The sequence below is a fragment of the Lontra canadensis genome, unplaced genomic scaffold (assembly GCF_010015895.1).
Source record: "Lontra canadensis isolate GAN:19392208 unplaced genomic scaffold, GSC_riverotter_1.0 scaffold46, whole genome shotgun sequence".
NCBI lineage: Eukaryota > Metazoa > Chordata > Mammalia > Carnivora > Mustelidae > Lontra > Lontra canadensis.
The window spans coordinates 14974297-15046385 of record NW_022631040.1 but is presented as its reverse complement, the minus strand read 5'-3'; positions in this window follow the sequence as shown (position 1 = coordinate 15046385).

Here is a 72089-nt window from a genome sequence, read left to right as displayed (position 1 = left end):
GAAAATAATTAAACCAGATCTTTAAGACACATCCTTCTGCTAAGCCAACTAAAATAGCAGTGTGCCCCGACCCCACCTCCACCTGCTGAAACCCTATCCATTTTTCAGAGGCCCAGCTCAAAAGCCACCTGTTCCACAAAGCCTTGCCTGATTCCCCAGACCGAATTGACCTTTCCCTTCCCTGGGCTCCCACGGCTCCCGGCTGCCCCCCTGTAATGGTCCTCACAGCTTTCTCCCCCATGTTATGTGCATACACATCTCTTCCCTACTGGCTGGTGGCCTGCAGGCTGCCTGGCCGCCAGCACCAGGCACAGAGGCTGGAAGTCTAACGTGTAGAATTAGTAATAATAGAAGGAGATGATCATTGGTCCTTACCTAAGTCTACTTTGGGGCTTTCCTTCCTCCCTGCTCCTCCCTGTCTAAGGAGTATGAAGGCAGAGAAAGGTCTGCTGGAGGTCAAGTGCGATGGCAAACTGTACTATTGGTCAGTTCAGCAGACATGCCCCCTCCCTCCCCTGCACCCACAGGCAGGCCTTCCCCTGCCTCACTTGGGGATAGCCATATGACTTGTCTTGGCTCATGGGATGAGTATGAATACGGAATGTGTGATCCAAGGAGAGCCTTTCAGTGGGTTTGCCTGGTATGACCTGGCCTCCTGCCTTCTGCCATCCTCACGGAAACAGCGTGCTCTCTTGGCCTGGAGCCCCAGAGAGACAGGTGGAGCGGGCCTGGACCTGAGCCCCGCTGGGCCACAGCCAAGCCGCAGTCTAGGAGCAGGAACACAATGTCCACTGGAAGCCACCAAGGTTTTGTTTGTTATGACAGCAAAAGCTGACTAATACAGATAGAGAAAAACAATGTTCGGTTTTTCAAAAATGTGTTTCTTCCACGAGGTTCAGTTGAAAAGTTGTCTTATTTGGATAGCATCAGTAACAAGACTGAGCACGCAGCCATCCATAAATGGCGGGTACTTAATAAACTGGTACAGCTGTCTGTGGCAGAGACTGCTGACTGTCCCCAGTATCCCTTCTCTCCTTCCTCCCATTAACCACCGGTAAAGCTTTAGCAAGACATGTGGCCACCCAGGCCGACTCCCTGCCTAGCCCCCATAGAGGAGGTACGGTCATGGGATTAAACTCTGGCCACCATGTCTGAGTGCAAGTTTTACGAAGAATCTTGGGGCAGGCCTGCTCTCTACTCCCTCTTTCTCCACCACAGTGACTGGAAAAGATGGCGGCATGAATGAACCCTGTGGCAGGTAACCGAGCTCCCTGCTGACCTTGGGCTGCTTAGCCCTGGACTGCGACATAAGATGAAAATAAACTCATACCTCATTAAACCACCGAAGTTCACATCAGCCTCATTTGTCCCAGTTCCAAACTGGAAACAATCCAAACACACACCAACCAGGGAGGGACAAACTGTGACACACCTGTACCGGGGGATACCCTTCAGCCACAAAGATGAATGAAGTAAGACATCAATGAATCCCAAAGTCACCACTCCAAGTGGAACAAACTAGACCAAAACTAAATAAATATATGCCTACGAACCGCTCCGTTTTTGCGCTCCTTGTTAGAACATCTGGGTCCATCCCCATAACTGTACCTGCTGTTCTTCCTATCGCTCTCCGTGAACTGAGCCGGTGGCCACTCGAAGTCGGTATGCATGCACAGAAGGGATCGGTGATCTGGAGCCTTCAGCAGGGCTCAAGGCTACCTGCACAGACTCTATCTGAACAGCCTCCCCCAACGCCTTGACCCCCGACATGTCCATGGACAATCCAGAGGAGGGCAAGATACACAAACAAGTGGGGCCCAGTCCCCCTTCCTCCCTTCTTCCCCCTGTACCTTCCTGCAAGGCTTGGAGGACACTTCGAATGAGGCCTTGAATGCTCTCCTCTGTTGGGTCGTCAAGATGGTTCTGGGACGTTTGGGGCGTTTATGGTCTTTGCCGTCTTCGGTGGTTCCTTTCCCTGCCCCGTGGGCTGACTTGCAAAGACTTTCTTCATCATCGCTTTTGCCTAAAAGATGTAGAAAACACTGTGTTAAGTTCTCCAAAGCCACTTTCTGGAGCTGTATGTTATTGTATAACAAGGCACTCAGGTCCGTGTTCCCGGGATGGCTTTCCAGGTGAGTGTAGGAACCTCCGAAGGACTGACGTGAAAGCCTCCACTAAGAGGCCAAGGAAAGTCCTTCTAAAATCTGGAGAAAGCAACCAGAGAGTCTACCATTACGGCTCCGAACATTTTCCCAGGGTGGTGTCTTAGCTCCAAAGTTACTAACTACATCACCTTGAGCAAGGCACTTTACTCTCTGACTTGGTTTCTTCACGTGTAAAACTGGGACAGGAGAGAACCCACGTCCCTCGGGCTGTTGTGAGGATTAAGTGAGTTTCTCAATAAGGTGCTCAGAACTCTGCGTGGCATGTAATAGATGCCCAAGAAGCACTGGTTATTAATATTATTTCTTAAAAGTCATTTTTTCAAGTCTAGGCCTGGAGAAGTTTTGTATAATTTCCTAGATACTGTCTGAAATTCTAGACACTGCCAGGGGGTGGAAAATATTACTGTTTAAAAGGCCATGGAGAAAATAAATAAATAAATAAATGGCCATGGAGGACCAGCATTAGATTACCTGCAGGGACGGATAACAGAATGGACGTAACACAGGTAGTCGGGCAAAACTGCTTGTGTATACAGTAACGATTAAAGTAACTCTATTTGCGTTTACGGGAATTACTTCACAAGCAGTGAGCAATTGGAGCAAGGAAGCAAAGCCTTCAGTAGCCGTCACAGCCTCTCCCAGACTCCCTCTTGCATCCCATGGACATCACCTCGCGCTTCTGAGAAGAGGCTTCTAGGGTCTGGGAGATATGACGGGAGGGAGACGTTTTCCTAATCTCGCATTAAAAGCCATCGGCAGTTATACGGCCAAACAACCTCACAAGAACATTTCTCACTGGGTCTTCACAGAGCTGAGCTGTCCCCTTTCCTCTTCCCACCCTTGGGATGGAAAGCCCCATCCTGAGAGTGTCCTCAGTTGTGGTGTCCTGACACTGGCTCCCCTTCTGGCCATCTCAAGAAATCCAGGAGGAGGGGACCCTCCGTGTGTGAGCCACACAACCCTTGTTCTTCATCCCATCCTCCTCTGTAAAGAGGAGGGTGCATACACCATTTTAGTTCAGACTTCTGTTGACTGTTCCATCCAAAAGGACGATGGCTTCTTTTCTCTGTGAACGTTCAGACATACAGTTGGAACATGACAGGACACTAACCCGTGAGTTCCTGGAGGGCATGACCCGTTCAATGTATTGAACAGGTCTGATGTGGGCACACCTGGGTCTCCATCCACCCTGGCCCCCCATTATAAGCATGGTGCCATGAGAGTGTGGACATGCCCTGGGCCTCAGTTTCCCCACCTATACCACCACAGCAAATGGTACCCCACTTCAGGGAACCATGGTACAATAACCCAAATGACACAGGAGGCTTGAAATAGATGTGGAGAGAACATCTTTTCCTTTCTGCCTCACTTGCCTAAGAGTACAGGGGGAAAACCCAGAAAGATTGAAGAAGAGATAACAGAGGAGTATCCTCGTGACAAGGAGTGGCTACTCTGACATCTTCACCTCTGAGGCAGCTCTTCCCTAGGGCAAATCCAGTTAGCTGACCTCAGCCATCCCTCCGTAGGATCTTTCTCGAAGGATATTTTCAGAATGGCAAGGAAAAAATGAACACATAACAACTAAAAGCCATGGGGAAATAAGAAGACCCCACAAGAAGACAGACAGTGGGAAAAAAGGCACTGACTCCCCACACTCACCCCTGCAAGGCCCTATACCCCACCGCTCAGAGACCCCCTCTCCCCAAAGCCCAGTCCTTCACCGAGGCCAAGAATTCTGTCTGCTGCTGGAGGGTCAAAAGTATGTTCCTCTGTTACCGATGAGGCCTTCAGTGAGTTTTCTTTGGAAATGGGCTGACACCCCGACTCCAGGCTCATACAGACCTCCTGCAAGGCCAGCAATGAGTGGGAGCAGAGTCTGGAATGAATGGCTATGAGATCCCACATGCAGACTAAGTCTGAAAACGCACTCGTACAATTCACTGTCTCTCGCACCTGAAACTCCTATAATGCTGCATGTTAACTCTACTGGAATTTCAATTAAAAGCTTAATTTTTTTTTTCCTGCTGTTTCCATTCTTTTTTTTTTAATTTATTATAAACATATATTTTTATCCCCAGGGGTACAGGTCTGTGAATCACCAGGTTTACACACTTCACAGCACTCATCATCGCACATACCCTCCCCAATGTCCATAACCCCACCCCCCTTCTCCCCACCCCCCTCCCCCCAGCAACACTCAGTTTGTTTTGTGTGATTAAGAGTCACTTATGGTTTGTCTCCCTCCCAATCCCATCTTGTTTCATTTATTCTTCTCCTACCCCCTTAACCCCCCATGTTGCATCTCCACTTCCTCATATCAGGGAGATCATATGATAGTTGTCTTTCTCTGATTGACTTATTTCGCTAAGCATGATACCCTCTAGTTCCATCCACGTCATCGCAAATGGCAAGATTTCATTTCTTTTGATGGCTGCATAGTATTCCATTGTGTATATATACCACATCTTCTTTATCCATTCATCTGTTGATGGACATCTAGGTTCTTTCCATAGTTTGGCTATTGTGGACATTGCTGCTATAAACATTCGGGTGCACGTGCCCCTTTGGACCACTACGTTTGTATCTTTAGGGTAAATACCCAGTAGTGCAATTGCTGGGTCGTAGGGTAGTTCTATTTTCAACATTTTGAGGAACCTCCATGCTGTTTTCCAGAGTGGTTGCACCAGCTTGCATTCCCACCAACAGTGTAGGAGGGTTCCCCTTTCTCCGCATCCTCGCCAGCATCTGTCAGCATTTGACAAAGTACAACATCCCTTCCTGACCAAAACTCTTCAAAGTGTAGGAATAGAGGGCACATACCTCAATATTATCAAAGCCATCTGTGAAAAACCCACCGCAAATATCATTCTCAATGGAGAAAAACTGAAAGCTTTTCCGCTAAGGTCAGGAACACGGCAGGGATGTCCATTATCACCACTGCTATTCAACATAGAACTAGAAGTCCTAGCCTCAGCAATCAGACAACAAAAGGAAATTAAAGGCATCCAAATCGGCAAAGAAGAAGTCAAACTATCACTCTTTGCAGATGATATGATACTATATGTGGAAAACCCAAAAGACTCCACTCCAAAACTGCTAGAACTTGTACAGGAATTCAGTAAAGTGTCAGGATATAAAATCAATGCACAGAAATCAGTTGCATTTCTCTACACCAACAACAAGACAGAAGAAAGAGAAATTAAGGAGTCAATCCCATTTACAATTGCACCCAAAACTATAAGATACCTAGGAATAAACCTAACCAAAGAGGCTAAGAATCTATACTCAGAAAATTATAAAGTACTCATGAAAGAAATTGAGGAAGACAAAAGGAAATGGAAAAATGTTCCATGCTCCTGGATTGGAAGAATAAATATTGTGAAAATGTCTATGCTACCTAAAGCAATCTACACATTTAATGCAATTCCTATCAAAATACCATCCATTTTTTTCAAAGAAATGGAACAAATAATCCTAAAATTTATATGGAACCAGAAAAGACCTCCAATAGCCAAAGGAATACTGAAAAAGAAAGCCAAAGTTGGTGGCATCACAATTCCGGACTTCAAGCTCTATTACAAAGCTGTCATCATCAACACAGCATGGTATTGGCACAAAAACAGACACATAGATCAATGGAACAGAATAGAGAGCCCAGAAATGGACCCTCAACTCTATGGTCAACTAATCTTCAACAAAGCAGGAAAGAATGTCCAATGGGAAAAAGACAGCCTCTTCAATAAATGGTGTTGGGAAAATTGGACAGCCACATGCAGAAAAATGAAATTGGATCATTTCCTTACACCACACACAAAAATAGACTCAAAATGGATGAAGGACCTCAATGTGAGAAAGGAATCCATCAAAATCCTTGAGGAGAACACAGGCAGCAACCTCTTCGACCTCAGCCGCAGCAACATCTTCCTAGGATCATCACCAAAGGCAAGGGAAGCAAGGGCAAAATGAACTATTGGGATTTTATCCAGTTCAAAAGCTTTTGCACAGCAAAGGAAACAGTTAACAAAATCAAAAGACAACTGACAGAATGGGAGAAGATATTTGCAAACGACATATCAGATAAAGGGCTAGTGTCCAAAATCTATAAAGAACTTAGCAAACTCAACACCCAAAAGCTTAATTTTTTAAAAAGGCATTGGATCATAGAAAATATGTCATCAGGGGGCGCCTGGGTGGCTCAGTGGGTTAAAGCCTCTGCCTTCTGCTTGGGTCATGATCCCAGAGTCCTGGGATCGAGCCCCGCATCGGGCTCTCTGCTCAGCAGGGAGCCTGCTTCCCTTCCTCTCTCTCTCTCTGCCTGCCTCTCTGCCTACCTGTGATCTCTGTCTGTCAAATAAATAAATAAAATCTTTTTAAAAAAAAAGAAAGAAAAGAAAATTTCTCATCAGATAGACACAACAAAATAAAATGCAACTGTCTAATTTAGGAACCTCATGTCTTATAACTAGTTTTGTCTACAAAATGATATTTGCAAGTGTTTTCTGGGGTCGGTCCGGCTCTCCAACAGTCATGCCTCATGTGGTCTGATGCAAATGCTTATTGATAACTAGGAAAACAAAACTCCTGAAAATGTAAGTTCTAAAATCATGCCAGATTCCTTGATGATGTCTCAGACACACTGCCATCCTTTGGGAGAGCAGTGCGGGCTCCGGAGTCTTCCAAACTCAGGTTTAAATTCTGGCTCGGCCAGTCATGTGCGATGTCGAGCAAATTCTCAAGACTCCGTTGTCTCATCAGGGAGAGTGATGGGGTTGTTGGCATTAAATGAGATACATGGAAAGGGTTTAGCACTGTCTAGAATGTAGCAGGTGCCTACTAAATCATCACCGTCATCGTCACCATTATTACTTCAACATAAAAGAAGTATTCTTGATCCGAGACACATGTTTTCTGTTAATAGTTGCCTGTCGACGGGAGTCTGAGTTAAGGTTTTACAAACCCAGCATTCGTTTCTCTTTGCAGACATGACCCCAGCCAACACTGAGAGTTGTTGGTTGTAAGTACGGGAGCCTGTGAGTGCTCGTGAGAAGGAAGGTGGAGGGCAAGAGAGGGGGTTGGGCCAGTTCAGACCCAACGATGTAACTGCTGAAATCTGTTGGGAGCCCCGGAGGCAGGCTAGCTGAGGCCCCTCGGGTCGCTGTGTTTCCCCCATTCCTTGTCTGGGATCCCGGCACCTTCCCCAAGAACTGCTGCTCCATCACGGAACAAAGGGAGGAGGAAAGAGAACTAGCTCCTAGGCTAGTCCCCGGGGCCCACTTTTGGAGGATGTGGGAACACTGTGCGCGGTTCATTCATCCTCTCCCCATCCCTGGAGGAGGAGAGATGAAAACATTTGTTTTCAGAGGAGGAAGATGAAGGGGGCAGGAGGGGGGAGGACAGAAAGAACGAGACTAAGATTGGTCTCAAGAGTTTCTATTGCTTTTGTGGTACATTTTCTCCTTTTGATCCCTGTTTTCAGCTCCTAATCTCTCTCTCTCTTCTGTCTCCTCAGGTCCCACATTTTGCCTTCCAAGAAGTGCTTCGTGCCCTAGACCAGGGGCCTACAACCTTTTTTTTGGTAAAAGGCCAGCGAGGGTCTATTTTACTCTTTGCAGGCCTTACAGTCTAGTGCAACGACCGGCCTTTGCCACTGGAACGCAGAAGCTACAGACCATGAGTAGGTGTGGCTGCGTGCCAGTAAGACTGTTCCAGAAACGGGCCCCAGGCCAGATCAGGGCTGCATACCATAGCGAGCTGATCCCTTCTCTAGACCTCTCCTGACCTCCTGTTTTCCATCAAAACTTACAGATCCTCCATCCCAGTCTTACAGGTTCTGACTCTTGGGATGGAAAGCTCTGCTGACGGACACCAAGGCGTCCGCGAGGCGCACAGTCCACCACGTTCTCTCCCACGGTCAAAACCATGTCTGCATCAAACAGAAAACGCCCCCAAGCGAACAGACACCTCTGTGGGATGTCAGGTGCCCTGGCAGAGCTGAGCAAGAGAGATTCCGAAGACACAGTGGACAGGGGCCTCCTGGCATCTCTCAAGGTGCCAACAGACGCACGACCCAGCTGCGGAGGAGAAGTGAGACAGTCGCTAATGTCGCCCCGCTCCTGACCTGCGGGGCTGTAACTGTGACGGGCAGAACGGGGCCCTCTGACTCTGCTGGGGAACTGGCAGGCTGCTCCCAGGGGGTGTCCACTGAGGCTTCCCGCCCTCTTGTGCCGCAGGGACAGGCCTGTCTGACCCAGACCCCAACTTCTCTGCCAAAAAAACACGCAATGCCTAAGAAGCGCATCTATTGACGGGTCCAAGGGAAAGAAATGTTGGAAAGAGCTAGGAATGTTCTCCCAGCACCAGCAGGAATGCTGGAGAGCAGAAGACGAAGAGACACTTTGAAACAGCAGAGACGTGGGAGTGGAAGGAGGAGACGGGCCCGCTCTGTTGCCAGCGCTCCCACACCCAGATGCGGGCCGGAGCGATCCCTCATAATTTAAGCTGACACCCCTCCGTGGAGATGAAAGGAACACCACTCGCCGTCTCCGACAACAAATGTCAGCCTCCCTCGAGGCCATTTAGACACAAACACAGCATAAATCTGACTCCTAGTGGGGACGTCCAGAGACTTATCTCCACGCACAGCCTACCATAGTGAAGTGAATTTGCTTGACATAAAGTCTGAACATGTTTCTCAGGGTTTTTCTTTCCCCTTTCTCATTAAAAAAAAAAAAAAAATCTGGAATGGTTCAGGGCTGTTCTTCCCCCTTGCCTGGCCCTCCCACTCGTTTATGACATGAGCAAGCACAGATGAAAGACCCCGCCATGGTTTATGGCCCTGAGACGGGCTGCACTACCTGTGGGGCCTCGTACATTCATTTCGGGTTGTTGGAAAAAATCCCAACGGCCCATAAACAGGGGAAGAGATATCTGAGCTTGGCCCAGGAGGTGGGGGTGGGGGCAGAGCCCCGCGTGCTAGGGAAGGGAGAGGCAGGAACAGGCCTCAGATGCTTCCCCTGTGATGAGCCTCATAAATGTCCTTCAGGCTGGGGGAGGGTGGGGTGGGAAGGAGAGGAAGGGTCTGGGGCTTGCTGTGGGGGGAGGGGCAGGGAAAGGAGGAAGGGCGGCATGTATGAAGACAGGAAGCTATTTTGGCTGCTGGCTGCATGTCAGGCTCCGAATTCCTTTCTCCTGGAGCCAAGCAGCCGTCAACTCTAGGTGCAGTACAGCACCTAAAATCCAAGAGGCAAGACGATCTGGAGAAGTCAAGTCCGTGTAGCTACTGTTTGAAACTACCTTGCCCACGGTTCTGCATGGAGGTCTCGACTACGGCCGAACCCGGGTTCCCATGAAAGACTGGACTTGGAACCGGTTCGTTGCAGCACTGACTCAATGAGCATCCATCCTGGGTCCAGGCATGGACCAGGACAGCCCTGGGATATGCAGAGGATGGAGACGCACCCTCTGCTCTCACAGAGATCTCAGATCTGGAAAGGGGAAAGACCCAAAGCCCAAATACGGATAACTCTGCTCCAAGGAGCTAGGGAGGGGACCAGAGAAGGTGACACCATGCAGGTGTCACTGGAATTAAAAAAAATGAGTTACACGAACAACACACAGCAGTTCCAGATATAGGCGACAGGGCGCTGCCTGTCCCAAGAGCAGAACTTTCAATGGCACAGAAGCAAGACATCGACGCAGGAGGGGGGTTCATCAAAGAGCAGGTGTGTGGGCACACTGTTCCAGCCCAGGGCTGCTCAGTGCACTGGGAGGGGTAACAAAGCCCTCAGACATAACCCCTTGCTCCTAAGGAACAGAAAACAGAGTGAGCATGTGTGAAACGATGCAAAATATTACATAGAATTTGGCTAAGTTCTTTGGACATGGTGAGAAACATTAGCACAAATGTAGGCATTTAGAAAAGACGGTGCCATGAGCCAGAGAAGCTAGTGGCAGCAGCTTCAACATGGGGACAAGGGAGATGAGGCTTTCCAGGGGTGGAGGGCAGGAAGCTGCAGTCCTGGAGAGCTCAGCCTGCCTCCAACCTCAGGATGGGAAGAAAATGAATGCACGGCCAGGGACCAGGACGGGGACCTCAGGGTCTCGCTGGAGGGTACACAACTTGGAGGAAGAAGAAATTCAGGTGGAGAGGGGCCCTGATATCCCAGAGCCAATGCTATCAGCAATGATGAGATGAATGACAAGGGGAATTCTGAGGCTGGAGCTACACAGGGCAAGAGTGGACCAGGGAAGGCCTGGACGCCAGGCACGGAATTGCTGGGCCCAGGCAGGGTGAGGACAGCCACCTTGAAGACAGGACTGAGGAAATCACTCAGTCCCCAGGGCTAGACAGGGACCCTGAAAAGAAGAAAATCCCCACACCCCAGGAACCAATTCTGTGTCAGGCCCTTTGTGTCCAGGGTACACAGGTCCTCTCGTCTCTATGGCAACATGCATGGCAGGTAATATCATCCACTCTGCTCCCACCTAAGGAATAAACACAGACTCAGAGAGGTTCAGGAATCTTCCCTCTAACACACAGGGCCCCGGTGGCAGGACCAGGTTTCATCCAAGGCCTGTCTACTTCCAGCCAGGCCCAATGTCCTCCTGCAGGGAGGAGAAACAGACTTTTTTTTTTTTTTAAGAGATGGGAAGGGAGGGCAACCCTTTCAGGTCCCCTTCCTCTTTGGGGGTTTTGTACTCTTAATAAACTCTCCTTTCCTGCCCACCAAAAAAGAGAGAGAGAGAGAGAGAATGGAAAGGGAGAAGGGGGTAGGGGCAGAGGGAGGGGGTAGGGAGAAAGTTAAGCAGACTCCACGCCTAGTGCAGAGTCCGACAGGGGCCTCGATCTCACGACCCTGAGATCCTGCCCTGAGCTGAAACCAAGAGTTGGATGCTTAACCAACTGAGCCACTCAGGAGCCCTGAGAAATAGACCTCTTAACCAGCAAACTGGACGTAAGTAAAGGACAGTTACCTGCACCTATCCCGGCCTAAGAGTGACAACAGTTAGCTGCCCTGTGTCCCATAGTCCATTGAAAGATCACTCTTTACGTCAGGGGCTATGTGGAGTGGTAGAAAGTAGCTCTGGTCACGAAATAAGAGAGCTGGATTCTAAGCCCTAATTCTGCTACTCGCTGTGGACCCTTGGATGAAATTCCCACATCTTGGAGACTCCATTTCTTCATCTACGAGAAAATATAAAAATCCCTTGTGCGGATCTAATCCTTGGCATGGGTCATTTTACAACTGCATTGCTTCATTGTTTCTATCACAACCCTAGAAGCAGAAAATGTGCACTCGTCTTTTTTTTTCCTTTTATAGATGCATAAACTGAGGCCCAAGGAGGGGGTTGTATTGCCCAAGGGCACAGGGTTGGGATGCTCTGTCTTGTGCCCCACACCCCCTCTCCCTGCCTCAATACATGGGATTGTTATGAAGTTCCAAGGGTACGTGGTATTTGCAAATATCAGGGACTGGCCGAATGCAGGTGGCGTCGCCATTATTAAAGAGTGAGGAAAGAAAGGCTCACGGCGAAGGCTTTCTCCGGGGGTAAATCATTCCCCACAAGCTCCTGTTGGAAAGCCGTTCTTTTCTGTCCAGAAGGGACGGGAACTCTCCTCCCTCCCCCACACACATCTTACCACTGCAGTCCCAGCCACGATCTCCGATCACAGGGCGCTAAGTCTTTCCAGAGCACAGCAGACAGAAGCCAAGTGCACGCCTGAGTCAGGCTGGAGGTCAAGTGTCCCAGAAAGGCACCTTTGTGAGGCCAGGCGCACAACGGATGGGGGCTTCTGTGCCAAGCAGGGGGAGGGGCCAGTGAGCCAGCCAGGAACCCAAAGGGAGCTACATCTCCACTCTGGGGATGTTGGCAGGTGCCACAGCCTGGACACCCTGCTTGCTTGCCTCAGCGGGCCGGTGCCCCCCGAGAGGGAAGCCTTGCCAGAGGAGGCTCAGAGGGAAACATGACAGTATTGGTGCAGGTTGCTGGGATTCTTGTGGATTTGCCTCCGTTTGGGGCTTTTTCATGTTTGAACAGGCTTTGTGCTAATACCTACCCTGCCTCTCTCCCTCTCAACTCTGCACACTCGTGCACACGCACACACACACACACACATGCACACACTGCATCTTTCCTCCTGAGTTCTTCCACCGCTTTCCCCATTTTAATAAAAACACGTTTACACGCGATCCAAACTGATAAGCGCAGGTGCAAATGCGGACAGCCCCTGCCCAGACTCGTCGTACGTGGAAACACTAGTAACTGTGGCACCAAGGGATTCCTCTACACCAACGTCACTGCGTGCAAATCAAGAACAGACCAAAACTCTACACGAAAGCCAGGACGTGTGCTGTTTTGGTCTGGCTAGTGTCAGAGACGGAGACTGGAAGACTGTAACAAGCCACGTCCCGTATCTGGGGCTCAGGGCTCAGCCTCTGGAAACGTTCATTAACCAGGTGACACCGGTGGTTCACTAGGTGTGGGGTATGATATGCATAACATTATTCCAGGTTAAAGGGACGCCTGGTGGCTCAGTCGTTTGGGCGTCTGCCTTTGGCTCAGATCATGGTCCTGGAGTCCCAGGATCAAGCCCCGAGTTGGGCTCCCTGCTCAGCAGGGAGCCTGCTTCTCCCTCTCTCCCTGCCTGCTGCTCTGCCTACTTGTGATCTCTCTCTCTCTCCCTCTCTCTGGCAAATAAATAAATAAATAAGATCTTTAAAAGATTTTTTTTAAAAAAATCATACAGAGGAATTGCTCAGATGACACAGCTGATCCGACCACCGGTGCCTTTGGCAGAGAAATCCTGGTTGGGATTAGGCCCTGTGCTGGTTTGAAGGGGCAAGCTGAGGCCAGGACCCCCGCCAGGTCGGTGCCCACAGATTCTATGTAGTTCATCCCATAAAACTGAGAGAATCAAAACAGCAGGGAAAAGTGAGGGCAGACACACAGTCTCTGTGCTTACCTCCACCACTCACCTGCTATGTGATCTAAGGCCAGTGACCTATCCTCTGAGCCCCACCCTCCTAAGTTATAAAATCAGGGGAATAAAGACCTGGCAAGCCACCCTGTTAGGGTTTGAGAGCTCAGAAGTAGGAGTAGATAAAAGCACTTTAAAAAAAAAAATAGTAAAACACTATAAAAATGTAAGATATTTTCAATATTCTTATTTTTACTAGGTCTCTTGATGGCTTAGGAAACTACTGCCTGTTTCCATTGACTAAGAAACTCCCATGCCTCACCCAGAATGTTCCATCATTCCACAGCTACACTGGCCATGCACCTACCACATATAGACATGGGGTGAGATGGTGTGGACAAGAGGAATAAAGTCTCTGCCTTCCTATCTCTGGTGGGAGAAGACAGTGAATAAATAAAGAAAAACATAATTCAGTCTATGACAATGTTAAATGCCCGGCATAAAATAAAACAGGGCTACCAAAGGACCAGGGAGAGCAGAGAACACCTTTCTCGGGTCCATACTTCTGTACCAAAAAGATCCAGATCTTCTCCAGGGTCCACACGCCACTCCCTTCTCTGTCAGTTCCTTCCCTTTCCAAAAACCCAGAGCCCAAGTTTGTCTACCTCAAACCTTTATTACCCAAGAATATTTGAGTTAGAAGACAACTTTTTATGTTGCCTTACGTTCTCTAACCACTAGAGCTGAAAATATCATAAACTCTAAGTGTGTGTGTGTGTTTTTTTCAAAAAGTCAATTAACAAAGAATGTATTATTAGTTTCATAGGTGGAGGTTAGTGATTCATCGGTTGTGCCTAACACCCAGGGCTCATTATATCCTGTGCCTCCTTAATGCCCATCTCCCAGTTATCCCATCCCCCACCTCCCTCCCCTCCAGACACTCTCGGTTGTTTCCTATGATTAAAAGTCTCTTTCCGTTTGTCTCCCTCCCTGATAAAGTCTTATTTTATTTTTCCCTTCCCTTCCCCATGATCCTCTGTTTTGTTTCTTAAATTCCACATATGGGTGAAATCATACGATAATTGTCTTTCTCTAATTGATTTATTTCGCTTAGCAGAATACCCTCTAGTTTTATCCAAGTCATTGTAAATGGCAAGATTTCATTTTCTGGTGGCTGAGTAATATTCCGTTATATATACAGACCACATCTCCTTTATCCATTCATTTGTCAATGGACACCTGGGCTCTTTCCATAGTTTGGCTATTGTGGACATTGCTGCTATAAATATTGGCATGGATTTTTCGAAAAAAGTACTGCGCTGGACCCACCTAAGAATCCTGTTAGGACGTACTTCTGGAAACAGTATAGCAGAGTGGGTAAAAGCAGTGCTTGGACCCAAATAGTTTGCTCCATCATTTTATCATTTAGCTGCTGCTCTTGGTCACACTGCCTAGCATCAAGTCTTGGTCTTCCCATCTGTAAAGTGGGTTAAAAGCACCTACCCAATTGGCTAATTGTAATAGTGAAACTAAACAACTTAATGTATGGTATTTATGGTACTGAGCTTATGGTAAGAACTTAATAAATGCTCTCTAAATAAATATTATCACTATAATTCTATTTTCCATATAAGTAGAATAAGCTGCTAGAAAACAGAGAAACTTCTAAATAATCATTGTACCCTCCACCACAGAGCACCATGCTGAGCACTTGGGAGATTAATAATTGGTTGTTAAATATTTCATGTCCAATTAGTACAGAATGGACAGAATGAAGCCAAGAGTCACACTGGCGGTGCATGGCACAAACAGGCCCACTGCAGAGTTCTTTCTTCCCATTTTTCATAAATCCATTCCCCAATGCAAACCAACTTCCTGTGGTTACAGAAATTGTTGGAGAACCATACTCAGGGGTACAGGTGGGATGAGATGTATGCCCCTTAAACTATGATCTGAATTTCTGAATTTCTTTCACATTGCTACTGATCCTATAGAGGCCCTGTGTTTCATAACCACCCAGTTATGTTTTCATGAGGAGGAGAAGACAGAAGGCCTTAAAAAAAGAGAAACCCCAAATTATGACAATTAGGGATAAAGGGAAGAAGAAGGGAAACCAAAGAAAAGTAAACTGGACATGTGGACAGAGAGAGGCCAGCACCATGAAGCAGGGACCATGGTGCAATCTGTCCTCTAGCCAGTCAACTGGTGATGGGGACACATGGTCCCCAGGGACAGCTACGGGGAGGAAGGGGAACTTGGCCAGGAGGCCCTCAGCCCTCTTGGGCTACCCTTCCCAAGTGAGAAATCTTCAACCAATATTCACGTGGCCGTGGTCCTTCACAGTGAAAACATGTGATTGGGCTTGGAAAACAAGTATTTTTCTGCAGAAAGAGCTTTCCCAAAATTAACTATAAACTGAGTATAATTGTGTGCCCTAAAACCCACTACAACCATTTCAGAGTATTCAAGGCCATCACCCTTAAGTGAAAGTGTGTGTCCTGAGATGATCCTGATGTTGAGGAAATCATTTCTGAGAGCACCCATCATGAAGACTTCATGTAATTAGCTAACTTTGAATTTCTAACATTGAAAACTCTTCTCAATACTGTCATTACTTGTAAACTTTAGAGTGTATTGTTGAAATAACAGAAAGAGGAAGGGTGGTATTGCTCTGAACCAAAGACCAATGTAATTATAATCTAGACTCTAGATCAGTGGTTCTCAGATTTGAGCATGGCTCAGAGCACCTGGAGAACTGGTTAAACATGGATTGGTGGGCCTCTCTCCCCCGACCCAGAGTCTCTGGGATGCTGGGCCTTGCCCCTAGTAGGTCTGGGAGAGGTCTGTGACTTTCCATTTCTAACAATTTCCCAGGCTGCTGGCCCATAAACCACACTTTGAGAATCACTGACCTAACACATTCCTCCCTCTCTTTGCATACCCCTACCCTTGCATGTATGCACAGGGAGATCCAGTAATCAAAATAGAGTCTTTTTTTCCAGTTTTATCAAGAAAAAATTGACATCCATCACTATATGTTTAAGGCAGACACCATGGTGATTTCATTGATATATATTGTGAAGTTATTAACATGATATGTTCTGCTAACATCCACCTTCTCATATAGATATACAACAAAAAGAAAAGAAAGGAAAAAATTTTCTCCTCGTGATGAAAACTCCTAGGCTTTATTTTCTTAACAACTTTGCATGCACCGTACAGCAGGGTGAGCTGACCATGTCAGCCACCATCTCGTACATTCTATCCCTAGTCCTTATTTATCTTGTAACTGGAAGTTTGTACCTTTTGATCACCTTCCTCCAATTCTCCAATTTTCCCTCCAGGGTGCCCCTCTGGTAACCCTAAGTTTGATCTCCTTTTCTATGAGTTTTTTGTTTGTTTGTTTTTTGTTTGCTGTTTTTTAGATTCACATAGGAGATCATATAGTATTTGCCTTTGTCTGACTTATTCCCTTTAATACAATGCCTTTAAACTTCAACAATATTGTTGCAAATGATACAACTGCCTCGTTTTGCTGGATAATATTCTATTAGATATATATGACTCAACTTCTTCATCCATTCATCTATTTTGTTAAGATTTTATTTATTTATTTATTTGACAGACAGAGATCACAAGTAGGCGGAGAGGCAGGCAGAGAGAGAGAGGAGGAAGCAGGCTCCCCGCTGAGCAGAGAGCCCAATGTGGGGCTCGATCCCAGGACCCTGGGACCATGACCCGAGTTGAAGGCAGAGGCCCCAACCCACTGAGCCACCCAGGTGCCCCCATCCATTCAACTATATGGACATTTAGGTTTCCATGTCTTTGCTACTGTGAATAATGTTGCTGTGAACATGGAAGTCCAGATATCTTTCCAAGATCCTGATTTCAATTCTTTTGGATATGTGCCCAGCAGTGGAAATGCTGGATCATATGGTAGTTCTATTTTTAATTTTTTTGAGGAAACTCTATACTGTTTTCCATAGAGGCTACGCCAATTGACATTCCCATCAACAGTGCACAAGGGTTCCTTTTTCTCCATATCTTTGCCAGCACTTGTTATCTTTTGTCCTTTTGATGACAGCCATTGTAACAGAGATGAGGTGATATCTCACTGTAGTTTTCATTAACATTTCCTTAATGATTAGTGATGCTGAGCAACATTTCATGCGCCTATTCTAGGTTCTTCCATATTATCTTTCTTGGAGAAATGTCTATTTAGATCATTTGTCCATTTTTTAATTGGGTTATTTGGGGATTTTTGCTATGGAGTTGTAGGAGTTCTTTATATATTTTGAATATGAACCCCTTATCAGGTATATGGTTTTTAAGTTTTTTCTCCCATTCCACAGCTTGCCTTTTCACTTCGATGGTTTCTTTTGTGGAGCAGAAGCTTTCTTAGTTTGATGTAGTTCCAGTTGTCTATTTTTTGTTTTATTGCTTGGGCTTTGGTGTCCTATCCAAAAAATCATTACCAAGACCAATGTCAAGAAGCCCTGTTCCTATTTTTTTTCCTAGGAATTTCCTGGATTCAGGTCTTGCGTTTAAGTCTTCAACCCATTTTGAGTTAATTTTTAAGTGGTGTAGAATATGAATCCAGTTTCATTCTTTTACATGTCAACATCCAATATCCCAGCACTAATTATTGACACGACTATCTTTTCTCCATTGAGTATTCTTGACTTCCTTGTCAGATATTAGTTGACCTTTTATGCTTGGGTTTATTTCTATGTTCTTGATTCTGTTCCACTGGTCTATTGGCCCATTTTTATGCCAGTACCATACTGTTTTAATGACTACAGCTTTACTGTTTAGCTTGAAATCAGGAAGTGTGATGGCTCCTCCTTTGTTCTTCTTTCTCAGGATTTCTTTGGCTATGTGGGACCCTAGGTGTTCTACATAAATTTTAGGACTTTTTTTTTCTGCTTCTATAAAAAATGCCTTTGGAATCTTAATAGGGACTGTACTGAACCTATAGACAACTTTCAGTAATACTAACATTATTTCAACAGTATTAATTCTTCCAATCCATAAACATGAGATGTCTTTCCACTTATTTGTGTCTTCAATTTTTAAGAATATTTTATTTATTTATTTGAGGGAGGGAGAGAGAGAGAGTGAGAGAGAGCATATGTGCACAAGGAGGGTGGGGGGGGGCAGAGAGAGAAAGAGAAGCAGACTTCTTGAACGGGGAGCCCTACCTGAGGCTCGATCCCAGGACCATGACCTGAGCCAAAGGCAGCCACTTAACCAACTGAGCCACTCAGGTGCCCAGAGATATGTTTTTATGCTTGATTTGTTAAGAGTTTTTATCATGAATGGATGTTGAATTTTGTTGAATGCTTTTTGAGCATCTACTGAGAAGATATCATTTTTTTCATTATATTAATGTGGTGTATCACACTTATTGATTTGTGTATGTTCAACCATCCTTTCATCCCAGGGATAAATTTCATATGATCATGGTGAATGATCCTTTTAATGTACTACTGAATTTGGTTCGCTAGAATTTTACTAAGAATTTTTGCATCTATCTTTATCGGTGATTTGACCTGTGGTTTTCTTTATGTAGTTCCTTTTGTGGTTTTTGGTTTAAGGAAAATGTTGGCCTTGTAAAATGAGTTTGGGAGTGTTTCTTTCTCTTCAATTTTTGGCGAAAACTTGAGAAGGATTGATGTTAATTCTTTTATTTTTTTTAAGATTTTATTTATTTATTTGACAGAACTGGTCCCTGTGCTGTTTAGGGCACTTCAAGATGATGCATGCCAGTGGCTTCCCTTTGGTTTTCCCTTTCTTCTGAATTCCGTGGAAATGCCTGTAAATAAAATGAATGATGGAAGGACTCCTCTGTATATTGAAGAATATTTATTTATCCTTGAAGATAAAGCAGCTGTAAGTCCAAGAACTCCTTCAGTGGGAGAATAAAATTCAGCTTTACAGAAGTTTTATTCATGCACAATTTCTCAGGCGCACATCCATTATTTAGAATGTAAAGAAAAGCTGTATTGACTTCAAACCTGAAAGCAAGTTCAAGCTGCAGCTACTGAGCTAGCACGTCAGTACCTACATTTCCCCCAAAGCTCAGCTGGACCTGTAATGGCAAGGCATTCCCCACTGTCCAGCTGCTTGATAGCCTCTTGCTCCCATTCTCACTGGTGTCAGTGGAGATGAGACAGCTGACTGCAAGGGAGGGCTCATTTAAGGCTTGGTCTAAGACATGAAGCTAAACGGACATACTTGATAAAATTCGTGTTTTGTGAGAGATACTAGTCTCAGTGATCTGGGGTTTATAGGCAGAAGGGCTCTCAACACCCTGCCTCAATCCTGGTAGAGATGATAATGAGCAGAAGCATAGAGAGCAACCTGATGTGAGGGTAAAGGAGAGGGGACTCGTGCTGCAGAGTCCTTTCAGGGGTTCATCATTATCTTACCAGCTCAGGCATCCGTGGCTCTGGTGTTTAGTAGCCACCACACTTGACAGAGAGGAAGGAGAACTGCCAGTGGCTTTCTCTGTGTTAAGTTCTGCTTTAAATTTTGACCATTGTTTCTACCCTCTTGGTTGGCCCCTGGCTGATACAGTTCCCAGAATGACAAAGGACTTCACGATTTTGGCAGTTGTCTTCATTTGCCAGGTAAGCCTCTCCAGACACTTCAGATCACTAGCCATACTGAAACCAAAGTTAGCTCAAATCACCTTCCCACTTCGTTATTTTTCTTGGACTAGTTTTGAAAGCTTCTGCCAGAATAGCAGTTAGGTAATGAGATGTGGCAATTATTACTCCAGGATTTAGACTTTGGGTACAAGATCTGTTGGAAATCAGTACTAGAGTGCTCTGAGCAGTCAGCACCATGGCCAGATCCAGAAGGCCACAGACAAAACTGGAAGCCAGGAAAAACTTTAATGGAAATTTATTCCAGGGATGGGAGAGAGAGAAACTGGACAGCTTATCATTTTTGCTTGTAGTGCATCTCTTCAATTTGTTTCCAATATCTGTACTTCTCTGTCATATACAGACCAAACAACTAAGAAGACAGGTGTTGGCACATGCTGCAGGCCTCTGGGAATTGTTAAAATTGAAATGATCTCTACAAGCCGTCCTGGAAATTAGTTACCACCATCCATCAAATACAAGATGCTTTTAATTAGAAGACATGTCCTTATTTTATGGACCATCAAGAAAGAAAAAAAAGATGACCAATTAAACTTTGATACCTTACTTTCTCACTACATCTCAATTTTATGAGTCACATCCCAATTTTGGATATGTTAAAATGCAAACAATAAAAGTGGCTTAGAATATTATATGTAGCATTGGCTCTGTTTTGGGCACCGAAATCTTCCTAAACCAGGGTCATCTGCAAATGTATGAAGGCTCTTTGTCTCATTGGCACAATGCCTGATGACCTCACTGGCATTTAGTAGATAGATGCCATAGATGCAAACCAGCAAACTGTCTCACCCAAAATGCCAGTAGGGCTCATGCTCAAGTAACTAACTGAGACCTTCTCAGAAGGCATTTATGATAGTATACACACACCTTTGAGCTTATGCTGTTTCCATAATGATTATTTTTCTAATTTTATTATAATGTTTTAATGCCGATAGCATAGAGGGGAGATAGCCAGACTGCCCCTTAGGCAATGCCTAAAGAACTCCCCCAAAGCCTCGGCATTTGCTATCTAGATGAATATCTGGACCTTAACATTCTCCCATGAACTTCTCGAATTTTACCTTTTCTGGTGCAGGGTGGGACCAGTCCCACACATAAGGCAATAATTCCCTGCATGAGCTGAGATAAGAGGAACCCACAGGCTTCCCATGGTCCTGTTACATTACTCACAAATCCGCACATGGAGTTATGACTTACCTTCCAGCTGCTTCTCGCTGGAACATGCTGAGAGAAAGGACAGCATCAGAGAAATAAACCTCGTGAGAATTTAGATCAATGACTTCATGTTACAGAGGAGGAAACGGAGTTCCGGATAAGTGAAGGAGCTCATCCGAGATCATACACCTACTATTAGCTGCTCCCAATCCAGGCTGCCAGCCTGCTGGCTCAGAGTCCAGTGCCACCCGGAGTGTCTGTCATAGGTGGTGAAAAGACAAAGTCCTCAGTGGTGCTGATCGACAGCTAAACGACACCTCAGTGTAAAATGTTACTGACTCACTGCCCAGAGAGTGAACTATTCTTTTCCCCCTTCTGAATACTTCAGTAAGTATCTCCCAGGAATAAGAATATGCGTTCATAACCACAGTAAAACTGTCAACATTAAAAAGTGACATTAATACATTCTAAATCTGAATCTTTAGTTTGCTAATTGTCCCTATGATATCCTCCTTCTCAAGATCCAACCCAGGAACCCACACTGCAATTAGTTGTTGGGGCTCCTTAATCTTCTCCAGTCTGGGACAGTCCTTCAACCTTTGACATTCATGGGCCTTCATGTTTGAAAAATACAGGACAGTTATCTTGTACAACATCTACCAATTTGGGCTGACCTGAGGTTTCCTCGTTATTAGTTTTAAGTTACGTGTTTTTGTGAAGCCACAGGAGTGATGTTGTGGAAAGAAGTAATTCTTGCTAATCTCATACACTCAATTTATAGGGTTAAACACTACCCCTCAACATTCATTAATAAAACATTTTTCTAAAGGGAATTATTCCATCTTTGGGGCTTACTGGGTATGTAGATGCAGCATTTATTTGTTTTTTGGTATGGGTCTTCATTTTTCATAAGTCCTAAAGGGTACTTTCTTAAACATAAGCAGTTGTATAAATTATAAAGTATGGGAGATCAGGTAGAGCAGAGAGTAACTCTAGAAAACACTTTCTCAAGGATGTTGTAGAAAATAAATCTTTAAATCCGCTTCTTTGCTGATTACTGTCTTCTTTATACTAAAGAAGGACTTCAAAGTCATACTCTGCTTCACTTAGAATTCTGTTTAGTTGGGTTCTCTGACCCTACATTTGATGTAAAATTAGAGTCGTTATTAAATCTGAATAATCCCATTTCCCCTACTTAAAATAATATAAAAGGCATTTTTTACCTGTTCTGAACATTACAAATTCTAAAGCTTATAATTTGAGAATTGTAGCCTTCAGGATACTCTGAAACAAGTTACTCCAACTACTGGAAATTTGCCTACACAGACCACCCACTGCCATTGAGGGCATCATGGTGACTGAAACCAGGACGTCATCTGCATCTGACCAACACTCTCAAGAGAGATCTCTCAGACAAGGAGGAAGAGAAAGCTCCTTCTGCTGTCCTTCCTGATCCTTGGGCACATCCAAGGTCAAAGCAGATGAACTGGGTGGGGGAAGTTCTGTAAAAAGCCAGCCTCCCTGAATCATGGTGGAGAAAGAGCTGGGGATATATATGCTCCTGAGCTAGAGCAGCAAAGGGTCTCAGTTGAGGGTGTGGAGAGTCCCATGGGAGGCTTGACATTCTGGCAAGATATGCTGCCTTGGTCGAAGACACCCACATTGGGAGTCACTGTGTCCGAGCTCAAAGACTCAGAGTTCATCCAAGAGAGGGAGGCACTTCCATTTCTCTTTTTCAACCTGGGAAGAGCACCAGAGAATGCCAATGTGTGGTTCTACCAGCCCTCTGAAGGAAAAACCAGGTCTCCATGGGTCTCGCTTATGTAGAACATGGAGTAGACTTACAGCATCCCACAGAACCATGAGACAACAGCAAAGGAAGGAGTGGTGGAGGGTGAACACTCCTTTGTACCATTTTCGGGGGTGGGGGGTGGGCATCTGGTGTCACTGCCTCATCTCCTCCTGAGGAAACACTACTTCTGCTGAGGTGAGGAGTTTCCTAGGAGCAGCCTGTTGTCTATGAAGAAAATAAACACAAGTCAAATAACCTGACTGCCCCAACACATAATTCTAAATGAATTCTTGGGGAAAATGCTAGAACCAATGGAATGTAACATTGGTTACATTCCCTTTGGCATGTTCCACTTTGCGGAGATTGTGTTTGGTGTCCTTTGTCCCTCCTTCAAGAACCTGAATTCCCTTTTGTCACACCCCAGCTGTTAGATGACGTAATGCCAGCTGTGGTTCCTCGCGTCCCTGTCAAGCAGCCTTACACACAGCTTCTCATCCATATGAAAAGGGCACTGTGGTGAGTCACGGAGGCGTCCTTGGAGTGTCACAACGTCTTGGGTTTCATCACTCTCCTTTGCCAGTGTATGAACAGGCTGTCACAAGGACCAGCAGAAGTCCCTAGTGCTTGTGTAGTGATGACAAGCTCTCTTTACTGAGCATTTACTTTGTGACAAACACTTTATATTAGCCTATTGCAAGCATCATAACTGGCCATTTTGCAAATGAGGGAAAGGAAGTAAAAGTGTTTACCCAAGGTCACCAGCTATCAGGAAGAAGAACCAGAAATTAAATCCAGTGTCCATCACCCCCAAAGTCTTGGTTTTAAAACACTGTTTTAGCTCAATCACTGACTAATCCATTCCTCATCGATTTCTCTCTTCTCTAAAATCATGTCGGGGCACCTGGCTGGCTCAGTAGGTGAAACGCCTGCCTTTGGCTCAGGTCATGATCCCAGAGTCCCAGGTTCGAGCCCCACATCGGGCTCCCTGCTCAGTGGGGAGTCTGCTTCTCCCTCTGCCCTTCACCCCACTCATGTTCTCTCTTGCTCTCTCTCTCTTCAAATAAATAAAAAAAATCTTTAAAAAATCATTTGAACACTTAAAATGTACATCAAATCACTGTCCATTTATTCAGATAATAATTAATTGCCTGATGCAAAATTCAAAAGGGTGTTAGAGTCCATCCAACTATAGAGGTGGTATCATTTGTATCATTACGTTCTCTGGCGAGCAGTCTGAGACTGGTCCCAGAGGATGGGCTCCGGTACTGTCTGAATGAATGACTTCGGAGGTGATGGTAAGAAAGAGGGACTTGCAGAATGTGTGTGTGTGTGTGTGTGTGTGTGTGTGTGTGCATATGTGTGCGTGTCATTTATTCCACAGAAACAGGGTTAAAAGGAATTTCAGTAACTGTTTCATCCAAGGCATGTATCTCATGCCCACGTCCTTTCATATCTATCCATTCATAGTATGGGTAGGGGTGAAGCAAGAAATATGGACAGACAGGAGATACTAGTCACAATCTGAGGTGGATGGGACAAAGAAAAAGCCCCACTCAGTCATAGGATTATTCTAGAAGGAAAAAAAGGAAGTTGGGAATCACCACTTAACACTTCAGGGCTCAATTAGGGTCTGGGTTCACACGTTTCCTGGTGGAATCAAAGTAATACACAGCTGTCCCAGGATGAGGTTTAGATTCATTTCTGTAGCCAATGGTCACTAACAAGGACAGAAGCCCACTGCTCCAGCTAAGGCGACTCATATCTGATAGGCTCTATGGGCTACTCTAGTTCAGTACTTCTCAAACTTTATAGGCAACAGACTCAGGTTTCTGTCTCCTACCCCCCTATTAAATACGTCAGAGTAGGGACTAAGAACCCGCATTTCTAGGGGCACCTGGATGGCTCAGTTGGTCAAGCATCGGACTCTTGGATTCAGCTCAGGTCATGATCTCAGGGTCCTGAGATCGGGCTCCATGCTCCCAAGGAGTCTGCTTGTTCCCCGTGTTCTCTTTCTCTCCCTCTCTCTCTCACACAGAAATAAATAAAATCTTTTAAAAACGATTCACATTTCTAACACATTTCCAGGAGACACTGAGGCTGCCACCTGTGGAACATTCTTTGAGAACCACTGCCCTACTTGATGTTTGTTGCTGCTCATTTCATTTATTTGCTTCCCCAAAGCCATGTAAACTCTGACAACAACATCAGTGAAGACACTGGTGAAAAACTACCTAAGATTAAACCTTCCTTGTTTCCGTGATTCTCAGATCCATGCCTGGCCTCCCTCTTGAACCTGAGACAGATGTGTGCGACTGCCCCCCAGATGTCCACATCCCCATTGTCCACAAAAAATTTCCAATTCAACATGCCTCACCCAAATCCATTATCAAGCTTCTTCTCTGAATGTCTATCTCTGCTTCTGTTATCACCATTTGTACAGGTTAGAAACCCCAAAGACATCCTCGATTTCTACTCTTCTTCCTATCTGTAACATCAGTTAGTTCTAGAATTTAAGCTCCCCAGTGGCAGATGCTTGGACCATTTTGTTCACCACACTGTCCCCAGCACTCAGAACAATGTCTGGGATGACATGTAGGGATTCACTAGATGTTGAATGAATAAATGAAGGGATGAATTCTCCAAAAGCCCCTCCCCAATATGGGGTTGAGTTCAAGCCTTCATGTCTCATGGGAACACTGCAGTAGCCTCCAGCCCAGCTCCCCACTTCTGCAATGTCACCCCAACTCCGCCCCACCCTCCATACTTCCCTGTTGGAAGCACAAAGTGAGAAGCCTCACAGCTGTATTTACAAACTTCTGATCAGACTTGTTTAACCATCAAAATATATCCAAGTAAGATACACAAAACCCTTCAAGTTTTGGCATCAATCTTGGCCTTCACACCAGCACCGGGATTTCCGTCCCCCAGAGGAACCCTCCATTCCAGCCCCTCCTTCTATGGCGGGATACAACCCTACTTCTGTGACTCGGTACCCACGAAGCTACACTATTCTTTCCGGCAACTTATTCATCTACCTTTCATCATCTGAAAATGACCTATTCTACCAACCCCCAAGTGCACTTCCCAAAGAGTGCCCTGATCCCTGTGCCCCAAAACACAGACTCGCACCCCAAGGGGGAATTACTGATCCCATTTCTGTGATCTGAGCACTTCCTGTCTCTATTGAAACATACATGCAGATTACATTTTACTGTAATGACTTTGTGCAGGAGTTCCTTCTCCACTGAAGAACCGGAGTGTGTGTAAACCCAGACGTGGTTCCCCTTCCTCGCTAATATCTAACCCAGCGTCTGACAGGCCCTCGAATGTCTGTTAAACTTGCCTCGATTTAATTTAGTTAACATCAATCAGACAGTAAGGAAGAAACAGCCACGGACTTAGTGAGACTAATTCTCTGAGGTCTTCACCAGCAAGGCCAAACCCAAAACTAAAGTAATTACTTGGGCAGATAATTCATGAAAGAAGGAAAAGCATTTGCATTTGAATGATGTAGCGAGGATTTTCTGCTTGTTGATGTTTCTGGAATTTTTCAAATAATAGCTTCAATTCTTTGATTCTTTCATGGTGTGGAGAGTAGGCCAGAAAGTTAATCTATCAATCACTCTCCCATCTGAAACCAGCAACTTACAGCCGGTTCTGCTGGAAGAGAAAAATTCAGTGGAAACCAAGTTTTAGAATGCTGTCAGGCACGAGCTCAAAGTGGCTGCAAGGTTCAGAGTAGGCACTCGGAAAAGCTTCCGAGGGCCCCAGGGAGCCCTGCAGTGCTCTCCTGCAATTTAAACAACCTCACATCTGGCTACTATGTATTTAGGCCCTTAGAATTCTCGCGCTTGCGGCCAGGGAGCCAGGCGGCAGGCAGGGCGGGAGAACAGCGATCCTCCCTGACCCCCGTTGCCTGAGCAGGCACGAGTCCCCCAAGCAAACCCCAAACCCAAGTGAGAAGGAAAGTCTGATTTAGCGGGCACGTAGGTCTGTGTGTCTGTCTCTCGGTGCGTGTGCAGAGATGGGGGCGTGGGGGCAAGAAGAAGGTAATCTCAGTCCCCCCAAAATCAGCAACATGACCCCCCCCCCTTTTAACATGCACACAAGCAAGTCTGCGCGCGGGCGCGCACACACACACACACACACTCACGCACGTACACGCACAAGCACACAAATCCCCAGCACCTGCTTCGGAGCCCTCTCTCCCAGGCTGGCCCGGAGGCGCGGCTCCACCAGAAGCGACGGGCGGATTTACCGTGGCATTACTTTTAATTAAGTCCGCGGCGCGGGCGGAGGGGGGGCGCGGGGTGGGCCCTAATCCCGGGCCCGCCTGACGTCACCTGGGAACGGGCGGCGCGGGCGGCGGGGACCGCGGCGACCTCGCGGCGACCCGGGCGCGCCTCCGCCCGCGCGGGGCTTTGCTCCGCGGGAATTAAGGGAAGGAGAAATGTTAGTACACTTTTAATTGGAAACCGAGTTCTTCTTTCAGGGCGGCTTGTTTACTCAGGATCGGGCATTAGAGCTCAGGGGAGGCTCTAATTGAAGTGACGGCTTTGGAGATTATGGGGAACATATGGCCCCACCGCCGGGCTCTTTATCTGCATTTTCTCATCAAACTGCGGGCCGGCCGGGGGTGCTTCTGTGCCCGCCCTCGTCCGTCTCCAAAGGGTCTTTGAAGAGCGGGAGGGCGGCGGGGCGACTGCGGCCCGCCCTGGACAGCGCCCGGCTCCCTGGCACCCAGTGCCCGACGGGGGCTCCCGCCCAGCGCCAGAGGGAACAGGTGCGCCCCAGAGAAAGGCCACTGGACGGCCGACCGCTGAGCGGGGGTGTCGTTCAGACCCCTGTGGGCTCGGCAGGAGGGAGTTGCCAGGGTAACGGGCCCTTCCCACTGGCTGCCTCCGTGGCCTTGCCAAGCCCACGCCCTGAAGAGAGATGGGAGGGACACAATTCCTTTTCTCCCTGTCTACCTCTCACCAACCGACCAACCGACTGACCAACCATCTTTCTGTACACCTTGCAGGCTCCAGCACCGGCCACCAGCTGCTGGCACCCCCACCAGACTGTCTCTGTTTCTAGAGCTGCTGGTTAACCGAATCTGAGGCATAATTAAGTTTGAATTTCCGATAAGCAATCATTTTATATTGCATGAGACATCCTTTAACACATGGTTTCTAAAAACTAGATTTTTGTTTGCTACATCTTATAACCCTGCTTATTACTGAGGAAACAGCTGACTTTTGTTTTAATTCCAGAATCTCCCTGGTTAGCCCCACAGCTCTGCCACTGGGTGAAAACACTAATTGAGGTGCTGGGACTCCATCCCCCTGACTTTCACCTCCTACTGGGGCAGTGGTTCTCAACCTTCAGCTGTACAGGAGGGAGCTTTAAAAAAAACTAACCAGAAGCCCAGGAGCACTCCAGCCCATTCATATACTCAAGACCCCCATTCCATAGAAGCCCAGGTATTTTTTTAAATATATAAGAATAAGTCTTATAGGGTGAGTACTTTGAAGAGTCACTGTCATCTGAGCCATAATTTTGCTTATCTATTTGATTATTGGCTGTCCCCCTCCACTAGGATATGAGCTGCACCTCTAGCCGGTCTTACACAGTCCATGCTCAAAATATTTACTCATTAGTCAGATCTCATATACATCTATAGGTTCCCCCATGCCCCAGACCCAGTCCTTGCCTAATGCAGGTGCTCAGCAAATTCCCACACACAGAACAGATGCTGAGTTGGTTCAAGCCACTACCTTACCACACTCACAGATTCCCAAGAAATTTCCTGACACTCACCATGAATCCAGTTTGGTCCATTCATCAGTGGAATGTGGTTCATGCATGCACACGCATCACAAATCACAAACCCCTGCTCAGAATCACCAAGAAAAAGGAAGCATGCCCCTGGGTCCCAGCGAGCAAACGTGGATTTGGACCAGTAAGAACCCAAGTGTTTCTTAAACTGCCTGGTTTTCCATATCCTTTACAGCACCAAATACCCTTAAAGTGCTCAGAGGAAGCTGTAGCCTGGTTTGTGACCAAACCTTCAGTAAAGTGGTTTCTGGGGTTTCTCCTAGGTCACTGACATCATGATACAGAGAAATACTGGAGGTGGTTCTCCCCTTTGCTCCGTATATGGTCTAAAACATCTTTGGATCCATCGTGAAACCTCTGGGTTGGAAGTCTATGAGTTGATGGGCTTGGCTGGCATGGCAGTGCAAGAAAATCAGCGTCTTCCCCGCACTTACTGCCACAACCTTTCCTGCATGATCATAAACAGGGTCTCCGGGTCATTTAGCTCAGGTAATGAAAAGTCAAAGTCATACGCTGTTTCTCCATGGCCAGAGACTTCATTCCTAATGTTCACTAGTCACACTGCAAAGTCCTGCCATTGTACTCAAAAAGGATCCAGTAGAAAGATGGATAGATAGAGGGGCACTTGGGTGGCTCAGTAGGTTAGGCATCTGACTGTTGCTTCTCGCTCAGGTCATGGTTTTAGGTTCCTGAGATCAAGCCCATGTTAGTCTCTGTGCTCAATGTGGAGTCTGTTTGCCGCTTCCCACTGCAATCCTCCCCCCGGCAATCTCTCTCTCATAAATAAAATCTTAAAAAAAAAAAAAAAAAGATGGACAGAGGTACAATGTCAACACTGCCACTTGAAAAACATATCTGAGTGCATTTCTCCTGAAAGTGGGGTCAGAACAGATGGTAGGATGTTGCAGATCAGCAAAGCCTATTCGAAGTTTTGATATTGACTGATTTACTCCTCTGTTGTACTTTTAGTCACTTAATTAATGAGGGCTGTGGGTTGCACAGCTGATACCTCTCATCTGAACAAAAATGTCAAATTGGCTTTTCTTACAACCATCAGATCACCACAGGAGCAGAAGTTTGATGAATCATTGTAAAACAAAACAAAACCAGTAAATTTCTTGTGTGCACTTTCCAAGTACTTCCATATTTCTACACCATGTTGTCTTTGGATCCTTCAAAGCCTCCTACGTCCTTACAGGAGATGCCCATGAGAAGTATAGCGATAGTGATTAATTATTAAGGAGGATCTGGAGTTAGAGCAGAAGGTGAACTTTTGACTGATTCAAAAGGGAGTGTAAACTTATTTTCATAGACCTCACATTTTTATCAATTGGACAGCACAGCATAGTGCTTAATGATACAGGTGGAGTATCTGGAGCCGGACTGCCCTAGTTTCAATTCTGGATCCTTCAATTACTAGCTATAGGATCTTAAACAAATTACTGATTTTTCCATGGTCTCCTTCCTCATCTGAAGAATGGGACTAATCATAACATTGCCTTCCACATCAGCTTGACATGAGGTTAGGTTAGCTCATTTGTTTACAGTGCCTAACGCACTACTTGGTGCAGAGTAAGGGCTCCAAATTTGTTAACATCATCGTCATGTGAACATCACAAGGATCGGTTGTCCATTTGATCAATTTTTTTCTTCAATGATCAAATTGATCCATTTGATCATTTTTTTTCTTCCAGGGATTGTGCAAGGGTGATGAACGCATACAGCACACTATGCCAGGTTAAATATACTCTGAAAGAAATGCACTAATTTTAAATGATGATTTCTACTAAAATGATTAAGGGTGAGCACAGACCCAAAATTAAATTACAGTTGACAGAAAAGAGATAATGCACCGCTTGAGTTTGTACGTTGCCTGTCACTTTTCAAGCACGAAAGATAAACTCTGCTCCACTCACAATTAGAGCAGAGGCTGAGTATCAAGTGTCCTGACTTGGTAATTGGTAGAATTAAGTTCTTATTCTGGCTTATCCCCGACTCAAGTATCCTGTGTCCTTATTTCTCCATCTATAATATGAAGACAAAACAAATACACAGAAAGACTAAGGTTCAGAACAGAAAAGAAGCACAGAGCCCCAGACCGAGGGCAACAAATAATTCTGTAGTCAATTTCATGGCGGCGATACTAGCAAGAGACAAAACCTGATTTTGAAAACAAAGTAAAGAGCTCAGGCAATTATAACTTTCTCTTCCCTGCTATCCAGAGATACCAGATTAATAAGTCAGAAAATGTCCACAAAGATCTTTGTGTTAGTCATGAAATAAATACGTGTACTTTTCATGTCCCCTTGATAATGCTAACATCAATGAAAGCAGGTAATAGTTATTGTGTGTTTACTCTGGGCAGGACATTGGGCCAAGTCTTTGGGGCCACATGATCTCTTCTGTGTCTTCAGTCTTATTCCCAGCACCTGACATAGGTGGGTATATATAGAAGATTAAAACATAGTTATTGGCTTGAAATTTGAAGAATCCATACCAATTCTAAAAGCTGGGGATAGGGTTTGTAAGTAAATTGCCCTTAAAGCCGTATTTTTCAAACTTCAGGTCACTATCCTTTGGTGGGTTATAACATTAAAAGAGATAAGACTATAAATAAAAAATAAGTAGAATAAAAAATACAGACATGTAGAGAGTAAGTCAATCTAAGCGGTGAAACTTTATTTCATATACACACACAAATGTGTATAACAGGTCATGATAAAATATATGTATATTTTTTGCCAATCTGTAGCTAAAATTTTCCAGAAAACGTTGCTGGGGAGTCTTCTGAAAACACTGCTTTATAGGAAAATAAATAAATAAATAAAGTACGACTGAAATATGTTTTTTTAAAGAACTATACTACTTATCAGAGTATTTTAATATCTAGTAAGGTTTTTGTTGTTTTAATGGCTCACCCCTTTGTTTCTTAAGGGAAAGAATGACGAAACTAGTTTCAAGGCTGTCCATTTTCCCACCTCTCAGCCTCTTTGTATCACTCTATATCAGGACCCCACTGTTCCCCTGGCATCAGGAGGTTGGCTTTGAAATGTTCCTCTGAATTGCATTGTTCAGTACTCTTGAACTCATCGGCCCTTCTTTTTCTGCAACTGAAACACAGCATTTAGCACAGAGCCTAGGACCAGGCAGGCATCTATAAGAAATATCTTTTGAGTTAAAGGTTGATAAGGTGGCTGCCCAGAAGTATATAAATAGATTATACTGGGTAACAGAGCGATCCTAACAGGCCAATTCAGGGACACAATGAATTCACTAACAGGTAACTGTCAGGTTCAATGTCTTTCCTGGACTCAAAGACTAGTGCTGCAGAAGAGAAACGTAATCCACTCCAAATGAATTCATCTGAAGGTGGGAGATACACCACCACCCTCAGACCAAGAAGCACGGAGAGATCCACCCCAGGATGACCACATCCCAGAATCTGTCAGCTTTAGGAATAAGAAGATACTTGGGGACTCAAAAGAGCTCAAATCAGAATCCCTCTAAACCTCAGCTCCCCAGTCTATAAAAGAATGGTAGCTCAGGTCAACACATGCTTTCTGTTCCTGCTTGAAATTCCCATTAAGTCCCAGAAGCGACCACAAGACTGTGTCCTCCTGGCCTTCTGCACAGACTTTCCAGGATGCAGGATGAGCTCCAGTGTTCAGAGACTGGGGAGCCCTTCTGAGACATGCAGGCCCATGGGGTGACTCAGTCCACTGTAGTTTGCACATCCTAGCCACCCAAAATCACAGGCCCTCTCTCTGTACTACCCTCAGATGGTCCCAGGTTAGCTAATCAGAAGCATCTGAAACAGAACACCAAAGACAGAAGATGAGATGTATGTAAAATGATGGCTCTTTGGTGAAGTGAGTGTGTGAACCACGAGCTCCCCAGCCCTTGCACTGGAAGACAGGACCAATGCCTGCCATTTACTGGACACGGACCAAGTTTCAGGCCCTTGACCACTTCTCACTGACTCAGAAAGAGTCCTGGGAAGGGGAAGTAACTTTCCCACGGTCACGGGGAGTGCTGGGACTATAGGGCAAGACTCAGCTGCAGACCTAACTTTAGACCCTTTGCACTAGCATTTGGAAGATGACACTTCCTCATACCTCCTGCTGACTTTTTCTTTCAAATCTTGCATTCCGAAATTCATGACCATGAACTGACAAGTCCTATAATCCTATAGGACAGTCAGACATTTTCCAAAACCTACGAGGTGACCACTGCCCCTCTGCTCTAATTTACTGGAGACCAAGAGTTCCAAGATAGGTTGAAAGAAATGCTTCTGCCACGAATTTTTTTAAAAAATCAGTTCCAAGGCTGTGGAAGGAAATTAAAACAAATGCCTAAACCTGACCCAGCAAAGAAGGGGAAAGAGATGCACTGCACGATCAGAGTGACAAGAGAGGCATCTGAATCTCCCAAAGCAGCAACAGCCCATATCCTCAGGAAAATTAAGAAGGAAGAAGGATCCCCAAACTTCAGGACGTGTAAAGAATCTGCTTTCCAGCCCCAGAAAGAAGAAGCCATACTGGAGATCGGTGCTTCTGTACTACGGCTCTCAGAGGCTAACAGGACAGAGTTACTTTATTCACACAATAAGAAAACGTGTCCTGAGCACCTGTTTGCATACCAGGCACTGTGCAAAGGCCCGGTGGCCACAAGGCAAGAAGGGGCAGAGCTTCCCCAAGCAATCCGGACAACTGGAAAAACAGAGGCCACGGAATCGCTGTATTTATCTGAAACATAAAACCTCCTTTGCAGAAAGACAGCCTCATGATGGGGCCTTCGCGGCCCAGGGCTTCCTCTGGGAAAATCCCTCCACAAGAGCAAAGCACCAGAGAGAGCTCTGCCTTACCCTTCCATTCTCAGAAGATAAAGGGAAGAATGGAGGACCAATCAAGGACCAACTTGCTTGGACTTTGGCTCTGACCAAGAAAGAGCTGGTAAACCGAGAGGAATTACGGATTTGAAACTTGGAAGAATATAATGGCCAAGGAATCGATGCTGGGCATAATCTAAAATGCATGCTGGTCCTCAAGAAAGAAAACCTTAAAATGGTAAACCAACACACCCCAGAAAGAATGAGCCAAAAACACAGTCTGAGTCCCTGGTGAGGGGTGAAAAAAGGAAATAAAATATAAAAGATGTTGTTGGAGGGAGAGGCAAAAAAAAAAAATGCAATTCTGACTAGACATTCCTCGGTGATCCCAAAAATGAATAAAAAGGAAAATCAATTTAACGTAAAAATAACAAAAAATTAAACACAACTTGGTATCCTGGACTGGATTGAATCCTAGGATATATAAAGACATTGGTGGAAAATCTCGTGAAATCAAGGCATAGCTTTAGTTTCTATTGTCTAGTGAACAGTACTGGATGATCTTAACTTCTTAGTTCACATGACACACTTATCAAAACGTATAGGTCAGTGTGAAACACTGACATTAGGGGAAGCCAGCTAAAGGCTATATGACAATTTATCTTACTTTGCAACTGTTCCATAAATCTAAAATTTTATTTCAAAATAAAATTTTTTAAAACTGTTGCACAAGACACTCTAAGATGACCTCTGATGTCAAAATAATGAAGACGGTAGATAATTAAGACATGCAACATGACCCAGACAGGAGGAGCTATGATTGCCCAGGATCAGCCCCCAAAGCCCCACCCCCACCCAGGTCAACAAAGCCAATGAAATCATGGGCCACGTCAATAGAACCAGACATGCATGACAAGGAGCAGTAATAGCACTGTGCTAGTTTAGACCACATGTCAAAGATGTCACGTCCTTCTGGATGGTACCTTCTAGAGAGACTGCCGTGCGTCCAGATAGAGCACTCTCTTCCATGGGACAGCTGGAAGAATGGGGAAGAATGCAACAGGACAAAAGAGGATCCAGGGAGTAAAAGAATCTCTGTCTGCAATGCAAAGGGTTGCCACGTGTCAGGGAGACTGGCTGAATTTGTGAGTTCTAGAAAGTACAACCAAGGCCAACATTGGGGTTGCACGTGGAGACAGACACTGGGGCTCTGTCTAACAATTCCAACAATCCACACTCAGAACACAACGCCAAGCATTTCCCATGGTTGGAGACACCCCAACAGAGGCCTCATGAGCATTTGATGGGAGTGTGAACTGGAGCATAGGGATGAACTTCCCTAGGTCAATCCTGGAGGCCCCGGGCATCCCTGTTGCCCAGTCAGCCTAGAGAATATTGTCAGACTCCAGCTACAAATTCCATCCTTCCTGAGAGATTGCTTCCAGGCCACTGGCAAAGCAGGGAGCAGGATGAAAGCTTTCTGGCCACACCAGAGAAGAGACCCAGCAGCTAAAGTTCTCCGAATTTGGTGTCCCTTAGAGCTGCAGATGTGTCCCATGCTTTTCTGTAAGTCAGAACAGTCAGCATCAGAAAACCACAGATTCCAGAATCCTCCATTTAAACGGGCCTAGGGGATGCTGGTCTTGTCTTCCACCCACTGTGATTAAAACGTGAAGAGACAAGCCTTTCCACTTCTCATAAAGGGTCTAGTCTGCCCCTTGATGGACGCCAAAACCTGTCATTTCGTCCCCATGACACAGGTCTGCACCCTTGGGGAGGACTCCCCTACTTCCCTTAGCTTTATTTTCATAGAACCAAATATACAGAGTTTCTTTAGGCATTTATGGTTCCATAAGGTAGCCGCTGTTCTCTGGACCTCTCCCTACTTCGTCAGTGATGTCTGAAAATGCATTACTTAGGGGTGCCTGGGTGGCTCAGTGGGTTAAAGCCTCTGCCTTTGGCTCAGGTCATGATCCCAGGGTCCTGGGATCGAGCCCCGCATCGGACTCTCTGCTCAGTGGGGAGCCTGCTTCCCCTCCCTCCCTCTGCATGCCTCTCTGCCTACTTGTGATCTCTCTGTCAAATAAATAAATCTTTAAAAATAAAATAAAATAAAATAAAATGCACTACTTAAAATGAGACCAAGACCTAAATGTCCACTAAGCCATACAAAGCTGGAGCAATAGTTGCATGTCAGGGACATTACAGTTGTATTAACATATGATTCCTCGTGGCTCCCACCAACCCTGTGTCCAACAAAACCCCATGCGGAATTCCGCCCCAGCAGGCCCTATACTACGTCATCACTCTTGAATTTCAGAAGCCAGTGGCTCCATTTCATCGCGCTGACTTTGTGCTATTCTGTGAGCTTGTCAAGATCTTTTTGAACCTGGAGAATCTTAGCTGCCCCACCCGCCTTCCCTGCCAGCTTTGTGTCATCAGCAAATCCAAGCAACCTGACATCCGTGTCTTCATCTAAGTCATTGATAAAAACCATAAAGATGACGGCCCATTCAATCATTCACTCAGCAAATATTTACCAAGTACCTAGGATATGGAGAGCACCCAGGACAGATAGAAGAGGTGAAATTGTGTTTGTGCTGGGATGTGTCCTAAAATTGTTTGCTTTCTGTAAGCCCCCCCAAACGGGGAGGACTCCTTTCCTTGAAGATTTAATTCTGCTCATTAAGTACTTATTGATCACTTCCTCCTGGCATCAGGCTAAGCTTTGCTGAGGGAACAAAGGAATGAAAACCTACAACCCTGCTTCTTAGAAGCTTATCCTCTCGTTAGTGAGGCAGGATTTGGCCCACGGCATTTTATGATGTCAGACAGGCAATATTTATGTAATTGACGAAATGAGTGGTATAGAACTTGTACTTGGTTCTAACTGAAACTGTAATATCATTCTGCTTAAAGCTATTAACCAAGGATAGATTTTTCAAGTCGAAAGGGACAATGGTGTCTTCTCAAACCATTCTCTTCTCCCATCATGCCAATATTAGTTTCGACAAGTGGACCACCCACCTCTTCGAGTAGATTTACTCTTCGTTAGCTCTAATAATTAAGATGACATACTAACACTTCCCATGTCGACTCCGAATTGCTGGCCTTTACCTTCCTATCTATAATGTAAATACTCAGTGATTTCGTTAAATAATTGAATGAACTCCAAGTCTGCTCTCTGAAGTTAGAAATAGGTCCGATCCAACCCTGGGAAGACGACAATTATGTCCTCGTGTCGTCTTTACTTTTCTAGCCTAAAAAGCTATACTTCCTTCATCTGACATGATTTAGGGATCTCCCCACCCCCCATATCATTTCTCGTCATTCCCATTCTGACTCCCTCCCTGGCATAAAGCAAGCACTCAAGGTATGTCAGCCGAATGAATGTGCATATAAATGAACCAGAAAGCTCTATTGCGTCTGCAGCAGCCTCAAACGAAAATGCTCGCAAATGAATGTGTTGCTCAAAACGGGGTCAGAAAAGGGAGCACCTAGCAGTTCCCATGCTCTGAACATTTTATTTCTATTAATGCTGCTCAGATCCAGCTTTTTTTTTTTTTTTTTTTGGCTTTGCACAGGGGGTGGGACGTGGGGGGCGGTACCTTCATGCCTCATCCTAACTCTGCAGTCAATTAAAATCTGGGCATCTTCAACACAGGGCCAACTGCATAACTTCATAGTCAAGCCTCACACAATTGTGCCAGCAAGGGCTAGACCACAGCACGTCTTTCCATGTGAGAAAGAATGGCATGTCCCTCTGGGTGTGCCTATCTTTTCAAAGTCACACTGGCATTTTGATCGCCATAGCACGTAAGCCCTTCGGGAATTTGAAGATTTTGCAATATTCCAGGAAGGAGGCCTCAGTGGCTGGGGACACTTAAAGAGGGAATCCAGGCCGTGCTGACCTTCTTATACGGAGTGGAGGCCGTGAAGTTTGGTTCAGAAGGAGCCCAATTACCCCAGCAGGATAATCCCGAAGTGGCAGTGGCAGGGGCAGTGTTCCTGAAAAGGAGAAACCGCTTCTGAATTAAGACAAATCCAGGAAAACTTGAAGACGGGCGGAGTTGGGATTGTCCAGGGGTCCGCTTACAAGCAGAGTCAGGCAAGAACCACCAGCGGGGAGGTCAGGGAAGCAAAAGGGCCGCCTAGGAATTTCCGCCGCTGGCAGGCGTACGTCCCCGCCGGGCTAGAGTACATGCCAGGCTTCTCTCTCTCTTATTCCCCACAATAAAACTGTCAGGGAGGCATGACCGTCGTGACTTTACAGTTATGGAAACTGAGGCTTAGGGAGGTTCTGGAAGCTGTCCACAGTCACATGGCTCTATGTAGTGCAGCCAGTGGGTGGAGGGGGTTGGCAGGGTAGGGGTGGCCCCACCCCACCTGTCCCCAAAGTCCCTGGATACAAGTGTCTTGCCACAGTGCTTTTGTTTCAAGAGTTTACTCTCTCCTGTAAGAGTTTACCAAGCACCCTGAGTGTTCCAGGCCTGTGCTAAGCCCTGGGGACACGGTGGTGAAAGAGACACATGCCGTCCCTCTTGGGGCTTAGCGCTTGGCAAGAACAACAAAGAGCCAGAAAAGCAACTGCAATAAAGTGGGGTGGGTGGCCCAGGAGGAGGAGTCAAGGGTCAACTCAGCCGCAGGGATGAAGAGTCATCCCTGGGGCAAGAGCCCCAAGACCGAGGCTGAAAGAACATGCCAGCCAGACCCCAGAGTCCAGGAGAGGGGCAGAGGGGGGATGGGAGTTTAAGGCCCAGAGCTGAGCGGGCGATGCTGATGGGCTGGGGTCCAGCCAGGCCGAGGAAGAGCGGGAGGTCTCAGAGGACCCCCCCCGAGCGGCTGAAGAGGTGGGCAGCAGGAGGTTACGGCCACGTTCTGGGGGCTGGAATGACAGTGGCAACGGCAAGAGTCAGGAAGGCCATGTGGCTCTCAGGGATCTGGAGAAGGGAGGGGCGAAGCCAGACAAACGTGGTGCGGTGGGGACAGACACGTGCTCAAGCTGGACACGTAATTCAATTCCTCTGGCCTTCTAAAACCCGCTCTGTGCAGTCGCTGGAGCTCCCCATCCCCTCTCTCCCCCGCTCTAAGGCAGGAAGGGTGGGGGTCAGCTGGGTGGTACGAGTACATTCCAGCTCCCTTCTCTCCATGACCCGCCAAGCCTCAGGTAGGTTCCAGCTTTCCCACATGACAGATGAGAAACAGACCAAAAGACTGGTTCTCATGCCTCCTTTCCCTTTAACAGTATCATGTATCTACCCCCAGCAGGGCCTTGTGGGGCTTGCGGTATACCTCCCTTCCTCAGGGCTTTGGGTTTGAGCTTTTAACTTGCGTTAGCCAGTGGACTGTTAGCCCACGTGACAGGAGCACAGGCTTGAAATGCACTCGTAAGGTTGTCCCCTCCGTCGCCGCCAAGAGAAGACCCTGCCCTGTGGCTGCTGTGTCTCAAGCCGGTATCCTGGCATGAACCACGCCGAGCAGACCCGAGCCTGCTCTGCGGCCCGGAGCTCAGCTCGGCAGATCCCAGGTGACTTGCAGACCCTCAGCCCGACTCGGAGTCCCCGCCGTTATCCTGTGAACACGCGTGGTCCCTGTCGTGCACCATGGAATTCGGAGGTCACGTGTTAAACAGCGTCCTCACAACAATTCCTGACCAGTAAGACATCCCTCCAGCCTCACAAAGACACTGCCCGGGATGCACACAGCGGCTCTGCCACGGGGCTGGGCTGCCCCTGGGGCTGGGCTGCTGGGGAGAGAGCGGTGCAGACCGTGAGCTCACCCCACTGTCCCACAGCCCCTCCCCCACCAAAAATCCCCGCTGCGCTCCACGCGGCACTCACCTGAGTCTGACGCTGCCGGGCTCACCAGGCTGAGTAGCTCCCGCTCCTTCTCATAGTCCCCTTTGCAGAGCAGCTGCCCCTCCTTCAGGACAAACTCGTCGCCCTTCTGCAGCTGCCGCTCACAGACACAGCAGCAGAAACAGCTCAGGTGGTACACGCTCTTCTGGGCCCGCATGACGAACTCATTGGGCGCGATCGCCTCGAAGCAGCCCCCACATTTGACCGCAAACAGCCTGGCGGCAGGGGAGAAAGGGAAGCAAGGTCACCGAGAAAAGTCTGATCGGGCCCAACTACCCTCCCGCCGTCCACAAAAAAGACTCCAAGAAGTGGGGTCAACACGGTCGGAACGGAATACCTTGGAAATCTGGGTGATGCATTCCCCGAAGGGGTGGAACCGAAGGGTTCAGGGAGTGCCTCACTGAGGCTTAAGAAAAGCAGGGGAGAGGCGCTGGGAGCAGTCTGAGCCCAGGCTGTGACCCGTGTGCACGTAGGACACAGTGTTTCCCAAACAGAGGTCTGCACCTGGGTGCCGGGAGGCTGCCCGGAATCCCTGGGGAAGCTTATTGTTGAAATCAAATAATAGGGCCACAAATGTCCATGTCTCCTCCTGTCAGTATACAAAAGGGGCGGGGGGCCCAGAATGTGCCTCTAGCAAGCTGGCCGGGGCGTTCTGATGCATCATCTGGTTTTTGAGAGAGAAACTGCAATCCCAGCTTCCCGTGCTGGCATTCCACGCATTCCGCCTCCCTCTCGGCACTTCTCACTTCATTTTGGTTATTTCCAACAAACCACATAGAGGGAGCCCGTCTATGCCAGGCCAAAGCAGCAGGTACTAGCGGATGCCAAGATGAGTAAAAGAAAATGCCTTTCGGAAATGAGCTCAGGCTAATGGCTCGTCCAAGTAATGGTTTCAGGGGCACAGAACAACCGGGGGTGCAGAGGGCAATTTGCATTTTGCCATGAGGTCTGGAAATCTCCATCAAAGGAAAGACAGGAAGGCGGGCAGGCTGATGGCAGAACAGGGTGGGAGGAAGGGATCCCAGGCAGAGGGAACAGCCCTTGTAAAGCCCAGGGAGCGCCGAGCATGCTGGAGGAGGGGAGAGGCGGGGGAGGCCAGAGCATGCTGGAGGAGGGGCGCCTCCAGAAGGGGAGCGGGGGAGGCCCGTCATAACCGCTCTCACACTCAGGCTGGACATCACTGGCAAGGGATGGGGAGTCACTGAACAATTTTTAACGTGATAAGAGCCCTGTTGAGGCAAAGGAATTCTTTGTAGCATGAAGGGTAGAGTGGAAGTGGAGGCAGACAAGTGAGGGAAAGCCACTGCCAGTGGCAAGGGCCAGCACTAGTGGGTGGCAGCGGGGAACCAGAGAGGTGGGGACAGAGGCCACAGCGTGGGTACGGGGAGCGTGGGGGGTTGGCTCCCAGGCTCCTGGAAGTCAGAGCTGGCGGCGGCGATGGTGATGTCGCTGCACCTGCCCAGGTTTCTGATTTCCTGCCGCTGGGCGGATTAAGGCCATTCTGCCCTCCTGGGAGGCCCATCCTTCCCTCCTGCAAGGCCCATTCTTCCGCTCAATCTAGGCGAATCCCACCCACCCTTCAGGACACAGCAGCTCCCAGCTTCTTGAACCCTGCCCCGACCTGGTCTGAAGCAACGGCCCCTCCTTCAAACACCTTTGTGTGGTCTGTCTCGGCTGCACCTTCAGTAGCCTCCTGGAGGGGTTTCAAGACACCAAACGCGTGGCACCTGGGTAGCTCAGTGGGTTAAGTGTCTGATGCTTGGTCTTGGCTCAGGTCATGATCTGAGGGTTGTAAGATCGAGCCCGGCATTGGGCTTCACACTGAGCGCGAAATCTGCTTGAGATCCTCTCCCGCTCCCATCCCCCCACTCATGCTTACTCTCTCTCTCTCTCTCTCTCTCTCTCTCAAATAAATAAATAAAGTCTTAAAAAAAAAAAAAGATGAAAAAAGCAGCGAGATCCAGAGGCTGCGATCTGCTACTGGCTACACCAACAGCGACCAGCAAAACCACCGGCGGGACTCCTCCCCTCTGCACCTCTGTCCTCCAGATGCTGCTAAGGTGTTAGGCCAGACCACCTCTCCCAGCTTCAGAAACCTTAGGGGGATTGCTCCCTCCTGCTGACTTGAAACACCTTAACCTCGTCTTATCCTTTCACTTCTCCCGTGCTTGGAACTTCTCCTGCCAACAGCCTATATTGCAAGAAGACTGTGGAAAATTCTATAACCCACAACCTCCTGTGCACGGTGGGTACTCAGTAAAGGTTGATTTGACTTGACCCATGGATCTGGCTTGTTCTCCTCAAATAACACATGTAAAGAGCCATGCAGAGGGGCTGCCACACAGTAGGTCCCAATAAAAGTAACTCTTCTCCTCGACCCTCCTTGCCAACCCAGATCAGTAACAGTTCAGGCTAGTCTGAGACAGATGAAAATTTAAAGAAGATCTATTTCTTCTTTTAAATTGCCTCACAATAACTTAACTGTCTCTGGCAACCCCTTTGGCATAAGCACAGAGACAATACACCCTGAAACTATCTCTGGGATTCACTCCTTATAGCACTCATGTGTTTATATCTCCAAAACAAACAGGTTGTTTGTTTGTTTGTTTTTCTTTCTTTCTTTCTTTCTTTCAGTAGTAGCACAACAGGCAGAAAAGAATCTCTCTCAAAACCACTCTCTTAGGACGCCTGGGTGGCTCGGTCAGTTAAGCATCTGCCTCCAGCTCAGGTCATGATCCCCCTGGGATCGAGCCCTGCTTGGGCCCCGCTGCTCAGCAGGGAGTCTGCTTCTCCCTCTCCCTCTGCCGCTCCCCCTGCTTGTGCTCTCTGACAAGTAAATAAATAAAATCTTCAACACAAACACACACTCTCTCTCTGTTTGTCTTCACATACCACAGGGGTCCACAGACACGGGCCGTTCAGACAGTGTAGGGCAAGGATGGCGGCAGTGGGCGATGGACGGCCAGAGTACGGAAAACTCCTCGCCCCTCCTCTCTTCGCAAAGACAGATGCAAGCGGACTCAGGCTCTGCTAATGAGCCCCAGGCTGGTGGGGGCCAGAGAGGCAGAATAACGGAAGAGCACTTTCTCATCAATGGGCCAACCGCCATCACGGCCGAAGTGTGGCCAACCCCATCTCAAAGGCTCGCTCACACGTTCACTTAACGGGTCTACTCTTCTTGCCACTCGTTGGTTCATTGGGAAGCCCGTCCCGTGCACCAGGAGGGGAGGAGCCACCACTCCGGCAACATTCACATGCGTAAAAAAGGCTATATGGACGAGAATATATGTCCTCTCAGTGTCAGGCACTGTTGTAGGCACATAATTGTCCAAAACCAAGTCCCCAGCCCCTGAGAGCTTACAGACCACTGAGAGAACCCACAGACAAACAAACAAAACCAAATAATGTCTGCCCACAGAGACCTACCTGTGGGAAACGGGATATAACAACACTACAATGTCTGGACAATGCAAAAATAGGAAGGCATCAAGCCAGTGTGTGTTGAGAACAGAATCACTTCCCAGCTCTACAGACGTCCTAGCTCGTGACTCCCAGTGTGTTTATCTTGGAAGCTTCCTGGAAGAAGGGAATAGTACTGAGGGCGAAGAGGAAGGGAAGGAGGGGCACCCAAGGAGGGGCTGCACACGGGTTGGCCAAAGAAAAATGGAAGCCATTCGAAGTCTTCGGGTGAAGGAAGCCCAGGCTTGGAGAGGAGAATGAAGCTGCTTCCCATGAAAACAGCCTGCCAGGACAGAGGCCAGCCGGCAGGTGATTCCAGCCCAGCTCGGGATCGGGAAAGGAACGGATACGCTTGCGTTCTCTCTCTCTCAACCCAGGCCTGGAGCCCCCACACCGGCCCCTCCCCCACCCACCTGGCCATCAGGAGCACGTGAGAAACCCCCTGCCCTCTGCCTCTCGACTTCCAAGGGGCCGGTGTGGCTCTTTCACCCCCGACAAGGTACGCAATAGCCCTGAACCACGACCCCAGACACCAGCAGCCCTGCCTTTTTCTTCCCCCTTCCTCCGACTGCCCAGTGAGGTTGTGCTCTCCATAGCCAACCTCAGGGCGCACCAGTCCCCTGAACATTTGCCTTTCCTTCCTGCCCCCATGCTGGATGCCATGCCTCGTGCAGAAAAATCACCCAGTTCATCCCCGGCCCCTGGTCCCCAGTCACTGTTTGCCAACCTGAGCAAACTAATCAATGCTTTTCCAGGAGTTGGTCAAAGGCCCTTTGTCCCCAAAGCCCTCCTTCTCCTCCCCTTCCCCCGGAATGAACTGTTAAACAGACTCAAGGCAAACGCACCCAGGGAGTCAACAAGCACTCGAGACCGCAGCCCCAGGTGACAGCATCTGTGCTTGTCTAGCTTCTACCCTGTTAATCCCCTCCCCTTTCTCCACCCTTCCTAATTCCATCCCCCTCTCCTAAAAATTTCCCCCAAGTTGGAGAAGGGAGGGTCGGGGGAGCCCTACAAAGAAAGCCCACCGTGTTGACTCGGGAGCGGCTGGAGGAAGTGGTGGGAGCTGTCTGGGCTCCAATCCTGAAACGGTCACGGGAAGGGGGGGCACAGACCTGCGTCTGTCCCTTCTCTCCACCAGCTCGCCCGCTCTGGGTAAGGACCAGGTCAGCCTCACCTCGCTACCTTAACTCTTGTTACCCTCCCTAACCCCAGAGCAGTTCAAGGAGAAGAGGCTCAGGCCGTCCACCACCTGTGTGCCAGATGTGTACACAGCTGTCCGGGTACCACTGTGGACCCAGCTGCCGACAGCACACCTCCCACAAGTTGTTTTCTCTAAGGCTCAGACAAGCAGAGAAAAGGATTTGTTCAAAAGTCCAGGTCGTAATTAAAACACAGCCTGTCTCTTCCCAATGCCCTGGATGGCGTCCCCCATGGTTCCTTCCCCTTCTGAATGCTAATGAGACCTTGCTCTGGGTTCAGAGCCCGGCAGACTGGCCATGCCCTTGAAAAGCTAGACAAGGTTTCCAGAAGGGTTGAGCTCTTCTAGGCATACATCATAACTCCCAAATTTTCCTACCATTATAAATTCTCCTGCCCCTCAAAATTCTTCAAATGGTTCCTTATCTCCTCTTTGCATTGGATTCCCTCACCTATAAAATGGGCACAATGCCCTCTAGCTCATGGAAAAGTCCCCAGGGCAGTGCCCATCCCAGAGACTGAGCCCACAGTTAGCACACTCCTTCCTCTAGTGAACGCCCCCGGCATGGTCCACAGCCTGGGCTGCCCTGGCCTCAGGCGGCTTCCAGGCTCTGGCAGGCAACAGGCTCTGAGCAAAGACCACAGTGCCCCACATCTGCAGTCTGCAGGAGGGAAAGACCCAGAGAGGCACACGAGGAGAGACCTACCCGCTTGGCTTGGGGGTCCCGGAATCTTTGGTCTTGTCCCCGGCTCCTTCTCCTTCTCTCCCCTCCCGCTGGCACTTGCCCACGCCCTCCACCTCAATTCCATTCAAGGTCCTGCTTCCACCTCATCTCGTAGGATCCCCAAGCTACGAGATGGACACCTTCCCGTCTGGTGGGAGAGCCCGAGTTGGCAGGCTCGGACACTTGCAAGCGGTGGGCAGTAGGACGTGGAGCAAAGCGCTTCACCTTTTGCAGCTTCCGTTTGCTCAGATACAAAAGGCAATAAGGACGCCAACGCTGTGGGATCAGTGCGGACGAGATGAGAACCAGATGGGGGTGGGGGTACCTCGTCATCTGTCAGGGTGGCAAGTGCTTGCATCTTTCTGATTTGCCCTGCCTCTGCATTTTGATCTTTGGGGATATTTTTTGGCCCCCAAGATGGCAACATGTGCTTAGGAGTTTCCCGAGTCCCATCCTGGGAGAGCAGTGTGAGCCCATCTCCCCACCTGTCTCCGCTTCGAGGGGGTGTGACTTCATCTCCCAGGAGTGAGGTCCTCCCCCGGAGGCAGGGGGGATGAATGCAAGGGTACCACCCGGACAGAGCACAGGCCTGACACAAAGCATATGCCTCACTACCACAGCCGGGGGACTGGGAGTGAGGCAGACCCGGCCGCAGCCCCCCTGCCTCGTGCTGGTGGGCGGGGGGCGGGGGATGGGGAGAGGGCAGAGCAGAGAAGTACATGACGGGAGCAGGGGGACCAGGGCTCGAGGGCCCCTCTTTTACCACCGCCCTCAGAAAAGCCACCATCCTTCCCCCATCCTTTCCCTTTCTTGTCTCGAATGGCCGAGCACTGCTTAGGTCAGTGTCAGATCATGAATGGAGGGGCTGCAGAGGGGGCGAGTCTCTATTCCTCATGCCTCCTCCCTCCACACCTGGCAACCAGCGCAGCCCACGCCGCCACTACCCCAGTCCAGGTCTCCAGAAGTTGTGCTGGTGTGACACAGCCACACTATGGTCATTCTCCAGAACCGTGTGGTTCTCATTCACAGGTTTACGTACGTGTATGCATGAATATCTATACAAATATAAACAAAGGCCCAAAGAGATCATGTGTGGGCTCACAAACACACAAAACACACATCTGCACACTCCAGCTACAAGCAACTCGCTCTAAAAAGGATCCGTCTGGATATTTTTCTAGAAAAGATGCTGAAGGAAGAAAGCCATGTGCCCCTAAGGCCACTCGAAACCCACTAGGGCTACGTGATCTCTTAATTCACTCCCATTCTTGTAATTCATGATTTTGTCACAGGGTTGGGAATCCCACTCTGCGGCTAAGGAGACAAGAGCACTGCAAGAAGCACAGGTGGAGGCCTGACACCCAAGGACGTCCTCAGGAGCACGTCCAAGGCCGGCGGGAGGGAGGCACCGGAGCCTGGGAGTCATGGCACAGGAGTCACGGCAGAAAGGCGGGACCTGCTAAAGGACCAGACACAGCGGCTCTGGCGCCGGCGGTGTGATCTGAGGAAAACCACCCCCCATTCCGAATGCTGGGGTCCTCACAGTCTGACCGTGTTCCAGCCTCCCCGTTATTTTACTTCAAAGGGAGAGAAGCTTGTGGAAGGGAGGAGAAGGGGAAAAAAAAAGAATGAATCTTTACCAAATACCCACCTGGAGCCAACAGCTGCGGTACCCTTCTCTCTAGCACCTCAGTGAACTCGTGAGGGGAGAGTAAGTTGAACGACCCTGTGAACTCAGTACCTCACTCAGCTTCCCTCATGAGGCTTCTGTCCCCCGGGAGAGAGACTGAGGCATCTGACTCATAGACTCTTTCTTCCACTTCTCACTGAGAGCCTCTCTAGCGCTGTTTCTACAGAAGAAATAAGGGAAAAGATCGAGCAGCTGAGACGGCTACATCAGGGGCACCCGTGGCCGGGTCCTGAGACTCTGCCCCCAACATGTGAGAGAAAGGCAGGGTTAGGAACCAAGCTGGTCCCTTCATGCTACTCAGCTCTGGGGCCTCAGAGCACCTGAAGGGATCTGTGAGAGGGGTCTGTTCTCCATGGATTTAGGTTAGGAGCAAATTGTATCCGGGAGACCCCGTAGGACCCAACACCCCCATGGGAAGAATCTTACACGAACTCCAAAATGACTACAAAACGAGGTAATTCTTTCTGGAACCCCCTTCACAGGGGAACCTGGGGGGGGGTCACTATTTTCAAGGTACAGACAGAAATGTAGTTCAGTGGGGTTGGGCCCAGGAAGACCCAGGGAAGCCCAGCCAGAGACGGAATGGTGTGGAAATAGGACCAAGAGGCAAGATGATGTAATGAAATAAACTTGGGTCCAAGTCCCTACTCTGCCACTTATTAGCCAGATGGTCTTGGTCAGGCTACAGTGGCATCAGTTTACCTAACAGAGTGGGAATGAGAAAAGGACCTATCTCTCATAGAGTCCCAAGAAGAATTCATTGAACCAATGCATTGACTCTGCTTAGCATAGTGCTTGGTGTGTGGAAAATCATCAAAAAAAAAATGGTAATTATTACCATGGTGGTAACGATGATGATGGAGAAAAAGAGTTGAATATGAATATGAGAGAGAAATAAGTAAAAAAAAAAAAAATGAAGAATCGCAGTGTTAGAGACCAGGAGAATCAGGATTAGATAAAGAAGTGTAGGGAGAGTAGTTCAGGACCAAGGCCATGAACAATGCAAGATGTCAGAGGTCAACTTTCCGGTGGTGCTGACTGTGAACTTGAGGGTCAGCCCTGACAATATCATGGAGCCAGGGACTGAGTTCCCACCTGCTGAAATGGCCTCAAGCTAGGGTTTGTCCATAGCCTGTCTACCCAGGATCCGTCTGGATCTCCCTAACAGCCCTGGCATGGTTAGATGAAATGCTTTCTTGCTCTTGATATCAAAGTAAAAACCAAGAGGTCAACTGAGGCTTCATACTCTTCTCAATACACCTGCCTTCTTCTCCCATTCCCATGGCTTCCTTCAATCTCTCCCACCCCTGCCCCACTCTCCTCCAGACGCCAGATACTAGATGCCCCGCCATCCCCACATCCACGCGATAGCTGATGACACAACGTCTCATACACAGGGATACTGCAAAACACGGCAGCCTCATGCAAACCCAGAACCATCCCATGGCAAGGGCCCTGAGATTCCTAAGGATTGAGCAGGAATATTCAGAGAACACCTATTAGGACATGGCAGAAGGTTCCCCAACAGAGTGTATGTTTGGAAAGACTGAGATCTCCATTGACCTTGACCCAAAGTCCTGCAGACCTCCAAAGGAGCTCCTCAAAGCCTCCACACCATAGACAATTAAGTGGAAAGATGGAAGACCAAGTAAGTATGTGGAAAAACCCGAATTCTCATTGCAGGCCAACTGGCTGTGTACTTCTTTTGCCCCAACACACACACACACACACACACACACACACACACAGAGTCAGAGCTGCTTTTAGCCTTAGACAGCTGGCAACTACAGATCATGCTACCTTGCTGCTGGCACTACCAAAACTAGCTTTAATGGAATAGATGAACTTGTGGTCTGAGAAAGCAAGAGAGGGGTCTTTGTGGAGCACTTTCCCTGAAGGCAGTCATTGGGGTTTCGCTCAGTTTCCACCCTCTCCACCAGGGGGCGGCATAGCAGCACGCATTAAGTGCCATGTTGACTTGGTAACTGAGGTCATCCAGGCACAGAGATGGGGATTGGCCCTAAGCCAAAACTGTCTGTCGGGGAAATCTGCTGCTGGGAGTCTGGGAGACCATGTGGCTACACTGAAGGAGAAGTGGTGAGAGAAGAGCATTCAAAAGTATGGGGAAGCAAAAGCATGGCTTGTGGCCTTAGAAGTAGTGACACGAGCAACCTTGTCAGCTGGCTGAAGGTCTCTGTCCTTGAGGCTGAGCCAACACCACCACAATAAGCCACGGAGCCTGTGGGCCTGGGGCGGTGGGAAAGTCTGCAAGGACAATAGAAGTGGCGGGATCTTCTACAGGAGACAGTCTCAAGACTCTGCAGTGGGGAGAAAATGGAAAACAATAAGTGGCAGGCAGAGCCAATCAGAGTCTCTGTCTCCTTGGGGCTCCTGGGGAGCAGAGAGGAGGACCATACAATGGGATGAGAACCGCTAAGGATGATGCCTGCACGTCCCAGAGGCTCCGTGAGGCGCTGGCCTCCCCGAGAAGCGGCAGGGGGAGCACACATGGCTCCTCGCCCATCGAAAGTACTGCGGGCCGTGGGCAGCTTTTACCTCGAAATGGTGCACTAAGTACTTTTCTTGTCCTTACCAGGCATCTGTTCTCGAGCCAGCGCGACAGAATGACGAGAGCATGGCTTTGGGAGTCTGAGAGCTCCCGGATGCAAATCTTGGTTCTGCCCTTGAGAATCTGGGTGAGTCTTAGACTCTCCTGGGGCCTCAGCCTCCTTATCCGTAAGTGAGATAGTTACCATCTTACAAGATGCTCTGGAGAGTAAATGAGACAATGGATTGGAAGTACCTGGCTAGGCCAGCTGCTGTCAGTAGCAACTGTTAACTCCCCTCATTGAAATCAAGTCACCGTATCTGCCATGGAAATATCTGCATAAGATCATTTATTTCAAGACAGATGACGGAGCCAGAAATAGAGCTTCACGTGTGTCCCAAGGCTTTGTTCTTTGGGACTACGACAAATTAAATCAAAACTTCAACAAGCCTTTCATACGTTGTTGGAGAACAGACCAACAGACAAATACAGAAGAGCGGATAGTTGAGAGGAAATGGCATTTCATTCAGGCAACTATGGCTATGGTCCACGCTGACCCAAGGTAAATATTGACATCAGCCAACTCCTGCCGACCGACACCCACCTCCACGGCCCGACACCAGCATATGTTCAGGAAGTCAGCAGCTCCATGTTTAGCCAACCACAGCCAACAGTTGCTATTTGGTTAATGCTGACATTATCTGGCAAATATTTGGGACAGACCATTGCCCCTTATCATTTCAGTTCTCAGATGACTGCTTCTTACTAAGGCTGCTGACCACCGTGGGGCCCTTCAGTAAGACACCCTCCTCCTTGCCTTGCTCCCCTGTCAGAGCCATCCCCCCAAGAGATCAACCTCTCCCCTCCCTCATTTTAGAAATGGAAAGCCACCAAGGCCAGGGAACGATTGATGACCTACCCCAAATCACAGAGAACGAGGACATTACCGAGAGGGCCAGCCAGAGGCTAAGGCTTGGTCAGGGATCAGAAGTGGAAGAAGTTACAATCGGCCCAACCAAGGATGGAAATGTGTCTCCCTGGCTCTTCACCAGTACCCAAACCACTGAAGAAGTAGAAAGTGTGTGTGAGACAGTGTGTGTCCTGCATATTAGCAGCTCTTTCTTTTCCTTCCCCCTCCCCCTCTTTACCAAAACCTGGAAAGCAGACGACGAGTCCGACCACAGAGCAAAAGACTGTGGTAAAGGCATGAATTCCAACGATCCAAGCCAAGGTGGCACAACTCATATTCTAGACATTCCATATTGTCACACAGACAGGCAGAAATGGCAAGAAACATAAAACAGACATACAGAAAATATATGGTTCCTTTTTAGGGAGTTAAAGGTTTGGTTTCCTTTGAAAATTGTCAGTTTTCCTTTCCCTTCATCCTCATTAGCCTCCTGGGACACTCTTAAACATACCCAGAAAACAACAGAGTGGAGGGAATGAGATATTTTTAGCTGATATTCCGGGCACAGATTCCTTTTGTTCCACAATTTTTGGCTTGGCTTGATGGCACATGGCCAATACGATGTATATTCTTACAAAGACTGTATGCTTCCTGGGCTCTATGAGCGAGTGAGAGACAGAGACACCCACAGAGAGGGAGAGAGAGAGAGAGAGAGTTTGTGTGTTATAACAGTAGGAAGGACAAGGACATTATTGATGATGTTTTGATGGGAAAGATTCTGAGATCCCAGGAGGGGGCAACACCGAGCTCCCCATGAATTCTGTTTGCTTTTGTCACCTCCACTTTTCACGACTACCCCTGGGTCATACATCCAAAAGGAGAAAAAAAAAAAAGACATACTGTCACAACCCAAGAGCTCCCTACTGAATCAACGGAAACCATCAGTACCGTCTTAGGAACTAGACATACTCTGAAGACCAACAATTCTGTTCCTAAAGCATCTAGTACAGCGAGTAACACAAGGTAATGTTTGAAACACTGACAGTTGTTACTGTTCTTGTGTGTACAACACCTGTTCTCAAGGATCATGCCGTCTTCCAGGGGAGACAGCAAAAGACAAACGCTGACAAAGAATCTGAGTCAAAATCTCCTACACGGCATAAAAGCCCCAAAGAGCTGCCACGTGGGACCTTCGCTTCCCACATGAGGGATGCATAATATCTCTGGGTAATCTGAAGTCCTAGAACGCCTTTAGTTCACAGATTTCAAAACGTGTGATCTTGTGTAACATCTCAGCTCTGATGTAAGGTGGGAGTCATATTCTATTATCCTCCTCACACAGGAGGTAAAATAGGTCAATAGCACTGTACAGAGACTCCCCAAGTCCAGCATTGGTGGAGCCTTGAGTACAAAAGCCAGGTGTCCCGAGCCTCCAATGCAACCTCTGTCCCATGAGATGACGTTGCCTTCCTTTCCAGTTAGACTCAAGGTGTCCAGAGAGTTCCAGAAAGGTTTCAGTGACATCTGGACACCCAGTGGAAGTAAGACCGTTCTTATGTCTTGTATTTGATCCTTTTTGTCTTTTAACTCTCTCCCCCTCCATCCCAACTCTCTCCCATCCATCCCAACTCTCTCCCATCCATCCCAACTCCCTCCAATCCATTAAAAACCAGAAGACGCCATTCCCTTTAGGATGGCTAAGATAAAACAAAAACAAAACAAAAACCAGAAAACAACAAGCTTGGCAAGCGTGCAGAGAACCTGGAACCCTGTGTACAGGTGGCCGCCAACTGGTGCAACTGCCAACGAAAATAGTATGGCAGTTCCTCAACAAATTAAAAACAGAATTATCGTACCATCCAGCAACGCTACTTCTAGGTATATGTAAATTTGAAGTAAGGACTCATAGAGGTGTTTGTACACTCACGTTCACAGCAGCGTGACTGACAACAGCCAAAAGATAAAGGAAACCCAAGTGCCCATCAACAGAGGACTGGATTTAAAAAAGTGCGGCAGCTACGTTGGAATATTCTGGAATGGACTATTATTCAGCCTCAAAAAAAGGCGGGGGGGAGGAAAGCCTGGCACACGCTGCAACATAACGAGGATATTGTGCTCAATGGTACAAGCCTATCACAAAAGGACAAATGCAGTACGATTCTACTTATAGGAGGTAACCGGAAGACTCAAGCTCCTAGAGACGGAAGGTGGAATGGTGGTGGCCAGGGGATCTGGGAAGAGGGAACAGGGAGCCATTCAGTGGGTGTGGAGTTTCAGGATTGCAACATGCTAAGTTTTGTGGATGGTTGGTGTTTAAGTGGTAGCACAATCCTGTGAAGATACGTAATGCCACTGAAATGTGCATTTCAAAATGCCTGAGATGGTAAATGTCATGTTAGGTGTTTTTCACTACAATTTCAACAAAGTAAGGGTGTCTGGGTGGCTCAGTCGGTTAAGTGTCTGCCTTTGGCTCAGGTCATGATCCCACTGTCCTGGGATCGAGTCTCACATTGGGTTTTCTGCTCAGCGGAGAGCCTACTTCTCCCTCTCCCACTCCCCCTGCTTGTGCTCTCTCTCTGTTAACTAAAAATCTTTTTTTAAAAATAAAAAGATCAATTAGAAAATATTTTTTAACTGAAATAAGCAATAATCCTTCATATTCTGCCTCCTACAACCAAAATTTAGATGGCCAGCTTCCCAGGGGAAAAATCTCACCCACCAGACTCCCTGGCAGCTTGGAGTGGCCCGAGGAGGCAATACTTAGGATCCTGCTAGGGGTGGGGACAGGGCAGGAAGCTTTGGAAGAGCCATTATTCTTTTGATAACATGAGACTCAGCTTGTACATACATTTCACTCTTTACTTTTTCCTTTATTTCTGCCTGGGATTAAATGTAACACTTGGAGATGAAACCGCCCTCTTGGTCCTAAGAAAGTGAAAGCCACCTGTTAAGGATATATCCTAAAAGGAGAAAAGCCTGGATCCTTGAAAACAGTCTTGAGCAGTTGCACCATCCTTGGACTTCCCTTTTTGGCTTCTTTGAAGTAAGAAAAATGAAACTCTTTGATGAACCCACTGTAGTCAGGATACAGCTCTATACAGGACGTCCCCTTTCCATTCAAGGTAGCGTGCCCCATGCCCCATCCAGGGTGACTTCTTCACCCCAGCACTAGAACTCAGCACTTCACACTTAGAATCAACATTATATATTCTTCCTCTTTGTAACCATTTTCTCATTTATTTCTCCTCATTTCTCCCATACTAAGAAAAAAAAATACCCTTCTCTTGATCCTACTTTCTCTACCAACTACTTCCCCATTTATTTGAGAGCCTTTGTAAAAAAAAAAAATTCAAAAAGAAATCACTTCTGTTTTCTATCTCCAGGTCCTCTCCTTCTGCTCTCCTTGGAGGCCAATCTAATCAGGCAACAGAACTTCCTTGGGAAGGTCGTCCGTGACCTCCATGTTGCTCAGTCCTCATTGCCCTGAGCTCATAAGCAGCATCTGACATGGCGACCACTCGGTGTCCAGGATCCCTCACTCTCCTGGTTTTCTTCCTGTATCACTAGCCACTCCTCCCTGGTCTCCTCAGCTTCCCCTCCCTAACCCTGAAGGGTTTCATCCCCTTCTCCAGTCTTACTACTCTTGGAGAGCTCATCTGGTCTCATCGCTTTAAATATCACATATGTGCTAAATGACTTTGAAGTTTCTATCTCTATCCCAGATCTCCCTCCCAAATCCAATTTGTATTTCCAACTACCTACTCAGTTTCTTCACTTGGATCTCTAATCAAAATCTCCAATTTAATAAAACAAAAATAGAGTTCTTGATCATCACTCCCCCACCCCTCCTGTTGGCTCATATCTGCTCCAACGAACCACGCTCTCCCCTTTTCTATTGACGGATGGCACCTCCACCTTCCTAGTTGCTCAAGACAAATATCTCAGGATCATTTTTGACTCCTTCCCCTGCACACTTCGTATCCCTTCATCAACAAGCCATTGTGCTCCACCATCAAAATATAACCAGAATCTGATCATGTCTCATCATGCCCACTGCACCGACTGTGGGCCACGCTCCCACCACATCTTCCCTGGATCACCCTGACAGTCTCCCAAAGGGACCACCTTCTTCCTCTTGCCACCCACAAAGCAGATTTTCAATACAGCTTCAATACAAGGTGATCTCACTAGGAACTAAATTAGATCATGTCCCTCGTCTGTCAAAACTTACTCCCATTTTGCAGATGAGAAAATAGAGGCTTACGAAGGCCTAAGTAGTTTGCTCAACTTTACACAGCTAGTAGTTGCGAATGCCAGGATTTGAATCAAGTCTGTCAGTGCTAAAACCCACCAAGGATCCACTATACCACTGCCTAACTTAGCTCTGAGTGTTGTCCTCATCAAACGGTAGGATGGTACAGTATTTTGCAAATTAAAACTTCTATGTGACTGCAAAGCAACACCACCATCATTGTCAACCCACACTCCTCGTAAGTTAGACTGGACAAAGTTATCAACTTATATTGAAATATTTTACCTAGAAAGGCAAGGCCAGAGACTGGGCCACCACTTCTTTAAAGAAAGTCCAGGCTCTGAGATCAGTGATCCAGACTGGGTCTAACCCAGGAGAGCCTCAACCTTGGAATTTAAGTGGAAACAAACAAATAGGAACTGGGTAGAAATACAAAGTCCGGGAGGAATGGTGGCAAGCGTGTAACGTCAGCCAGCGCACACCCCCATCTCTGACCACAACATTCATGTGCAAGTCTAGGATATAATTTTCATCTTGGATGCCTTTCATATGGCTCTGCTCCCTATATCCAGCTCCATTCAGAGGATTAGAGAACGGGGACAGTCATGAAGAGCTGAAGAACCACAAAAATTTCTGTGAAACAGGATTCCTGGTTTGAAATCACAATGCTGAGTTATGTGTACAGATGTGAGTGGGTTTCCCCTCCCCCCAACATACACACACACATGCGAGCGCGCTCCCTTCGGCTAGGGATCTAGGCATACTACAGCCAGAAATTTTAAAAAAAAAGGAAGAAAGAAAGTTCACAACAACCTCTCCCCACCATGGGAATGAACAAGGACAAGCTAAGGCAGCTCCACACCAGACCATGTCTTGAAGAGAGCACGAGCTTTCTAGAATGTCTCTTCGGCTCAGGGCAGGGAGCTCTCAGATCTATAAGGTGGGACCAGAGAGAGGGTGCTGATGACATAGCTTGCCAGCCCCTCACTTCTCAGAGACCTCCAGGTTCCCCATGACAATCTGAAGGACAATGAGGAAGCTGGAGACCTGTTCCTCCAAGCCAAAACAGAAGGAGGGAGCTCCTCTTGCCAGAGAGAAGGGAAATGCCCGCTTTCATCACTGTGTGACTAGGCACAAAGGCCCTGGCTGGTTTGATCTTTTGGCAAAGGGGCTTTTGGGAAGCTACCTCTTGAAAGGCCTGCAGACACTGCCCCAGTCTGTCAGGAGGAAGGGACTTTCTCTGGTAAAGGCAAGAACGACGCTGCATTCAAACAGAGCCCTTCCTCGAGCCCGGCACATTTCTGCACTGCGAGGAAGGGGCCACATGTCCCACCCCCACTGTGCCGAGAGAGGCATGCTGGAAGATGACGGTGTGGTGACTGTCACCGTCACTGGAACATATTGAGACCTAGACCACAGTCAGGGGCTGAACGCCTCTAAAACTAGGTCAGCACTTCCATGAAGATAAATATTCTTCCCCCCAAACTGCCGTCCTGAGAGAGGCAGAGACAACGAGGATTCAGCAAACACCACGATGCATTTTCAGCATCCAGAAAGCTACTCAGAGGTCATGACCAACTCATTACGGGCATGCTTGGGAGAAAAAAGTTATGAATTTTGCAGCATCCCTCACCAAAGGACATAAGGTCTTCCCAACTAGCAAATATTAAAGAGAAAGCTGGGAGACCTGCACTATAGATCACTGAATGGAAGGGTTTTGTTCATACTGTACCTGTAACAAGTATTTATTAAGTGACTAGCTCTAACTGCTGGTATTGAGGCATGGTTCCAGGTGCTAGGCATCTAACCGTGAATAAATCAGGCAAAACTCCCAGCCCTTGGAGTTTACCTTTGATGGAAAACAAATGGCACCAAATAAAATGTCAGATGAGTGCACGAACAAAAATGCAGTCATAAAAGTGGATGGAAAGTGTCAGGGGTGGCCAGTTGTTATTTTCACTGAGGGGCTGATGTTTGGGCATAGATGCAAAGGAGCTGGTAAGGAGGGAGCCCCTCCCCACTGCCTGTTGGAATTGCATTCCAGGCAGACAGAACAGCAGGTGCAGAGGCCCTGGGGCAGAAGCACAGCTGGGCATGCTGGGAAACAGCATGGAGGCCACAGTGGCTGGGCAGAGTGGGCAAAGGCAAATGTGGTGAGAGCTGCTGCTGGAGACCTCATGGGGGGCGGGGTGTTGGACAGGCCAGAGATCTTGCAGACGACAGCGGGATGAGAGTGGAGGTGTTTGCAGACGAGTTCATGTTGTTGTTTTTTAATGGAACTAAAAGACACATCAGATATTTCAAAGGGGAACAATTCAGGGGTATTCACAGTCACAACATTGTACAAACCCACCAGCTCTCTCTGGTTCCAAAGCATTCCCATCATGCCACAGCAAAATACCTTCCACATTAAGCAGTTCCTCCTCCATTCTCCCCTCCCCCAAACGTGGGCCAACACAGGCTGGTGTCTCTATCGATATAGACTTATTCCGGAGAGCACACGTAAATGGAATCATGTGGTATGTGACCTTTTGTGTCTGGCTTCTTTTTACCCATCACATTTTCCAGATCACCCACATTGTGGCATACATCAGTACTCCATTCCTTTTTATGACTAAATGATATTTTATTACATGGATATATTGCCATTTTATTTATCCACTATCCACGCCATTTTATTTATCCATCTACTGATGGATGTCTGGGCTCTCTCTGCCTTTTGGCTCTTGGGGACGGTGCTACTATGACCATGTGTGTCCATGAACTTATCGGAGTACCTGTTTCCCATCCCTTTGGCTGTATACCCAGGATGAAGTTTTGATGGGATCCTTATCACTGCTGGGTTGAAAACTATCCATGGGGAGAGAAAGGGCAGGAGGAAAGCCAGTTAGGAAGTTACCAAAATGCACCAGGTGAGAAAAGACAGAGACTGAGAAAGAGAGAGAACAAACAGGGAAGTGGAGGGGAAGCCAAGGGAAGTGAGTGTCTCAAGGAAACGGGAGGGATGAAATCCATCAGGCAAGACCCAGCAAGATGAGGACTGAACGTTGCCCACTGGGCTTGGCAACGCAGAGGTGAGCGAGGGTGGATGGGTGTGGAAAGCCTGGGTGGAATGGAAGGGCATGGAAACACAGGAGGGAGAAGCTTTTTCAAAGACTTTCATGAGAAGCACAGAGAAATGGAATGACAGGGGTGCATGGGGGACACAGTCAGTTAAGTATCTGCCTTTGGCTCAGGTCATAATCCAGCAACCTGGGATCGAGTTTCAGATCAGGCTCCTTGCTTTACTGGGAGCCTGCTTCTTCCTCTCCCTCTGCCTGCTGCTCTGCCACCTTGCGCTCTCTGTCTCTGTCAAAAAAAAAAAATTAATAAAATCTTTTGGAAAAAAAAAAGAAATGGAATGACTGGAGTGGGATATCAGGTCAAAGGTTTGTTTCAATGGGAGTAACGATGCGATGGCGGCTGGGACACATGAGGTAGAAGGAGAGGAGCCACCAGGACGCAGGTGAGAGATGGGGGGGGAGGGCTGGAGTGACCCCACAAGAATATGAGTGGGGATCCCACGGCCTCCAGGGCGCACGTGGAGTGGTCACAGGCCTTAACCAAGAGCAGGGGACGCCTCCTTGATGCTGTAGGGAGACTTCTCAGGAAGTCGTACTGGAAGGAGCCTAGGCCTGGACCCTTCTGGATTACTGGATCTAATGATAGGAGAAGCCAAGCTGAAGTAGAAATGTCCCCACACCACAGCACTGATATCTGACCCTATAATATTCCAAGTGATGTTCCTTGGCCTCAGATTCACCCTTCTCACAATATTCTCAGGCTGGAGTTGAAGCTACCGTCACGAATAACGTAGCAGCGGCTTCAGGCGTGAGCGCAGTGGCTCCACTCAGCTTTGCTCCTCACACGACACGCAAAACATGGAGGCCTTATGTATGGCGCTGGGAGAGATCATCAGTGTCTTGGTAGGAAGGCTAGGAAGGGATCCCACGTGTGCCAGCACGTACCAATAGGAAGCAGGTGCAAGGTATGTTAAAATGTCTTTCTTTTTTTTTTAATATTTAAGGGGCAATGACACTATGGTGGAAAGAGCATAGAAAGGCCTGAATGGCAGGTCCCACTCTACCACTTACAAGCTGTGGGATTTCAGCCAAGTTAGTTAACGTCTCTGAGCCTGAAAAATGGGGTTTGTAAAACCCGCTTCACCAGCCTTCAGCAACAAGTGGAGAGGTCTCTAAAAGTAGTTCATAAAACAATCCACGGTTATCTACATAACCTGGCTTTGTCTCCATGGGCTTCACCTTTTTACGAGTTTCTGAAAGCTACGGCAGAGACTGTACGACGGGCAGCAAGAATCCACAGAGGAGGAACTGTCCTTTCTGTGCACCAGACCCGAAGCCCAGGAACAGGACAGAGAGAAATCCCAACAGTGCGAGCATGTGGCCTCTTCTAGGCTCTGGGCTCATGACCTCACCCCGGCTAAGTCATTCGCCAAGAGCTGCCTGGAGGTCCCAATTCCTGTCTCATCGTGGACTCCCATTACCTCTTTTAGCACACTTCCATCCTGTGGAGCGTTCAAGACTAAAGAGGGCAAGAGACGGGGTCTAAACTCCTTACTTGGAGATTGCCTCCAGAGGGTTTTACCTGTCCCGTGCTGAGAACAAGCCTGCTCAGAAGCACCCCACTGAGCTCAGGTTCCTCGAAGGTCTGTTTATATAGCTTTGCATTTCCAGCCCCACACCAGAAACCACCACCTCAGAGTTTGGCAAACCAGTGGGACAGATGTGGGAACTGCCCCTGGGTCGAAGGACTTTTGGGTTTCAGCACCACTGAAGACCTCCCCTGGTCTACAGCAGTACTTCCCAGTAAGTTCCCAGTAGAACTTTCTGCAGATGTCCTACATCTGAGCTGCCCAGTATAGTAACCATGCACCCGTTTTATTTGCTCCTGGGAAAAGAATGTTAAGATGCTGGAAGGTGAGACAAAAGTGGGAATGTGAAGACCCTGGTGCATTTTTTTTTTTTTAAGATCTTATTTTTTTATTTATATGTCAGAGAGAGCACAAGCAGGAGCACCAGCAGGCAGAGGGAGAGGGAGAAGCAGGCTTCCCACTGAGCAAGGAGTCCAACTCGAGACTTGATCTCAGGACCCTGGGATCACGACCCAAGCTGAAGGCAGACACTCAAGTGACTGAGCCACCCAGGCATCCCTACCCTGGCATGGCCTCATCCTGCACATTAACTACCTGGCATGGCTTCTGTTCTTTTAGCCACCCCAAATCTTCCCCAGCCTTCAAGGGTCAGTGCAAACCTCGTACCTAGCTCCAAGGTCATCTATGCCCCCAGCGCTCTGTGTGTCTCATGTGGGTACACAAATAACAGGGGCTACAGCAATCCCTAGGAGACTCGGGAAACTTCCAGTTGAAGCCATCAAGGACGTGTTCTTCACAGAAATGAGGACTTGAGTGAGCACCTCAAACAACAAGTAGAATCAGAACAGGCTGATGCCAAACGGAGACTCTAGAGGGATAAGGCTGTGGACACAAAAACCCAAGGTGAGTTAGGTGGGTAGAAAGTAGGCCAGTCTGTTGCCTGTTTGCACAAAGAAATATCAAGAGATAAACAGGAAATGTGTGTTTTCTGCTAGATGTGAGATTATTTTGATCCAGATGGAGGAGGCCTTGAATTGTAGACTCTGATGACTTTTTCACAGGAAATGGGGAGTGTTGGCACATCTTTGGGCAGAGGCGTAACTTGAGGAGGCAGTGCTACAGGAGGATGGCAGTTAGGGACAATACACAGGATAGATGCGCAAGGACATACAGTGGGCCACTGTAATCTATCCCATGGCCTCGTGTCCCCAAGAGTAACTGCTCCCCTGGTGGCACTTTCAACCAACCCATGGACCATCGCCCTTTGACATCCCTTGACCATCCCTTGACAGTGGAGGAGCACTAGACCACACATGGCTGGCTACCCTCCGACCATCATTTCTACCTTGCTAGGAGAACCCTGGCATCGTTGGGCAGCAACATGCCCCAGGCCAGAGATGACTCATGACTTTCCGAAGCCAGGCAGATGCATCTCTTTGCCATTGGTCAGTGACTACCCTGAGGGTGGGCCTGTGGCCCAGTTACGGTCAAAGAGATACAGGGGGAAGTCTACCAGGGACTGCTGAGAGAGATTTTCCTCTGTATAAGAAGCAAATGATGAAGGAAAGCCCTGGTCCCACCCCTTCCTTCTCTCTTTGGACCCTATGATAGGAGGGTGGGAAGCTGGTCGATGAAGGCAGCACCCTGAAGACACACAATGGGAATCTGGAGAAAGACTGGATCCCCAATGACACACAATGGGAATCTGGAGAGAGACTGGATCCCCAATGACAATGAACTACCAAACCAATCCAGTAACTTCTCCCCTCAGTTTCCACTTGGGCAAAGATCACTCTCCTCTTGGCGTAAGCTCTTGTTCATTCAGTTTTGTGTTACTTGCAGCCCCACAGGAACTAAAACACAGAAGTCACCTGGGATTTGGTCACAGAGCTGACCTATGAGTCCTATGGCTGTAGCCGACCAAAGCATGCGGATCCTATAGGACATCCGCACAGACCAAGAGAACAGGAGCTGGACAGTGGCCACAACTGAGAAGCAAGGATCATTAAGGCCAGAGGCTTCAAAGTCTCATCATAAAAGGAAGGGGACCACACCTTACCCCGTTGCCGGACAGGTAGGAACATCTGGCAGGAAGAGGATGTGGCAAGCCAAAGACGGGGACCAGGGCCCCAGCTGACCCATCCGTGACCGCTCAGTTCACCAAAGATCTCGGGCTCCAAACCGAGTGGGAAGAGCCCGCCCACAAGCTCGGCCCAGGGCGTGATGAGCTGGACATATTCCCTGCCAGATCCTCATTGCCTATCATGCTTTATGGACACAAAAACAAATTCCACCATATGTTAAAGTTAATTGCAAACATTTGCTGCTGAAGAGAGCTCCATTTTTCAAGAGCCCACAGAGATCTGGTTACACTGGTGGCTGAGGCTTCCACCAGCCTCCTTCACTCACTGAAAGCAACGGGGCAACCTGAGGGTGGCAGTCAAATTGGGGGCGGACCCTTACTCCTGGCCCCTCCCTCCAGACCCCAACAGGGGCACAGCCCAGGCCCAAGAGTGTGCAAGCGCTTCATCAACGCAGACTGAGAGCCATGGTAGGGAGGCTGGAAGGACCTGGGTGGTGGGGGCAGGGAGACACGATGGCGGGAAGGGGTGGAAGGATGGGGACCAACTGGGAAGTCAGCTGGCTGTGTTCCACTGTCCAGCGAGTGCTGAACTCAGAGGGAAGAAGAAACCCAGAAGCCCCCAGGAGGCTCAGAGCTGTCAGACGGGATGGCGAGGGGTCTGCTCGGGGCCTACGGGCGATAGTTATTGATGGTGTGGTTTAAGAAGAGGCCAGCGAGGGCAAAGCTGGGGGCTGAGCCTAGAATGCAGCCGGGAAGAAGGCAAGACTTATATCCTCCCTGAGCACTCTTCCCCGGGCCACGGAGAGGCATCCGTAAGCACATCCCGGCAGCTCGGGGAGGAAATGGGAGAACTTTCTGCGGCCCAGCCTCCGCATCGCGCCCACATTCCCGGCCGTCCCAGGAGGATTTCGTGGTTTGGATTTGCACCAACACAGCTGGAGCCACGAGCTGGGAGAGGCAGCAGCACGATGTGTTCTGGCTCAGGTAAAGACGCGCGGACGGTGTGTGGGGAGGAATTCCTGTGCCTGCCGAGCAGGCAAGTCTGAGTGTGCAGAGCCGGGCTGACCAAGAGCTCCTGAGCAAGCGCTTACAGGGGCCGGGGGATGCCACCACGATCGCCCAGTGGTCTGCGGTGCCTAGAGCCTCCTTCCCAGGCCTTTCCGAAGGGGGACTAGGACGAACGGTCTGTAGAGGGAGCACACCTGGCCAGCTTCACGGGGACCGTGACACCCCCCGTGGGCACCTCCTAACGGCAAGTTCCCAAGACACTCAGTCCGTGCCCACACGTTCACCCACGGAGGCAAATACGCAATCAACGGGACGGGGAGAAATCTTTCAAGAAGGTCAACTGGGGGTGGGGGGTGCCTGGGTGGCTCAGCTGGTTAAGCATCTGCCTTTGGCTCAGGGCGTGTTCCTGGGGTCCTCAGATCAAACCCCACATCAGGCTCCCTGCACGCAGGGAGGCTGTCTCTCCCTTTCCTTCCCACTTGTGTCTCAAATGAATGAATAAAATCTTAAAAAAAAAAAAAGTCAACTGGGGGCACCTGGGTGGCTTAGTCCATTGAGGATCTAACTCGTGGTTTCCACTCAGGTCCTGATCTGAGGGCTGTGGATCAAGGCCTGTGTGGGGCTCTGCCCTTGGCTGGGAGATTGCCTGGGATCCACCTCCCACTTCTCTCTCTTGGAATAAATACATCTTAAAAAAAAAAAAGTCAAGTCAACCAATCAGGGGTCTCTTGGAGCCTGGCCACGGAGACAGACCTCACCTTCCTCTCTGAGCTCCTGCGCAACGAACACTTCACTACCTAAGTCCTTCTTTTGTCTCTTTTAATATGAATGGTGCCCCACCAAACACGCTGGGCAGTCACATACTATTTATGTGTATAAACAAGTCTTTGTTAGGTGCCCATTGGACTGAGTTGTTCCATGGTATAAGTACCACTAAAACATAAAGGGTCCCTCAGCAAGAGAAGTCTCCCATCTAGCAGGAGGTTCAGAGCATATAGAGGAGAAAAGCTAAGTGACAAAACGAGAGTCAGGAGTTCCAGATGAGGGTGGGACAAGGACTTTCAGTGGAACACCGACCATAAAGCCGGCTCCACTGGGAGGGCACACGGGGTCACAGAGAGACACCCCAAGGTAGCACCAAACAAAAATAAAAGACAACAAACCCTAGCATCGTCATGCTCACTGACCTCTCTCCCCTGCCCAGGCACTCCTCAGGTGCTAGGCTGTCATTTATCCCTCAAAACCACCCGAGTCAGACACAATTATAATCCCCAGTTTACAGATTAGGAAAGCCGAGACGAGAGAGGTTAAACGACCACATACCCTCATCCGAGCTTGACCGTGGATCTGCCTTGGGTCCCATGCCATGCACACCTGCCTGGGTTCACGTGAACACCTGAAGGGTTCACCTTCTCTGTTCTCTACCTTTCAGTCCAACTGTGAGCTCCCCTGGCCTTCCTCCATCCCTGCCCTCGGCACACCTACACACACCACATTTGCCCTTCCAACTGTCCGGGCTAAGGATAATTTTACACATCTGCTTGGGCTTATGTCACCGTACATATAAATACTAGTTTATGTTGGTCTCCCACACTATACTGTGTCCCTGGAGGAAAAACACTCAGTTTCCTGTCCCTAACACACCGCAGCGAACCCAGCCTACAGCAGATACGTAGTAACTCTTGGTCAGACTGGGTTACACAGAAGGAAATTGAACTAATCTGGGGGTTAAATTTTGGGGGTAAAGAAGTCAGTGTTTATTGCTGAGTCTTTCCAAGAACTGAGGGATGACCAAACTGCCCTTAGCTAATCTACCTTCCCAGGGCCGGACTCCAGGGGTGAGAATTTACCTCGGACATCAGAAGTGCCAGTGGGACTGATGGACGACCGCCACCCTCGTAAAAAGCTGTGGGACACAGTCTCCAGCCACAGCCTCGGGGCTGCTGGAGCCCTTGAAACTTTATGGCGTTGTTACCATGGCGGTCACGGACGTAACGCGCCATGGAGGAAAAAATGAAATTCCCCTAGAGGTGAAGCATTGGTGGGAACACATTCACAGGCAGGGGAGGGTTCCTTAACCTCTCTGGGCCTTGGTTTCCCCATCTGTAATGTGGAGAGGACAACATCTCATAAGATCATTGGAAGGATTAAACATAGCCCTACAGGGAAAGCAGAGGCTGGAGCATCGGAGGTCCTCCATCGTCCGCAGCATTTCCTATTTCCTTACCTATCGTTAGGAATACAAGCTCTCGTATTACTTCATCCCCAGTGTGAAGAGTTTTTTCTTTGTTTGTTTGTTTGCTTTTTTTTTTTTATCATGTTTTGATTTTTCATTTAAATACACTGGAACAGGATCGGAAGAACTCTGGGGTTCATGGTGGAAGGAACCCTATGGTTTCCAATAAACAAGGTTTTGCACTGATCAAACACAGGCAGGCTGACATGGGAAAGTGCCAGCAAAGGGCTACAGAACTCACTCCTCCCAACGTCACAGGACTGGCCAGCCCTGAGTCCCAGGCTAGGCCACTCCCAGGCAAGTCATTTGCTTCTGGGTCCTTGAAGTCACTTGTTTGGCTCAATTCTTAATATAGTAAAGGCATTTATTCATTAGCAAGTGTGAATAAAACCCCCAACAAGCAGCCAGCTGGGCGTGGCTAGCTAGCAAGCCCGATGCGACCACTCATGAGCTTTCGTGAGGGACACCCCAGTCAACACACCCAAGGGTGCCACACTAAAGCTGACCCAAGTGACCGAGGTCGACTTACTCCCGGGTGACTTCTAGTCACCTCTTATACACCCCTGCTGGGCCCCCCTCCACCACACACTGTGTCTTCCCCCTGCCTCAGCAAAACCCCCTCCTCGCCTTCCTACAACAAATGCAGCACAGACACCAACATGGCCTCCCCAGGGAAAGAAAACGACCCACCATTGCTGCTGAGTCCAGTGCTCACAGGATGGGGAGTGGGGTGGGGGCAGGTCAAAGGGAGGTAAAAGAGTAGGGATGAGAAAGTGCGGCATCCAGGGAAGACAACCGGGAAAAGTGTGCTCCCCTCCCTCTGGTTTCTAGAACATTCACAGCGCGAGACTATGTGTGTCTTCCTCCCTGCAAGTCTGAACGCTAGCCAACTCTGAGAATGAGAGGAGACTGGGGCTAGGCAGGAGATAACCACAACTGTGTGGGGAATGTCCACGAGGTTTCACAAAGGGGAGTGGGGTGGGAGTGGTGGGATGCCCTCCCCAGAGGCTGGAAGTGGGCGTGGGTGAGGGGCACGAGAGATGTCGGGAAGGACGGAGGAAAAACCAAGGCCCCCCTTAAGAGGAGTCATCCCCACTACAGTCCTGAGAATGCATTTTCTGATCTCCAGAAGACTTAAACTCCCAGGTCACAGCATATTCCGGAAAACCCTCTGCGTTTCCTGCCCATCAAGAGGTCTTCAGGGCTGAAACCAGCCCCTCCTTTTCTGATAATGAGTCTGCTGAGATTTTAAAATCAGACCCCTGCCTAGGAAGAGCTCTTCAAACATAAAAGGATTCCAGCCAGACAACCCTGCCCCTCCAACCTCACCCTTGCAGGCTTTGGCAGACCCAGCAGAGCGCAGCTCCAAGCCTGGGGTCCCAGGAAGGATCAGCACGTGGAACTTGATAGATAACTTATGAGATCAACGGCCAGCAGCCCTACAGCCTTATGCTCCAGCCCAGGGTCGGGGGGTGGGGGGACACAAAGGACCCAAAACGTCAGGTTATAATCACCTTGTCCCGAGTGGGCTATTAAAATCGCCTCACACAATAATCTTCTACATCACACAATCTTTGTAAAGAAAAGCAAAAGGAATTTGTTAAGTGTGATCAATGGCTACCTTCGTTGATTGCAGTAAACTCCCCAGCTCTTAGGAGAATTGTTGGAAGGGAAGACATTCATGAAGAGGGAGAGTATTAGTAAGACCATGACCGTGAGCATTCTTTAGAAAGGACACAAACTCCGCACACGAAATTTGATCTTATCATTCTCTAGCAACTTACAGGGGAGAACCAGGGTGCCCAGCAGTACCGAGATAGGGGAGAACCAGGGCTCAGTGCAGTACTGAGATGTGGAGAAGTATCATTCCGGGCCTCAGCGGAGCTCAAGATCGGGGCAATAAAATCCATAATCAGTCAAATCCGAGGCATGCCACCCCCGTGTTCAGGATCAGCAATGCACGGAGAGGGTTCGGAGGTGCTCTGGTGTGCAATAGTGCAACAGCTCTGGGGACCCAGGCTGGCCTGTCTGGCTCAGGAAAGGAAGCGCCCAAGGAAGGGATCTGTCTGGGCTCACTGGTGAAAGCCGCATGTGGGGGAGGTGCGGCGAGTTGGCCGGGCCTAGAGGAATCTCTAATGCAGGGCAGGCCAGAGCTGGGAAAACACCGGCGACAGCAGGAGGTGGCGGTCAGAAAGCTCTGTGGGTGGCACGTCGAGGCGATGAAGTTGTCTTGGCATCTGCCCACCTCACTGCTCTCCGCCAGGGGCTCGCTAGCAGGAGTGCCAGCCTCCGGAGGGCATCTCTGCCAAGTCTTCCGCTCAGGAAGGGGCATGCCAGGGCTGTGCCAGGGCCTGGGAGATGGTTTGGGAACCACAGGCAGGCTCTGCAGCCCCGGGAGAAAGTCTCTCAGTGTCTCTCAGTGGGTCTTCTTGCATTTCACGTCCCCTGTCCCCATGGGTGAGTGTATGTTCATGTCAGACACAGGTAATCCCATGTCGCTGTGGCTTCCCGTGACTCCAGCAAGGCACCTGGCTGAAGGACACCCACGTCCTCCTTTGCTCTACAAGCCCTCCCCAGGCTGCAGGTTCCCTGGAACCCCCATTCCATCCACAGTGGTCACAGGCAGGCCTGATCGTCAGGCGATGCACCCCATCTCCACGACCATGCATGCACACAGAGACACACACACACACACCAGCAGCAGCACTTCAAAGGCTTCCTGCTAGAATGAGACAGAAAGGGGTAGGGGTACTATGTGTTGTCTCCGACAGCAAGAATCCAGCTTCTTCCGACTGGCTGGGTAACATACAAAAAAAGAAAGAAAGCGGGATTCTTATCCACAGGTCCAGGATTGGGGATCAGGAGGTCTATCAACCCCCAGAAATTGTATGGCTTTGTGTCCAAGTGCTCATGTGAATTTCTAGGAGTAACTACAATTGCTAATGATGTCTGTTGCTATGTGCCTAGGTGCTCTTCTAAGGGCTTTCCACACACCAGCTAATTCAGTCCTTAAATAGGAGATATGAACTGTTTTACTCCTCCATTTAAAGATGGGGAACTACAAGGCGCCTGGGTGGCTCAGTGGGTTAAGCATCTGCCTTCAGCTCACATCATGATCCCAGGGTCCTGGGATCGAGCCCCACATCAGGCTCCCAGCTCAGCAGGGGACCTGCTTATCCCTCTGCCCCAAACCCTCTCCCTCCCTGTTGTGTGCGCATATGCTCTAATAAAATCTTTTTTAAAATTTTTAATAAATAAATAAAAATGGAGAAATAGAGGTACCAAGAAGCTCAATAGGGTGCCCGAGGTCATAAAACTAACAAGCAGGGGAGTCAGGCTTCGAACCCAGGCCATCTGTGCCGGAGCCCCCGCTCATAAAACCGTGTTGACGTACTGTCCCCATTGGCTTGGCCTTCTCAGAGACGCCCCTGACCTCACCAACTGAATGGCCTTGAAGGCATCCAGCTCTCAGCGTCCATCATGTGCCTATGACTCACTCATCCTTGCTCAGCGACCACCCAGAACAGGGCCTGGCGCCCAGGAGCCACTCGCCAGCTCCTCCGAGAAAGAACGGGGATGTGGCCCAGGCTCTCTCTTGGGCGGCGACCTTCCTTCCAGGGACGCTCTTTCTCACATTCTTGCATCCTTCTCGGCCCCTCAGCCAACACCAAGTCCTCCACCAAACACATTTCCGCCGCCACCGACATTTGAGTCTGGGCCTCCCCTGTCTTCCCCATCCTCCCTCTGCATCGGTCATGCCCCCAAAACTCACTGAAGCCCCATGCCCCAGGAGGGGCACAGTCTATACCACCTGTTTCTGGACTGCCTCCTGGTAGGACCAGCGGTTGGCAGGGGGTGGCAGGACTGGCAGAAACTCAGCACACAGGCTGCAACTCCCCAGACTTGCCCACCCAGAGAGAAGCAAGTAGGCGGGTGGAGACCACAGCCGGTGGGAAGAGGCCTCGTCCCCCAGCACCGCAGCTGCGGTCAGCCGGCACTGGCCCGAGGGCGCTGCCTGCTCCCGTGGGGTGCCCAGCTCCGCGCCCTGGTCCTCGTAACGGTCACAGTTAAGTACTTCCAGAACCAAGTGCACATCAGTTCCCGCACACACGGACTCTTCTCCTACAAGGGAACATGAGAGAAGAGCTAAGAGGGAAGCCAGCAAGAGCTCCTCGAGGTAGGGGGAAGGGTCTGGTGGTGGTGTGTGGGGGGGTGCTTGGTTCATCTGTTCTCTCTGTGCAAGGTGCTCAGCTGTTTCATGCCTCAGTCTCCCCCTCGGTTCAACGGGGTCAATGCCGCCTGCCCAGAGCATTCGTCAAAGATCTAACACCCTTCCCAAGCGGCCCAGGGTGAACGTATCTTGACATTAGCATCTCTCTGATGACAAAAATAATTTGTATTATTAGTTCCAACAAGTGGCCGCAGCCCGGGCCTATGCAGCAGCAGTGCCTCTCCACATCAGTAAACATATCAACTGCCCCCAAGACTCTCACGTGGAGATTTGCGGGGAGGGTTTGAGCGGTCGTTTACATGACCCCTTTCCATCTCGCGGTCCCCCTCTCCCCGGGGCGGGCAAGTGCTCGTTTTACTGCCTGGCAACCAGACTGGGACTAAGCTTGCTAAAATATGAGTGTTTTTTTGGCCGGAGTAGCAGAGAGCCTGCAGCCCTACGGAGAGAGAAAAATTGAACACACCAGGCCGTGGCTCCAGAAAGGGGAAGAATTAGGCTTCACACCGAGCAGGCTGAACCATGGCATTCTTCAGATAATGCTTAACAAACCCCCAAACAAAGGCAGCCAACTTCGCTGCATGTTCGTAAAATGTATTCTCAGCAGATTCAGGCTTATTGAAGCCCTGAGTTGCTCTGCAGCCAGGGTCCCCGTCCTAAGCCTCCCGTTTTTCCGTGCTGCTCCCCTTGTCTGGGCTCCTACAGACTCTGCCAATCAGAATTCCTCACCTCGGGCTCAGGGGGGCTTAGCAACCAAGGTGAATGGTGGTGCTTTTAAATTTGATCCTAACCCTTAAAAACAACCACCCCCCACCTGAAAGCACCCCGCCCTGGTGAGCCACCCCCGCCCCCCGCACACACACACCCCAGGGCTGGTCCTCTGTGGTTTGAGGGCTGACTTCTTAAAGACGAAGATGTGGGGTTGGGGGTTCACCTCCGCGTCTCACCGTTCCACCTTGAATGACACCCCTTGTGCTCAGTCACCAGACCATTTATTACCACGGTTCCCAAAGTTCAACCTGGAGGTTACTTTTTTTTTTTTTTTTTTTGGCTATGTCACTCTTCACTGGTATCATTAGCATTATTAAGTTTGTGCACCCCATGGTAAGCCAGCTTGGTAAACCGGTAGGCATGCTTTTGTGGTTCAGTCTGTTTGGCTACCGAAGATTTTAGAGGGCTAGGTAGAAATGACAAAGGTAGGAAGCAGGCTTGTGATTTATCAGAGATTAAACACAAACATTATTGAACTTCATTATTATTTAATGCAACTTTCAATTCTTTTCAGCCCCCTGTGGTGTCCCACTGACCTTTTACCCAAATTCCCCAGGATCCATGCATTGGATGGGTCCTTTGTGACACTTGGTAGAGGACAGGCATTGAAGGTCTGGAGACTAGATAAGGGTCTTTACGAAAGTATTGTCTGCAAATCAGACCAACACCTTTCCCGCCATAGAAGGGACCTCTCTGCTCCAGGATATAGAGAGCTAGGGGCCCACCAACGCCCCTGGCTAGCTCTCTGACCTCAGGTAGGATTCTCGGTCAGGGGCCTTCTCCTCCCTAAAATGAGAGTAACAATTCCTACCCCTCGCCAAACCCCCAGGGCTTCAGGGGCTGGACGGGATAAGGACCAGAAAACACTTCAAGGGCTTCTGAGAAAGAAGACACAGAAATGCAAGATATTAAGCTTTCTTAAAAAAAAAAGTCTCCAGAATTCTCTGGTTCTTGAAGATTTTTGCACATGGCTTCCCTGAAGCCTCATCTTCACTGAAAAGCAGCAGCAGGAAAGGAATCCCCAGCCCCAAAGCACAGACCAGGGCCTCTGACAGCGGTCTGCTCGGGCCCGTGGCCTCAGTGCTCATGGGCTCAAGTCTGGCAGATTTAAGCGGTCGCCACAGCAAACACGGAAGCCAGGAGCCCTGCCAAACACAAAGTTGGACAACAAAGTCCAGGTCCGTCCCCAAAAGACCGAAGCCTCCAGAATTCCCTGGCCGGGAGGACGGGGGAGGATGCGCAAAAGGAAGGGCTTCAGGCTGACTACAGGCAGAGCGGAAAACAGCCTTTGCGATGCGGGGCGACCCCGGTCCATGAAGGACAGAGGGTACATCTGTAGGTATGGTGAAGGGCTACCCGCTCAGCCCACTGTGCCCACAGGAAATTGTGTCCATGTACATCTGTGAATGTATGTGTGTGTGCACACACACCTGAAGCCATAATACACCATCTTCTGGAAACAAGGCCATATTGCCCAGAATAGTGCCTGACTGACAGCAGACATGGAGAACATTACCTGTTGATGGGTCAGAGTCCTACAGACTTTGAGATCATGCATATAACTTAAGGGATTTTTCCCTCCAGAGACAGCAATGAGTTTTCACGGATAAATCAAGCTCCCACTCAGCCCCCTTGGGACCCCTGGCCCACAGGTGCAAGCCCAGCTGACTAGGGTAGGAGCACAGACACCTCAACACGTGGCACACCCGGCCCTCAGCCTCGATGTTTCTGCTTCCTGCTAGAACCCCAATCCCGGGTCCCAGCCCCTGCTTCTTCCCTCTGTGCACACTCCGTCCAGACCATCCATCCAACCCCATGCTTTCCAATGCCATCCACAGCGGATGAACCCCAAATCCTGCCCCCTGCTCCCCCAAACTCACATCCAGTTGCCTCCTGACACCCCCTTTTGGATATATAACCCATTCCCAACTTAGAGCCAAAGAGAGCTTTCTGCCATGCCCTCTTCTGCTGGCCAAATCGTCCCCATGGCAGCCTGCAGGGCCTCCATCTACCCGGGACCCATCTTTGGTTCCTTCTATCCCTCCGCCACAGTCTAAGCCAACCACCCTGATGCCACCTTTCAGTCCTGGCCAGAGTCCTTCCATTTCTCACTGTGTCCACGGCTCCCTCCATCTCCTGCCTCCCTACACTCAGCTGCGCAGCAAGTGACCTTTTGAAAATGTAAATCAGATCTCACTCCCCTGTGTAAAGCCCTCCAGGGGCTCCTCCAATGGACTTAGAAGAACATCCAAAATCCCTACTCAGATTTGCTAAAGTTCCAGTGTGATCCTTGCCGCCCCTTCCAACCCCAAGCCACGCCGCTCCCCACCTTCATCCAACAGCAGCTACACGGACTTCCTTCTGCGCCTCCAATGGGTCTTCTCCAAGCTCTTCCCCAACATCGGGCATTTCCACTGGCCTGTTTTCTGCCTGAAACAGCCTCCTTCTCCCCACTCTTTAATAATTCCTTCTGGCAATCAGATCTCAGCTCAAACAGCCGCCCCCCCACCTGGTCACCCACCCTAAGTACCCAACCAGTCACTTCATTCGCGACCCAACACAGCACTGCTTTTCATATTAGCATCTTGCTCCGATTCTAATGTCACTCCGTGGGCAGAGAAACCATGTCTGCATGGCTAGAACAGAGCCCAGCAAGTAGCATGATCTAAAAAACATTTCTGAAACATAGGACTCTCCTAATGAGTAAGATACACTCACCAGAGTCACAGACTTCTAGGAGGGACCCTCCTCGTCACTGTCCACCAGACATCACGAACCACAGGGCCATCTTTACTTTACATCTAATATTCCTTTGTTGCCAGGAGACAGAAGGAAGAAATTGCTGGCTAATCACCACTCCATTGGCACGAAGTAAATAAAAGGTCCAAATTTGCTCCCCTTTGCCCCACCTTCCAACTTTACAGACCATCTCTGGTCCATAAGAACACCTGCACATGAGAAACCGGGCCTGAGATCCAAAGACCCAGGTCTGAATCCAGGGCACAGCCGCTTCCAGCCCAGGTGCCCTCAGACAAGCCATGCCCTCTCTGAGCTTTTGTTTTTTTCTCACGTGTTAGATGCCCAGAATACCAACCCTGCCACCTGACGGGGTTACAACGGGGAA